At 31.9% G+C, this 67384-nt stretch overlaps 1 protein-coding gene across 2 annotated transcripts; it reads right to left on the reverse strand.

Annotated features, from left to right (window-relative positions):
* Positions 1-13885: 13885 nt before the first annotated feature.
* LOC126886838 (growth factor receptor-bound protein 2) lies at positions 13886-58788 on the reverse strand. Of its 2 annotated transcripts, none has more exons than XM_050653920.1 (5): positions 58185-58788; positions 48917-49014; positions 44989-45108; positions 37650-37845; positions 13886-16214 (listed from the first exon to the last, which is right to left on the reverse strand). In XM_050653920.1, exons 1-5 carry the CDS (start codon positions 58260-58262, stop codon positions 16041-16043), a joined length of 666 nt encoding a protein of 221 aa, XP_050509877.1. In that variant the 5' UTR covers positions 58263-58788; the 3' UTR covers positions 13886-16040. The 2 variants fall into 2 exon arrangements, with proteins under 2 accessions (XP_050509877.1, XP_050509878.1); XM_050653921.1 differs by having other exon boundaries at positions 37680-37845; positions 58185-58787.
* Between the last annotated feature and the right edge of the window lie 8596 nt (positions 58789-67384).

Here is a 67384-nt window from a genome sequence, read left to right on the forward strand (position 1 = left end):
GAATGAATCAAAAAACAGAATGTCAAGAAAACCTGAGGCTATAGTTGGGTTTTAATTTCAGTATTTTATAAATGCTAGAATATTCCACAGTGTGATGCGAACTTTGAGAAAAGAATCACAGTTTGATTGGTACACCCGGTATGCAATGACAATTTACCTGTCTAGCAACAATATTATTACAGCGATATTGTTAAAGAATAAGGCCATTTTTTTGGTTGGAATAAGGCCATAACATGTTAAAAAAATCACTTAAATCGGACAACAGGTTTAGGAAATTCGAGACATTAAAAATTACCAATTTTTAAGGTGGGGCGTTAATTTCTTGGAGAAGTGGAGACACTATTACAATCCTGGACTCATACTTGGTTACTAATTCGTTTATTATAAAAGTAAAATGAACATTCAACATTACCAAAACAACTTTTTTATGAAACTCTCCCTAAATTAGGAAAAAAATGTCTATAAAAACTTTTGATATCAACGATATATGTATGTATAGTTCATATAAAATCAAACATCACATTATAAAACACAAAAAAGGAAAGAAAGTTTTTTGGGGATTAGTTTGTGTCGCTAGGTGGGTATGTACGGGGCTTATTCAAAATGAACTGGTCTATGATATTTTTGTATTTGTAGTACATAAGTAAAAACCGGGCCAAGTGCCAAAAATCAATAATTTTTTTTAGTGCTTAAGAGTGTGATATTTTTATTTATATTTTATACCGACATTATATTTATACCAATCTCAAAAAGCCATACTTCGAGTAGATCAACAAAAATCCAAAGAGATTCCAAAAAGAAGAGGAGTACGACAAAGATGTGTACTATCCCCTCTGCTTTTTAATATGTGCTCAGAAGAAATGTTTAAAGAGCCACTAGAAGATATCAATGAAGGCATATTAATTAACGGAACACTAGTGAATAATGTCTAGTGTGACCAACTAGCACGAAAAATCCGGGACATGGCCCGAATTACGAAGTCGTGTCCCGGCGTCCCGGACAAGGCTTCCGGGCCATCCGAATTTTCAACGTTTTGGTAAGATTATGTTTTGAAATTTTGAATACATTATTCTTCTAAGAATTTACATCAAATTGAATTGGTTGGACGAAAAAAGTCGACAATGTCTAGAGTGTAATACTAATACCACATTCAAGACGCCTGCATTTTATATCGTGGTACTATAGTTCTACGAAAACTCAAACTCTCGACTTTTTCCCGTTTCTGTATTTTAATTATCGTCTTCTGCAAAGAAGATGCAAAAACATGAATATCAAATAATGATAATTATATTTTTATATTAAACTAAGGTTCTATTTACATGGAAATTCAACATCAGTTGATTTTCTAATTTGTCCTTTTTGAGAACAATTTTCATGTTGGAGTCGAAACGTCAAACATTAACAAAAATGTAATTATCAGTAGTAATAACCCAAGGACATTGATAATTGTTCGAAAAAATTTTATAACAGATTTCGAAAGCTTGTTGCTTGGAAACAGACCGACGCCGTAGGCGGAGGTCTGTTGCCTGTAAGCAACAAGCTTGAGAAAGTTGTTAAAAAATTTTTGAGCATTTATCAATGTTCGAGGGTTATTCGGATAGAAAATTTTTTGCTGGTTATGAAAAAAAATACAGAGCAGAAACAATTTATTTAAATGTGCAATTAACAAAGGAACAATTAGAAAAATTTAATGAAGATCCAGACATGTTAGTTTCTATAACTGATGAAGATGTATTTCCACTACGCATGCTGTTAATAATTTTATTATGATGTTCTTCGTCAATGTTCAAGTACGGTTTTATTGAGTTGGGATTGTTATGCCCCGTAATTTCTATAAGCTCTTGCTCTTGAACACCACTTTTGGCCAACCCACTGACCGCGGTCGATCTATTGGAGTGATTAGTAATTTTTTTTCCTTGGTTTTCAAGCCAATCGCTTCGGCAGACGTTTTTGTCCAATTTTGAATCATATTTTTTCCAATGGGCATATTATCATACCAATGATCATTTTCGGTTTTCCAGTAACGATTTGTTCTTAGGAATAATCTATCCGTTTTAATATTTGGGCCCCTTTTTGATAACAATTTTTTAAATAATTTGATAGGACATACGTTACTGTCGTTGTTTTCTATTAAAAATTTGCTGTCAGTACACCTTCTTGAACCACCTTGGCAAGTCTTGCTGAATACAGGGTTATATTGTACTCGATTTGTTACAGAACCATCGTTATTTGTTTCAATACGAAAAAAGTCAATCAAACAAGCAGCAGCTTCCCCACATCGCCAAGCTAATTCTACGGCGGTTATGTGATAGAATTTCCGTTGTAGCCCTTCAGGGGTGTCTTCGTTCCACAAATTTATCATTTTTGTTATTTCTACTGCACTCAATGCCTCTGAACTTTGTTTCCTTTTACAGGGATCCGATTGTAGTTTTCGTCGTATAGAATCGCGGGCAGCTCGCGCTTGTTGAAATACAACGCTTTTGAATGGGTCAATAATAACTTTCATTTCCTTATAATACTTTTCTTGTAAAAGCTTACTTGTTAGGTTCCACATGGTTTTGACAGTAGCTTCTTTAAACTCTGTACCATCTTTTCTTCTCATGTTCACAGCTCAATCCTTTAAAATCGACGCCAATTCTTCCACCGTCCGATTTCCATCTAATTCATATTTTCTATCATTGCAAAAGTCCATCAACGCTTTCCATACAAATTTTTTACTGTAAACAGTATTCTTTGGTATATTTGATTCGATAATTTCATTAATATTCTCATCAGTATTACAACCAAATCGTGACATTTTGAAATATTGAATATTTGAAATGTCAAAATCGAAATGAAACGAAATGTAGGTATCCATAGCTACATGATTGAGTGAAAACAGCCCATGGGATCTGTTTTCAGTATAATATTGGTTTTATTGGTTGTATTCAATCAGATGACCACAAATTAATTGATTTCATTGGATTTCTAATTGAGCAAAAAATTTTCATTACAACCCATCCTGTCGTCTTGTTAAAAATTTTTTAATATCGTTTAAAAATAATAATTATAAACATGTTAAATAATCAATAAAATGATGATATCAATGAATACTATACTTATGTAAAAGAAATGGCCCGATTTTCAATGAAAAGTCCCGGATTTTAGGTATTTTTTTCAGCATTGTCCCGAATTCGACTAAATTGGAGTTGGTCACACTAAAATGTCAGATAAACAGACGATACAATACTCCTTGTGGTCAGTGGAGAAGGGCTGTAAGTTTTGGTTGATCGCACTACGTATGGAATAGCTCTGAATAGACAAAAAAATCATGATTGTCAGTAAGATCAAGATTGTAGACGAAACAATCTACGTTTTTTTTTTTATGGCATTGACTTGGGTGTCATTTAGCCAGTCACAACTTTTTTTTTTGTTTTCTGTTCATACATAAGGAAGGCAATGAGGTCCTTAGAGTTCCATAGCAAACTCTTCTGCAGCTCTCTACTCAGTTCAAAAGCTGGCCGCTATGGACTGTCCAAGTTGCTCACCACATTTTCCATTATGTATCTTCTTCTTCTTCTTCTTCTTTTTTCATATGTACATAATATACCAAATTATCAGGATTAACAAGTTTAGAGATTAATATTAGTTTCACAGATAAATTTCATTAAACAATCATATATATTCTTGCTGTTCAGAGACAATAGATAGGATACATTGAAAGGTGGAAAAACATTACATTTTATTAAATCTTGGATTAAATTATATGTGCATGGAATATATTTTGCGCACTCAAAGAAAGTATGATTTAAGTCACCAACCTTCTGACATTCTGTACAAAGATTTGAATCAAAAACTTTAATTCTTGCTAGATGTAGAGGGAAACATGCATGTCCAAACTTCATTCTAATTAATGTTGTTATATATCTTCGAGGTACTACGTAATTTTTAAACCAATATATATTTGGAACAGAAGGTTGAATCAGTGAATACTGAGATTTGGATTGTTTACAAAGATCTCGCCATGATTGACTCCACTGATTTTTAACTCGATGCTTAATAGTGTTAGCTAAGTCAGATATGCAAAACTTACGATTATGTGAAGTACCATATTCAATGGCTTTTTTAGCCAACCTATCAACATATTCATTATGCGTTAGTCCTATATGAGCCTTAACCCATAAAAAGTTCACTCTTCTTTTATTTTTATGAATTTCAAAAAGGATTTTCTTAATTAGTAGGATATAAATATTTGAATTGTTATTGGGAAAATCTATAGTTTGAATAGCAAGAAGAACAGAGAGTGAATCGGAAATAATTGTTGCAGATATATCTTCTGATTCTTTAAAATATTGCAGGGCCTCATAAATTGCTATGGCTTCAGCACTGAAGATAGAAAAATCATGGCCTAACTTAAATATTTTTTCTGTTTTAGTAGCAGGTATGAAAAAGGCACATCCAGTGCCAACTAACGTCTTAGATGCATCTGTATATATATTTATAGAATCTGGCCAATTATCTAAGAACGTTCTTAAGATGTTAGAGCTAATATTACTGTTTTCATGGTAACTTGGTTTTACTAATTTAACTGTATGTAAAAAAGAATGAAAATCTTCGAGTCCAAAACTGTCAATCATGTTATAATCACAGTCAAAATTTAACAGATCTCGAAAAGCCTCGCAAAGGGGAGGAGAGTTCTTTAGCTTCCAGTATTTATTAGTTAAATCCGCTACATTCAGCTTGTTAATATTTTGGTAAAGGCCGATATTTAGGTAACGAATTTTCATTAAAAATTTCTGGCTGAGATATTTCCTTCTATAATTGAGTGGAATTTCTAAAGCTTCTACATGTAAAGCTTTATTTGGGGTTGATTTCATAGCTCCCAAACAGATACGGAGTCCTAAGTTTTGTACAACGTCTACTTTGTTTAAAATATGTTTAGAAGCTGAGCCATATAGAATACTACCATAATCAATTATAGATCTAATATATGATCGATAGAAAAGCAAGGAAGTTTCAACATCAGCTCCCCACCAGATCCTTGAAACTGATTTAAGAAAATTTAGTCCCTTATTACATCGATTTATCATAAAGTCAATATGTAATTTCCAAGTCAATTTACGATCCAAAATCATTCCCAAATACTTAATGGAAGAAGCAAATGCATAGTCGTAGCCATTAAGTTTTAAATTCTCTATTTTTGGGATATTATGTCGAGTGAAAATACAGACAGTAGATTTATTTTGAGCTATTTCGAATCCGTTTTGATTGAACCATAAATTAACACAACATTGAATTCGTCCTAAGGTTTGAACCGAGTTATCATAAGTTTTGGCCTGTGAATACAGGAGAAAATCATCAGCATATTGTATTATTTGAAATTTAAAAATGTCAGTAGGGACTTTATGCAAATCCGCAGTATACATATTAAACAAAAGGGGACTCAATACTGATCCCTGTGGTAGTCCTAAATTATTATATCTAGGGCCTATCAGTTTATTATAATTAGTTCTTAGATATATCTTTCTGCAGGAATAAAAATTATAAAGAGCTTCAGCCAACTGAGGCGGTATATGAAAATGTTTTATCAATTTTTCCCTTAAAATGTCAAGACTGACATTGTCATATGCACTTTCAATGTCTAAGCATATAGTAGGTAAATAGGTGTTGTTGGAAAATGTGTTTTGAATATCTGTTACTAGTGTAGAAAGTGCGTCTAAAGTACCATATCCTTTTTTATAACCAAATTGAAAATCTGGAAGAAGTTTATTTTTTTCTACCCACCATTCCAACCTGTGTTTTATCATTCGTTCTAGAGTTTTCAACATACAGGACATAAGAGAAATCGGTCTATATGACTGAGCCAAATTTGAGTTTTTACCTGGTTTTAATATTGGTAAAACAATTACATCGTGAAATTGATCAATAACTGATTTATTGCTGATTACACAATTAAAAATATCTAACATTAGAAGTTTGGCAATTTTAGGGAGATGTTGAATCATTGGATATTTAATATTATCAAATCCTGGACTCGTGTTATTTCGATTTTTTAGAACATATTCTAGTTCTGTAATATTAAAAGGTTCTAGTAAAAAATGGCTTTGCTTTTCTGGAATATAATTATGAGTATTAGGTGGTTTAACAGATGGCGGAGCAATTTTATCAAAGATTTCATCCTCTAAGGTGTTATCCAAATTGTATGCATTTGGAATTGATTTTCTATTTAGTTTTCTGGCTTGCTTCCACAACGTTGTAGTTGGAGTATTTTTGTTTAGAGAAGACACAAAATCTTTCCAACTCTTTTTAGCTGTCAATTTTAGATTCTTCTTAGTTTTAGCCATACTAGCTTGACACTTTATATAATTATTAAAATTAGCATTTTTTTTATATTCTGTCAGTGCTTCTTGCCTTTCTTTAATAATTGTATCACATTCTGTATTCCACCAAGGTGGGGAACAACGAATTTTATTTTTAAAAGTTTTATATTGCGGGATTGAAATGTGCGCAGCATGATTCATACTATCTATTAGAAAGCAATATTTATCAGATGTACTGTCCATTTCGTAAACACTATTAAAAAAATTTTCAACTGAGGTTGTGTATAGAGTCCAATTGGCTTTTCTAATGTTCCACTTACTTCTGGGTATAAACTCTTCAGTTGTAGTACTATCTAATATTTCCATATTGATAATAAAATGGTTAGAGCCTAGTGTGTCAGAATGTATGTACCAGTGGATTTTATTAGCTATGTCAGGAGTAACAAAAGTTACATCAATTGCTGAACTATTTTGATCTGGTCGAGTAAGAACAGTAGGCTCGCCATTATTTATTACGATAAGGTTGAGATCATCTGCAGTATTAATAAGCTGTGTTCCAACTGTGTCATTGTAACTAGATCCCCAAATAGTATGGTGAGCATTAAAATCTCCTCCTATAATTGCTGAATTATTAACTTGCGAGAAGATGTTTGTCCAATCATTTATTGAACTTTTACTTTTAGGTGGTCTATATATAGATAAAATATTCAGATCCTTTGTTTTATATTTAATTGTTACACCACAAACTTCTATTTCCGTGTTAAAATTAGAGTTTAAATTTAATTCACTAAAAGTAATTGAATTGTGGATGAGAATAGCTACACCACCGAAGCCATCATTTCTGTCTTTTCTAACCAAATTATAATTTTTAAAATGATAACTAATATCTTTTTTGAACCATGTTTCACTAATTAGGAGGATGTCTATACTTTTATTATTTAAATAATGCATTAAACTACCTTTGTTTGATATAGCAGATCTGGAATTCCACTGACTTATTTTTAAATTATGTTGTATTGACATTATGAATTAATTATGAACTGTTCTACTTCTTTAATGATTATTTTGTTGTCTAAGGTTTTTATGTCTTCTACTGTATGAATATTTTTTAAAAAGTTTATTATAAATGTTGCTACAGATTTAGCTAGTTCAGTTTTATTTTCGATATTATTATTCGGTGTATAAGAATTAGTTGGCAAAGGTTGAGACGGTCCAAAAGTGAAGGGGAACATCGGTTTATGAGATGTTGATTCTAAAATAGGTGAATTTGCTTTTCTTTTCTTTCCTGAGTGTTCATTTGAATTATTTATATTAGAGTTTGATTGAGTCAAAAATTGAGATCTATTAATTTCTACAGTTGGCCGAGTCGGACCAAGATTTTTATCATTATTATTAATTGGTAGGGATGGAAATTCTTTTTCATTATTATTTAAACAAGAGAAAGAGTTGGGACTGATGAGTGCCGAAAAGGAGTTTTCACATATTAATCTAGCTTCCACAAAAGTAGTTTTTTGTTCTATCATAATATTCTTAATTTTCTTTTGTTTTTCATAAAATGGACATTTTTTTGATATTGTCACATGTTCGTTATTTTTGCAATGTATACAAAACATACTTTTTTCGCAATGATGGTCTTTATTTTTAATTTCACCGCACTGTATACATAGTTCCTGTGTACTTCGGCATTGCCCTGAAACATGCCCAAATTTTAAACACTTATAACATTGAACAACTCGGCCAAAAAACTGTTCAACAGAAAAATATACTCTATTAAAGGCAACATAATTCGGTAAAATATTGCCTTCAAAAGTTATAATTATAGTTTTTTTGTCCACATATTCAATTTTATCTTCTTTTTGTACCCTACGCTTATATACTCAAAACATTAGAAGGAGTTTCGATGTTATCCATGAGATATTTCACATCATATCTAGTGTCAACGTCTTTCACCACACCTTTTATTTCTAGTAAATGACTAGGAATATATGCTTTCAAATTTTGTTCTTTAAGTGAGCTGTTATTGACGAGGTTATTTGCCTCTAACCGAGAAGTAAGCAAAACTTTTACACGGTTCCTACCTATACTTTTAATTTCTCGAACATTCGTTAACTTTAATTTTTTAAAAATAAGGTGCCCAATCGTCATTGCATGTAATTTTCCCAAATTAAGATCATCACCAATCCTTTCAATGTAAACCCAAATATTATCAAGATTATACTTATCTGAAAGCAAATTGAATTGTTTAATCTTCGGTCTCGCATTTTGTCCATCATCTTGCATATTCAATTCCATTTTACTAATAATATCACCATTATCCGCAGTCACTCGCGTCACAAGAGACGTCCCTGACTCACTTTTATCCCCCATTTAGGGGGAAATAAGTTTTAAACCACTATATACTGAAATGTTTTTGTTTATAAACACTAAATTAATTATTAACCACTACTTTATCTTCCAAAAAACACCAAAACTTTTATCTTTTACAGGAGCAGATCAAAATATTAACATCAACTTTGACAGTTATTTTGACGATGTACAATCTACGTTAAAGGAAAAGCTTTAGAGAAAGTACTCAGATACAATTATTTGGGCACGTGAGTTAAATGAACAATGGGGTCGCATCATTGAAATAAAACGACGTATTGAGATGGCCAGAAACAACAATATTATACAACGGAAAACTGGTTTCCCATGTAACAAGAGAGGGAGAAAGAAGAACAAAAACACATGCCGCAATTGAAGAAGAATTAAAGAGAGAAAATATAGTCACACATAAAATCTCTTTGCATATACAGAGATGTCCATATTCAGATATGCTGAGAAGGATAACTAACTGGACACGACTATGGCCCAGGTGTAGATAGAGGAAGGCTTAAAAGAAGATGGCTGGATGATGTGGAAGAAGATATAAGAACAATGAATGTTACAGACTGGAAAGTTCAGTGCAAGGAGAGGAAAAAATGGAAAAGAGCCATAACAGCAGCAAAGACACACAGCAAGGTTGGGGTCTAGGACGTTTCATCGCCGCCAGTTCATCGCCGACCGTTTCGATGCCGCCGGTTCATCGCCAGTCAGTTAATCGCTAACTGATATATTTCCGAATGTTCGACCAATTTTCGACAGTTACATTTATTATTTATTTTTAGTATTAATTAGGAATTGTAGGAAATGCGAGATATGACCATTCCTGTTGCCATACTTAATCTTTTAATAGACTTTTAAACTTTTATAATATAAAATATAATTTAACACTACAAATTTAATACTGTTTAGTATCAAATTTAGGGGAAGTAGAAATAGAACAGTAAATTAATATAATTTAACAGAATTTAACGAATAATAGAATTTAACGTCGTGCCGTGTCATCTCCCTTAAAACAAGATCAACTAACTGGCGGCGATGAACCGGCGGCGATGAAACGTCCCATTCCGGCAAGGTTATAACGGTACGAAAGTCACTAACGTTTTCGGAACTCTACTATTATTCTTGTTCCACCCTATATGCAAAATCCGTTTCAGTAATTGTACTGTGATTGTGTGGAATTAGATCATCTGATTCCTTTTCGTTCTCACGATGTTAAATATTTTTCGTTTTTCATAATATTGGATCGATCGTCTGATATTATGTTGTTTATCTAACTTTTCTCAGGAATTTGACGTAAATATAGTAAGTGTCTCAAATTGATTGTATTTACAGAGGAGGCGGCATTACTTCAAACAGGTTTAATGGTTTTTCGAGACGAAAGTCTCCGAGTTTTATTTATTTTAGAGCCAGAATGTCGCTGTATGTTTATCTAAGAGAGAAGTGGTTCAACGATAAGAGCTATGAGAGTGTCCAGCGAGTCGCAGATTTTAGACTAAGAGCCGCTATAGGTGAAAATTCTTAATCATTTTAGGCACGACGGGACCCTATAACTTAAATAGTAGAACCTAAAAGAAAACGTTTGAACACTGTGCCGTCACTTTTCAGTGGCACATGCGTCTACAGTGGCGCATCAAACTTTCCACTTATGGACGGGATACATAAATTAAGAAATACCCTCCCTCATTACCAGAATTTAATTTTTTTTCATTTTTTTAAGTTTTTTATGTGATTAAGACATAAGATTCATCGTAATTTTAACCCAGCACCCCCTTTTCCCTGCCCCCACCATCAAAAACTTTATTTTTCGATTTTATTTTTTTTGGTGGGATGCAATCAATTTTAAAATTTCAAAAAATTTACACGCATAGCTAAGGGTTTTATAAAACACGTCTATTTTTATCATAGATTTATAATACTCTAGATTGCGCCTTACGATCTTAAAATGGGTGACGGTTGCGACAGAGATAAATGAGCCTATTTGGTCGGTAGTCTCTTTCTAATTCAAGGGGAGTATCGACGACGTCACTATCCTACTCTGTCATCGAGTATTTTAGATGGTTTGACAGTTCGAGCGGATGGCGACGAGAACTGGTCGTTTGTCTTCGGACGTGGATAATCCTGGTTCGAATCCCACACCAATCTTTACTTTTTTTATTTTTTATTTAATCAATATTGCGTTTATTAGATATTATTACATCTCTAAAATAAATCTATGCAAAGAAATATATAACAAATAAGAAAAACTGTGTAGGTACCTATAGATTTTTAAAAATATAAAAGCCAATGTTATTTTTTTAATAAGTTAATGGTAGAATAGTATAAAGTAATTAAAAATATTCGTAAAAAATTACCAATAATTAATATCAACATAATGTACCATCGATTTATTAATTGAATCGGTCATTTCAAAAACAACACGAGTCACATATTCCTAATTTTACAGAAGAGCAAAGAAAACTTAACTATATAGTCGAAAGATGGATGAAATGGATGACATCAAAATTCAGAGTTATATTGTAGTTTTGTTCCTAATGTTTTTACTGGACTGGTGTCGTTTTTGCACACAACGTTTATCTTAAAGGAGTCTATTCCTCTCAAAAAGTTAGTTTCTCAAAATTGTGGACTTTGCTGTTTTTGAAATGACCGATTCAATTATAAGTAATTAGACATTATTTTTATTTATGAAACTATTGTTACAATTTTTTAAAAAAGTAGAAGCAAAACAAATATTATTCACATCATTCGAATAAGGACGAATTTATATTAATAACGAATGACTTTTATTTTACTATGCAGTTCACAAATTATGTATTCCAATATTAACTTACTATACATAGGTACATTTATTATCTGCTAGATTTACTTAGGTCCATTTTTCAGATGTAAAAATATCTAATAAACGCAATATTGATTAAATAAAAATAAAAAAGGTAAAGTTGGTATGGGATTCGAACCACGATTATCCACGTCCGAAGACCAAAGACCATTTCTCGTCACCACCCGCTCCAACTGTCAACACATATTACTCGATAAAGTGGGATATTCACGTCGTCGATATTCCCCTTAAATTAAAAAGAGACTACCGACCAAATAGGCTCATTTATCTCTGTCGCAACCGTCACCCATTTTAAGATCGCAGGGCGCAATCTAGAGTAATATATCTATGATTTTTATAGACCTGTAGGTTGAGTGTACATAACCTCAAAAAAATTTAAAAATTTTTTTTTTTTGAAAAAAAGTATATAACTTTTTTTTGGGGATAGCTGCAGATCTAATTTTTTCTTAGTCTTGTGTATTTTATCAAACACTATATTTCTGATTTTTTTCAGATTTTTCTGTAACGTTGGTCACCTTCAAAAATCCAAAAAACTGTTTTTAAGGGGGTTTTGGGGGGTTTGAACGAGTTTTTCTGATTTTTAAATATTCTAAAGAACTCAGTTACTTCAAGTTACATATAACCTATAAAAACAAAATTGATTTGATATATTATGAAGTCTATAAAATAGGGAAAATCCCCCAAAACCCCCCAAAAAACAGTTTTTCGGATTTTTGAAGGTGGGAAGACTTACGGAAAAATCTGAAAAAAATTTAAAATATAGTGTTTGATAAAACACACAAGATTAAGAAAAAATTAGACCGGCAGCTATTCCTCAAAAAAAGTTATACGCTTTTTTGAAAAAAAAAATTTCTTTTAATTTTTTGAGGTTATGTACACTCTACCTATGGGTCTATAAAAATAGGCATGTTTTATAAAAGCCTCAACTATGCGTGTGAATTTTTTGAAATTTTAAAATTGATTGTATCCCACCAAAAAAAAAAAATAAAAACGAAAAATGAAGTTTTTGATGGTGGGGGCAGGGGGAAGGGGGTGGTGGGTTAAAATCACGATGAATTCTATGTGTTAATCACATAGAACTTAAAAAAATAAAAAAAAATTTAATTCTGTTAGTAAGTTCTGTTAACTTTTAATTTATTTATCCCGTCCATAAGTGGAAAGTTTGATGCGCCACTGTCGACGCATGTGCCACTGAAAAGTGACGGCACAGTGTTCAAACGTTTTCTTTTAGGTTCAACTATTTAACTTATAGGGTCCCATCGTGCCTAAAATGATTAAGAAATTTCACCTATAGCGGCTCTTAGTATATTTCCTTTTTTCTGAGTAAGCAAAATTGATGGGAAAAGTAGGTGTAACTAATTTTTGAGATCTGTTTGTTTATTTTTTTTTTGTGATTGGTCGAACTGTTTCTGGGTACGTCAAAGGGATTAACCTAGAGCGTAACTTGCAGTTTCCTCTTGGTCAAGATTTTTATTGATTGAGTGTCAAGTCTGTTAATTGGTCGTTGAATTCTTGATGGAAATATTGAATGATTTCTGGAAGGGGCGTTTGGTTCAGGAAGATTGAGTTCGAAGAGATCAGGAAAAAAGAGTTACGTTAGAGCCGTCAAGAAGTAAAGTCTAGTTTGAGCCGCAAGGAGGTTCCAGTTTAGTTTAAAATGTAGTTGCAAGTATCTTCGCCCGGCTGATAGCTTAACTCAGCTCGGCATATGCAATGGCGTCAGCAGTTATACAATGAATGTATAAAACTTATTAGACTAACAATTTCCAACCTATTTTCTTAGTTTTCACAAAACTAACATGTTGGCACTTAGCTCGGATTTTTACTTATGCGCTATATTAATTTATTTTTTGTTACTTTGGTATTTAAACCATTAACTTTAGGACAATGCCATTCTAGTTGCATAGAATACAATTTAATAAATATTCCCATTTTCTTTTGTTTAAAAACTGAACGAATGATTGTGAATATAAAGTGGCTGTATAGAACTTGCTAGAACAATGATTTGGATCTCTGGTCCACTTTCAACATGCTTTTCTAGAAGTATAGGTCATTCACAACACCATAGGACGTCATTAAATCTGTTGCATCAGACTCTAGATGCAATTTTGGAGCACATCTTTTATGTCTTTGGTTGATGTGACATGTGAGGCCCAATTTGTTCTGCCAAGTGATCCAGCAGACAAGGATCCTACTGATTTTTTATGTATGGACATCCATTCGGTAAATCCTAGTCCACTGAAGCGCTGTGATTGACGTCTGAGACACTGAACATGGCATGTTCCTTTTGTTATTTTGAGCGTATTCGTGGATCTTTCTGTGTATCAGAATTCTGGGAACGCTCCGTACGCAACTGTACAGTACTTAGAAATAATTTTGATAGTCATTAAACACAAACATACTCTTATATTGTAAGAGGTGTATAATATGTATATAGTCTAAAAATAAGCTCTTTAATAAATATCTCGATCGACGAAGAGTCCGTCAATGTAATCTCACACTTAAAAAAAAACTAATCACAATTAGTGCCTTTATACCAGTACATATCTATACTAGGTTCAGCCTCAAGATAAGCTAAGACGCCAGATTGAGACATGACACATCCACCGATCACATGTCTGCGTCTTAGCTTATTTTGGGGATGAACATAGAGTAGTATATCTCACAAAATTTCATCTAGTACTTAATAAACTTTTTGTAAGCAACGTGTAGAGCTTGGTAGAGACACTTTTTGTAAAAAATCCGTATTTCCTAACATATCGCACCAAAAGATCAGTATCAAATAAAAATAGGATAGTTTCTTCTTCAAAAATTTTTAGGTAACTTTCCGAATAAAAAAATAATGCCTTTCAAATTTGTCCAAAATGATAGCAGGTCCAGAAAAGTATGTTCAAAATGTCTTTTTGTGTTTATATTAAATAACGAGGGTCATTCGTAAAAGAAATGTTCTCTGTGGCGCTGGAAAAGAATGTGACATGCTTGGAAAAATCTGGCAACACTGCCTTACGCATTAACTACCCTACCCCCCACCATTCTAGGCTCGCTGTACAGCCAGTATCGCTCATTGCCTGCCCAGTAGCCTTCGAAGATGGAGGTTCTGATCGCTGTTGTCGCCAGATGCGAAATTCGTGCTGTGATACGATTTTTTAGACGCAAAACCGATTTCACCTTTTGACATTAATTGTCAGTAAATCTACAGTTTACAGTACAATACTAAAAGAAGTAGGAATTAAGAACCAAGATCTGAAAATAATTAGAAACCTTTACTGGAATAAGACTGCAAACCTCAGAGTTGAAGGTGAACACACCGAATATGTGAAAATCATGCGTGTAGTGAGGAAAGGCTGCATTTTCTCCCCTCTAATTTTCAATCTCTACTCTGAAAGAATATTTATTGAAGCTTTGCACGAAACTGGTATGCAGATGACACCATAGTATTTGCGGATAACCTCGAAAACCTACAATCTTCATGAACAAAATCACGTATTACAGTCAACAATATGGGCTCAAGATGGACTGCAAGAAAGCAGTGATGCTACGCCTACTCTGTCCTTTTTATGCAATCGTGGACCTTGAACGAAGATATGTGCCGAAAATTGGAAGCATTTGAGATGTGGCTATATCGGAGAATTCTTAAAATCCCGTGGACTGACCAGGTCACAAACGAGGAGGTCCTTAAAAGTTTACAATTAGAAAAAAATGTTATAGACTTTTTTGCTCTACATGGTGCCTTCTACCTATACCTTTAAGGAACGAACTATTTTCGGGGACACCCTGTATAGTTAGGTCACACGATCAAACTAGGTAAACAGCATCAAACGGCAGAAAAAGAATCCGAATGACTTGGGCAGCAGTAAGTAGGAAGACTCGGCGATGTGTTGAAAAACAAAAAGATACCAATAAATCTAAAGAAAAAGGTATTTAACAGTTGTATTCTAACAATTATGACCTATGGAATGGAGACGGTGACACTTACAGAGGTATCGGCCAATAGATTGAGAACGACACAGAGGGCGATCTAACGAGCTATGTTAGGAGTATCTCTGAAGAGGAAGATCACGAAAACGATGGCTAGACGACATCAAAATAAAAATGTGGAGAAACTGTCACCAAATAGCACAAAACAGAACAATAGAGAACTCATGGGGAGGCCTTTGTCCAAGAGTGGATGCAAACAGACTGAAGAAGAAGATTTTTAAAATTCATGGAAATCCTATTTTAAAAATGGCCCTCGTATAAGATATTTTTTCAAATTTATTTCAGTGACTATTAAAAATTGTAAGTGTCAAAAATATAAAATGTTACAGAAATTAAAACATTGCTGCCTTTCATTTTAAATTAAACTATTTTGCATTAAATCAAGTGTTAATTCTACTGCAAATACAATTAAAGGACTAAATAAAGACTTCAATGGAGCTTTTGACACATTTGGACAAATCGTCAAGTTGAACCAGCTTTCATTCATAGACCCGACGTTTTTCGATTTTTTTTTAATATAGAAAATAAAATAATTTTAGTTTTTCGTTTGTTTTTGACATAATTTAAGAGTGATAAGGCGTTACATAGGTTGCGGGGAAGAGTCCTTTGCGATGGCCGATTTCTCCGTGCCACCAGTGCTGGTCTGAGCGATCGGTGACGGTGATGACGTCACCTCTTCTGAACTCCAGCTCGCCTACTTCCTGTGGGGTGAAGTCGTACAAGGCTTGGACCAAATACTGGAACAACAGACGGAATATTAATTATATGAGGTTCATTCAATCTACTTTTGGAGATTTTTTATAACATAACCTATTAACCTATTGTATGTTATTGTTAGAAACTACGATATAAGCGTTATCTTGACATAAAGTCTTACAAGCTATCTAACTCCTTAATATTCAGTTAGCTCAAAGAGTCATGAACTAAAAATCCGAATTGTTATTGTACTTCCATTCTAACTTTTCCCAAGCGTGAAATTATTTACGAATTATTTTTTATCCTTTTTTAAATAGTGGGAATCATTAAGGCTGTGCGGAAAACAGATATACCTAAGCACAATAAAGTAATAATTGCAAAGCTAGAAGGAGAAATGATGGATTCAATTGCATATGTAACAGGTAAAAGGCCACTGTCAGTTTATTTACTTTGTGTAAAATTAAGAAGAGATAAATCATCAGTTCAAAGGAAGATCAACTAGTCCAAGTAATGAAGCTTAAAATAGGACAAAACCTCACAATTTTTACAGAATGGATCGATTTGATTGAAAATTTGAGAATAAGTAGTGGATAGTCCAAGGATCAAAATATATATGATGCCGAAAGGCGCTTCTACCATGGGGGTGGTTGCCACCCCACCTCGGGGGTGGACATTCTTTATTATATTTTGACCGCAAAAGTTAATAAAAACATTCATTCTAGGCAAAAAACGTTCTATACATTTTTTGATAAAATTAATAGTTTTCGATTTATTCGCTATCGAAAGTGTTAGTTTTATATCGAAAAAATTAATGTTGTTAATAAGTTTTCGGCTAATAACTCCAAAAGTTTTCGTTTTATCAAAACAACCTTACTTAACAAAAATGTACCTTTTGAAAAATAAACAAAACCGTTTCTTTTAATTTTTTTAAGACCAATAGTAATCGAGCTATACACTATTAAATGTTAGCTCTTCTTCGGCAAATGCTAAATACTGTAGTTTCTAAGTCAAAAGATGAGAAAACTATGTATTTTTCGAGGATAACTTGTTCAAACTAATTTAAAGAATTTTAAAATATCTATCTCCAGAAATAAAAACAAAGTCTCTAGCTCAAAAATTAAGTGACGTATATTGAAAAGAATGTTAGTCCCTACTTTTTTCAGCGAAAAAGTGATCCGAAGCAACCTCCTAATCACCTCCCTAATTAAAATTAGTCATTAACTTTATTTCGTCTTCTTTATTTGTATATTATTAATAGGTTGTAGAAGTTTGACCGGCTTAAAAAATGGAGTTCTAAGCGAATAACGAATTTTTGTAGTTTGGAAAAAATGTTTAAATATGAAATTTTAGCTTATTTAATTCCCAAGAAATTGGTTTCCAAAAATTTTTACTGCGGCAAAAATTGAGTGAGCTATTGATAATTAAAACTTGTAATAACACGCAAAAACCACGTTTACCAACCCTTTCAAAGTCACCTCTTTTTGCGATTGAGGATTTTAAAAATATTTAATATTAATAGGCTTATAGACCTTATAAAAACCTAGAAAATTCTTTTTTACCAAACTTTCTAAGATAAAAAGTAGAAAAGTTACGGCTAAAAAATCAATATAATTTTTTGAAAAAAAAAAAAAAGGAGAAATCCAATTGGAAGCATAATAATGTAAGTTAGCGGTGTTTTACGCAATGGCCTTATTCGTTCTTCTTTATTTATGTATTATTAATAGATTCTAGAAGTTTGACTGGCTTAGAAAGATTAGTTCTTAAAAAACTGGAGTTAAAAGCGAATAACGAATTTTTGTAGTTTAGTAAAAATGTCGAAAAACACTTATTTTTTCGATATAAAACTAACACTTTCGATAGCGAATAAATCGAAAACTATTCATTTTATCAAAAAAATATATGGAACACTTTATGCTACTTACTTACTTACTTTCCGTGTCCGGAACACCAACAACTTTAAATTCTGTATTTCCAATGGTTGGCCACATAGATGGCCCTGTCATTTGCTATAATTAAGTCTTGTTCTGTGCAGGTCTCTCTCATCTCTGTGCATGATAGTAGATGCCGGCTGGTCTGAACCGCGCCACAGTCGCAGGTATCGTCCTCCTGGTATCCCCATTTTTTCAGGTTACTAGCACAACGTGAAACGCCGGTTCTTAGTCTGTTTAGCGCTTTCCAAGTCGGATACGGTAAATTGTGTCCAGCAGGCATTTCCTCCGAGGGAGGAAAATGTGTCGCGGTAGCTGACGCTTGCCATAGGTGTATTCGGCGCGTCTCTGGCGCTTTGGGGATGGATCTTGATGTTTTCAGGAAGCTTTTCCGAGATCTTAGTCTGCTTGGCTGAGTTTGGTGGTCATATAAGGGGTGTCTTCGGTCCGTCTCCTGCTTTTTCCGTTCTACCTCTGACGTGACCTTCCTCCTGATAGGTGGTGGAGCAATTCCAGCAATGGGGTATACCTCTTCGATAGGTGTCGGTTTCAGGCAACCCGATATTATACGGACCGTTTCATTTAGAGCCACGTCGACGTTCTTTGCGTGAGCAGAGTTTGCCCATACTGGTGCTCCAAACTCCGCGGCCGAAAAACATAATGCCAAGGCAGAAGTGCGGAGAGTGTGCGGTTGTGCTCCCCATTTTGTATTAGTTAGCTTGCGGATGATATTATTTCTGGCACTTACTTTCTTCTTGACATCTTGGCAGTGGTATCGGTAAGACAGAGTTCTATCCAGACGGACGCCAAGGTATTTTGGCGTCTTGTTGTGTTCCAGCATCTGACCATGCCATTCCACCTCCAGCGACCTTCGGGCATGGTTGTTTCTCAGGTGGAAAGCACATACCTGGGTTTTTGTGGGATTGGGTTTCAGATGGTTTTTATCATAGTATAGAGCTAAGTCTCTCAGGGCATCTGTCAGTTTCACTTCGACTTCATTGAAGGTTCTTCCCTGAGCTGCCACCGCTGTATCATCAGCGTAAATAAATTGCCTTGTTTGTTGGTGTATGGGTTGGTCGTTGGTGTATATGTTGTATAGAATCGGCGCGAGGACACTTCCCTGTGGTAGCCCATTTTTTTGGTCCCTCCACCGACTGTTCTTGGACTGGAGCGTTACGTGGAAGCGTCTATTCTGGAGGAGACATTTCACTAACCTTGTTAGTCGGAAATCCTTTGTAGTTTCGTAGAGTTTTGCGAGTAGCCGTTGATGGTTAACTGTATCATAGGCGGCAGTTAGGTCTATGAACGCTACTCCTGTTATTTCCTTCCGTTCAAAACCATCTTCAATATGTTGGGTGAGATTAAGAATTTGACTGCAGCAGCACTTTCCGGGCCTGAATCCTGCTTGTTCTGGAATAATTTTAGTCTCCACATATTCTGCGATCCGGTTCAGTATGATTCTTTCAAAGGCCTTGAAAAGGTGGCACAAGAGAGATACAGGTCTAAAACTCTTTGTATCCGCCGGATCCTTCCCTGGTTTTAAGAGGGCTACCACTCTAGCTTTTCTCCAGATTTTGGGGATTTGTAATGTACGGATGCAGCAATTTTATGCTTAGAATGAATGTTTTTATTAACTATTGCGGTCAAAATATAATACAAAATTTCGACCTCCGTGATGGGGTGGCAACCACCCCCGTGGCAAATTATATTATATAGATTTTAATCCTTGGACTATCCACTACTTATTCTCAAATTTTCAAGCAAATCGATCCATTCTGTAAAAATTGCGAGGTGAAATGCTTCGGTTTCTGGACTAAACGGAAAGACTAACAAAACGATGTTGGCACAATCTTTAAAACTAAGAAACCTGAAAGTTAAGTATAACCCGACGGATGAATATTCATGTAGAGCCTTTAGAGAACAGTAAGAAAAAAGAGGGCAATAACAATAATTATTGATTATCACGTCTGGATCTTAGGCATTCTTAAGTGTTACTATCTTTTACAGAGGCATTTTCGAAGATTAATTTGGTGTTACTCCAAAAAATGAAACGTAATATTATATGCATTTGTTTTTAAACAATCATTCCTAGATTTTCTAGGAGTGCCTTAAACGATTTACCATGCATACATGAACATGAATACTTTAAGTACCTATATAATATAATATGACCTGTTTAATAGTTTATCAGTACATTCAGATTAGACTTTTCTATACACCCATGTTGGTTTTATTACTAAAAAACAATTATTATTGCTCTAGTCATAAATTCTTCAAATAAAAATTAATTTTAATTAAAATAATAATCCAATACCATTCGGCAAGATAACCTTCATAAAAAATATAATGATGTAAGTATAATACTAGTTAGAATTGTTTTACTGGGACCAAAACAATAAACATTTAACTGCAATGAATCATGACCTTGAAACGAGGAGAAAAAAATTATTCTTAAAAACGTAAATACAACTGTGAGAAATTATGAACTAATTAATAAAGATTCGTTTTGTTATCAATGTCTTAATTATAAAGGAAGTTACAGAATGTGGAAATGCCAGAGAAGTTTATGTAATGAATCAGAGGTATCTGACATGAATGTAACATAAGAATTTTTTAAATGCGTGATGAGTTTTTGAAATTCTGGGTGTTTCATACCCTACATTTGATGTGAAAATATGACAGTTACACCCAACTCACATAGACATAATACTGCTCCTTAATAAGATACAGGGTGTTTTATTTAAATAACTACTTCCAGAAATTAACGCGCCACCTTAAAAATGGGTCATTTTTGATGTCTTGAATTTCCTAAACCTGTTGTCTGATTTAATAGGCCAGGGTAATAAGACAAAAATATACCCCGTTCGTGACACTTTAGCAGCCAGGGTACTGAAGCGTTTTTTCGACAGGTAATACCTATAGGAACAAATTGTAACTATTTCCTGCGTAGGATCTGGCGGCCATTTTTATTTATAAACAATTAACTGTAAAAAAATGGCATTTCCCCCTTTTTTTTTTAAATTAACGGAAAGCAATGAAACTTATAATTTTTTTACTACAAATATCTTCAAGATTACGGAAAGAGCTTTAAAATGACGCATTGCAAAGTTTGATATACTCATTAATTGTTAATATTATTGCGAAAAAAGGTCGGAATTGCAAAAAAAAATATTTTCGCAATAACTGTTGTAAAAATTAGTGTACAGCTTTGAAATTTTTGTCAAATGAGGGTTCTTTGGTGCTTAATATGTGATAAAAATTTCAAAACGATTCATTCAATTGTTTAAATTTAATTCAAATTGTTTATCACAGAGAACATTTTTTTTTGCAATAACATAAGTCAGAAAAAATGACGTTAAACTGAGCTACATTTTCAACATGATTTAAAAAAGTAAATAAAAATGCATTTATTAGTAATAAACAATTATGCAAAAGTATCGTCAATTTTTCTTTATAAACTTTTTGAATAACTTTTTCCAAAAAAATTAACTTTTTTACCCTGTTTTAGTGTATAAGTGTATAACTACCGAGTAATGTTATTTATATCATAATTGATAAAAAATTGTAATAAATATATATAATTTCTTATATATAACAAAATAAAAAGTTTATAAGGAAAGATTTGCGATACTTTTGCATAATTATTTATTACTAATAAATGCATTTTTTATTCACTTTTTTAAACCAACGTTCTAAAATGACGTTCTAACGTCATTTTTTCTGACTTATGTTATTGCAAAAAAATACTCTCTGGGATATTAAGCACCAAAGAACCCTTATTTGACAAAAATTTCAGAGCTGTACACTAATTTTTACAACAGTTATTGCGAAAATAATTTTTTTGCAATTCCGACCTTTTTTTCGCAAACTAAAAAAACCATAAGTTTCCCTGTCTTCCATTGATTTGAAAAAAAAAGTGAAAAATGTCATTTTTTGACATTTAATTGTTTATAAATAAAAATGGCCGCCAGATCCTACGCAGGAAAAAGTTACAATTTGCTCTTATAGGTATTACCTGTCAAAAAAATGCTTCAGCACCCTGGCTGTTCAAGTGTCGTGGAAAAAACCTTATTACGCTGGACTATAGGTGATAATGTTATAGCCTTATTCTTTAACAACATCGCTGTAATAATATTGTTGCTAAACAAGTAAATTGTCATTGTATACCTGGTGTACACAACAAACTGTGTTTTTTTCTCGAAGTTCACCACACTCTGTGGAATATTCTAGCATTTATAAGATGAAAGAAATTAAAACCCAACTACATTATAGCTTCAGGTTTTCTTAACATTCTGTTTTTTTGATTAATTCGCTTATGTTCGATAATGAAAAAGTTAGGTACTATTAGGTAACAAATAGCCATGTTTTTCATCAATACAGGGTGTTTCTAAATACATAAGTGAGTCAAACTTTAAGGGGTAATTCTGCATGAAAACATAATGACAGTTGACAGTTTGCTTTATAAACATATGCCCGCAAATGCTTCGTTTCGTAGATACGGGATGTTGAAATTTTTCTTACAACTGACGATTTATTTTTTGCTCTAAAACCGGTTGATAAATGAAATTGTAAGAAAAATTTCAACACCCCATATCTCGGAAACGAAGCATTTGCGGACATATGTTTATAAAGCAAACTGTCATTTATTTTTCAGACAGAATTACCTCTTAAAATTTGTCGCACATCCTGTATTGATGAAAAACATGGCTGGTTGTTAAAGTACCTAACTTTTTTAGTATCCATCATAAGCGATTGAATCGAAAAACAGAATGTTAAGAAAATCTGAGGCTATAGTTCGGTTTTAATTTCAGTATTTTATAAATGTTAAAATATTCCACAGGGTGTGGTGAAAAGGAGAAAAAAAAAAACAGTTTGATTGGTACAGCCGTTATACAATGACAATTTACCTGACTAGCAACAATATTATTTCAGCGATATCGCTAAAGAATAAGGCTATAACATATTAAAGAAATCACTTAAATCGGACAACAGGTTTAGGAAATTCGAGACATCAAAAATAGCCCATTTTTAAGATGGTCCGTTAATTTCTTGGAGTAGTGTATTTAATATTATACATCTAGTTGTATTATTTATTATATAACGGAAGTTAAGAAAACTCAAGTTGATAAGATAAACATATATGTATACTACAAACATCTTCGTTTTTTACATAGTTGACCACAAAAATCCAGATACGTAAGGGTTATTCCACATTAGATTTTTAACATGTTGCTTATATCAGTGACTGAAAATATATTCAGTGACATTAGAAGTAGACCAGTGCAGATAGCTCTAAAATGGACCAAAAAAATAAAAAATTAATAGCAGGATGAGACCAATTCCAAATGAAAGTACACATATTAGATAACATGTGGAACATTTTTCACCAAATCTGGATGAGGGGAACATGGGTTGGGGGAGCGTTTTTAGGGGTGAAAACGGTTAATTACGATTTGCGGCAAAACGGCACATCCTATCGAAAAAAGTTAAATTGCAAAGTTGTAGGCAATAAAAAGATCTACAACTTTTGTAAATAAATATTTTTGACATAACCTCAAAATATCCGAGAAAATTGGAAAATTCGATGTTTTTGATTTTATTTTTTTTTCTCACTGAAAAAAAAATTTTTTTTTACCAAATATGGTGGAAACTTACCTCTTTCTGTCCCAAACAAGCTGTAATTTTTCTGTATAAAAATATTTTTTTTAAACTCTTGTTTTTTATGTTTAAGGGAAAATGTAAGCATTTTTTCAATTGAAAAATCTCCCGAAATTTTTTTAGCTTTTTTAAAGAAGTTGGCATTTTTTTGTTTATTGAAACCTCTATTTTCTGGTGGTGTAAAAAAATATATACGTTACTGTGGAAAATTTTGTCACAAAAGACAAAAATTGGAAATTTATTTTCAACCTCTCACCATTTTCAGATTCTCAGACGTAATATAAGTTGCATAGCGAGCAGGAACCAACGAACCTCTGTTAAAAATTTACAACACTAATGCCGTTGTCTGTGATTTTTAATTTTGTGAATAAATTATAGTTAAAAAAAAAATAAAAAACACGCTTTTAAAGCACTAAAAATTTAAAAATAAAATATTACTAGCTTTAATTTTAAAAGTTATTTTTAAATTTTTAGTGCTTTAAAAGCGTGTTTTTTATTTTTTTAAACTATATTTTTTTTTAAAAGTCGGCCTACTTACCTATAAGCTACATTTTTTTTAAACTTTTTTCTCATGAACCAAATTAAAAGTCGCAACAACTTTTTTAACGAAAAAGTTTATTTAATACAAAAGAAAGTAATTATTATAATTTTAATGGCCAATTTTTCATCAATTAATTAAGTTTTCGCTTCTTTGATGGCATTTCTTCATCACATTCGGTAATGCTTACAGTTTCTGCAGTTTCCTCTATGCAGCTTTCCGCAGCTATGCAACTTACATTACGTCTGAGAATCTGAAAATGGTGAGGGGTTGAAAATAAATTTCCGATTTTTGCCTTTTGTGACAAAATTTTCCACAGTAACGTATATATTTTTTTACACCATCAGAAAATAGAGGCTTCAATAAACAAAAATAATGCCAACTTCTTTAAAAAAAGCTAAAAAAATTTCGGGAGATTTTTCAATTGAAAAAAATGCTTACATTTTCCCTTAAACATAAAAAACAAGAGTTTTAAAAAATATTTTTATACAAAAAAATTACGTGTTTGGGACATAAAGAAGTAAGTTTCCACCATATTTGGTAAAAAAAAATGGTTTTTCAGTGAGAAAAAAAATAAAATCAAAAACACCGAATTTTCCAATTTTATCGGATATTTTGAGGTTATGTGAAAAATGCTTATTTACAAAAGTTGTAATTAACCGTTTTCACCCCTAAAAGCGCTCCCCCAACCCATGTTCCCCTCATCCAGATTTGGTGAAAAATGTTCCACATGTTATCTAATATGTGTACTTTCATTTGGAATTGGTCTCATCCTGCTATTAATTTTTTATTGTTTTTTTGCTATTTGCACTGGTCTAAAGTTTTCCACCCAAAAGCAATAATTTCTTGAACTTAATTTTTTGGCAATATGGTAGATTTGCATCAAGAATGAAACACTAGCGTTTGTAAGAATTTTTATTACTAACCTATCTAATAAAAAAAAATTATAGTTTGTTTGGCGACCCCGTAGCTGAACATTAGGGTGGAGCGAAAAAATCAACTTTTAAAATTTAAAATGCCTGTATGCGGAAAAGTGGTCTGCATATTTGTTGTAATACCCTGCAAAATTTCAAATCGATCGGACTTCGTTTAGCGGTGCCCCCACTACTTCGAAATTTGAGGCTATTGGCCTCCCACTAAAGTAATGCGCCGATGCGCCCGCCTTCGTTAATACTTACTTGGTTAATTTTGGTAGTAGTTCGATTCGAGAGCAAACTGCGTTTCTTGTATTAGTATCAATTTAGATGCAATACAGTGAACCGTTGTTTTATTCTGTGTTGTTAAACTGTGTCCGTGAGATCCGTAAAAAAAGAAAACATGCCTAAAACACGAACAGACGTCGCTTGTTGTGTTTTTGGAGCACCAAGGAAGTTTAAAGACAATATGTTACCGACCTGTGCTGATGTTATCAGAAACTTTTTGTGTATTCGCCAGTTTATGAAAGAAGCTGCAGCAAATAATGCTGAACCAACTGTTAGTGACATTAATGAAATTCTTCTTGTTGAATTAAAATTGCTGTGGGTTAAAGCATCCATTCCGATAATATCCGATCAACAAATTAAATCTAAATTAAAGGAATTACATCAAAAATACAGAAATATTAAAAAACCTATGAAAAGTAGAAACTCAGCCAATATGCAAAGAAAGGTTAAAGATTTTAGAGATTTATTGGAAAAGAAATTGTTTGATATTGCATCATGCAAATGTTCTGACTATTTATTATGCAAATGCAAAAATAAAATACCGGCTCGAGAGCATGACTTCATTAAAGATCAGAGGCATGATAGAAAAATGGTAATTGGTTCGGTGGATAAAGTAATTACCAAAAAACTAGAACGCTCTATTTACCGGAAAATTGTGGAAACACAATCTCCAATAGCTACATCTTCTTCATCAAGATCCGAAACACATCTTCCAGTAGAACAAATTATAAGTGAGTCTTCAGATGAAAGTGCCACAAGTGTCTACGAGAAAAATACAAAAACCGGAACAAAAGACGATTTACCGAATACAAAAAAAACAAAACAAATGCGAATTAGTTTGCCAAACTTAGCTCAAGCATGCGATCGTACAGGAGTATCTGATAGAGTAGCATCCATAATAACAAACTCGGTGTTGCAAGATCTAAGTTTCATCTCGGTAGAAAGTCATGACAAAATCATAGATCGGAGTAAAATTAGGCGGGAGAGAAAAAAAAGGCGCAACCAGATTAAAATTGATGATACAAAAATTTTTAAATTTCTTCATGGAATCTATTTTGATGGTAGAAAAGATAGAACTCTACAAAATGAAATGAAGGATAATAAATACTACAAAACTACCATATCTGAAGAACATATTGTCTTAGTCTCTGAGCCCAAGTCAAAATATATAGGACATATTAGTGTATCGTCGGGTAGTGCAGAAGAAATCAGCAAGACAATGTTGGACTTTCTAAATAAAAATGTAGACCTTGATAATTTGGTAGCTGTTGGATGCGACGGAACTGCTGTCAATACAGGTATTCACAATGGTGTTATCCGTAAAGTAGAACTTGCAATTGGTCGATCAATGCAATGGTTTATTTGCATATTACATACCAATGAACTACCTCTGCGCCATCTAATAAAGCACTTGGATGGAGAAACTACCGGACCACGTGAGTTTTCAGGACAAATTGGAAAAGGACTACAAAACTGCGAGCATCTTCCTGTAGTTAAATTTGAGCAAATTCGATCAGTTTTACCCAAATATGATGCAAAGGAAATCGAGAAGCTTAGCACGGATCAGAAATATTTATTTGAAATTAGTAATTCAGTATCTAACGGTAAAATCTCGAGTGACTTAGCAAGAAGACAACCGGGAAAAATTTCACATGCTAGATGGCTAACAACTGCAAGCAGAATTCTTCGTCTTTACGTAGCAACAGATCCTCCTTCGGAAAACCTAAAATCTTTGGTATGCTATATACAAAACGTATATGCCCCACTGTGGTTCGAGATTAAAGCAAGACCATTTTGTTTTGATGGACCAGTACATTTATTTAATTTAGTAAAAAGGACGAGGTATTTGTCACCTGAACTGCAAAAAATAGTGGACAGGATAATACAAATTAATGGTTATTTTGCACATCCTGAAAATGTGTTGATAGCAATGCTTTGTGATGAACGGCAGCATATCAGAGAGTTAGGTTTGCGGCGAATCTTAAAATCCAGAAACTCCCATGAAATAAGAAAATTTAAAGTCCCAGAAATTAACTTTAACGCAAATGACTACATTGAAATGATTGACTGGCAACAATTAGTGATAAGCGAACCTCCAATGACAAAAAAAATTTCAACAGAAGATCTAAAACAGATGATTAAAGATGTTCCTGAAGAAATGGAGATACTACGTTTTCCCTGTCACTCCCAAGCTATAGAACGCTGCGTTAAGTTGGTAACAGAGGCATCCTTAAAAGTATGTGGGCCTGAAGCAAGAGATGGCTTCATAAGGTCCCAAATAGTTTCCCGACAAGCATTACCTAAATTTAACACAAAAGTTGAGTTTTTAGCTAATCTCAAGCATTAAATCATAAACGTTTTAAAGGTGGGTGGGTGGGTGGAACTCGAATTGCAGCCACCTCCTCGTGGTGAGTTCTGGGTTGTTTTCACGGAAAACAAGCGAAGAGCTGCAAAAAAAATCACTTTATTTTAATTTTTAGGTGGCTCGGGGCACCGGAAAAAATTATCGCATCAAATTCATTTTTTGCAAGCTACTTACACTACACGTGAGACCACTTTTCCACATACAGGCGAAAAAATTTGAGAAAAAAAAATTTTTGTTTTATTTTCACGTTATCTTAATTTTTAGGTGGCTTGGGGCACCGGAAAAAATTATCCCATCAAATTCATTTTTTGCAAGCTACTTACACTACACGTGAGACCACTTTTCCGCATACAGGCGAAAAAATTTGAGAAAAAAAAAAATTTTGTTTTATTTTCACTCCACCCTACTGAACATACTCCTGTACATGTCTAGACATTGACAGAATGAGATATCACTATCTGCTTGTGCCACCTCGTTCCAAGCAACCAGAACTTCATGGATTAACTGTGCCAGAGTCTGTGGAGGATGGTTCAAAGTGGACAGTCTCTTTCCCATCAGATCTCACACATGTTCTATAGGATTTAAATCCGGTGAACGGGGTGGCCACAGCAAAACATTAACGCCAGTTTCTTGGAGAAGGTCCATAGTTTGACGAGCAATGCGCATGGTCTTGCTGAAAAAGGACGTGTCGACGGCCGTCTAGATAAGGGAGTAAAGTGGTTTGTAAGATGTCAACACAACGCGCAGCTGTTATACTGCCTCGAATAAACACAAGTGATGATGGGTTACCATAAGTAAAAGCCCCTAAACCGATAATCCAACTGTCCTATGTACATGCCCCATAACATGTCTCATCGCCCTCCACGGCGGCATCTTACCATCCTACAATCATCATGCATAGCTAGACAAAATCGCGATTTATCGCTGAATGCTACATTAATTATGTCGTTCTTCCACCCAATGCTGCTGTGACACAATTATGTCACTCAACTATTTTCAGCTCCCGGACTAACAGACGCCGAGATGTTTACCGGGAACCTTTTTTTTGAAGTTATACTACTTTACCGGCGATATGAGGCTGAATTTTTATATGTTAAAACCTATGATTCCGGCGCATGCGCATTATAACTTTGTTCTGATTAGATGTTCAAATGACATGTCAAAAATTATTCAATATGGCGGCTGTGGCACAGCTGTACGTTGTTTGATTATTTATGGTTGTTACGTTTTGAAATTTGTGGGAAAAGAAACAAAGTTAGTTAATAGTTATACTGCCTTTTTAAATAGTTTTCATATACCTATATTTTTGGACTTTTGGACTATTTTGGACAAGGAAAACTCATGCTAATTTGGTAAGTAGTTTTTATTATAATCATATTGTAATTATACATTTGGATTAGGTTGGAATACATAAATTTATTTTCTCAAGAATGGGGATTTTAGAGAGAAATCCCAAATTAGGTCTGATTTTTATTTTTAAATTATGATTTTTTGGCGTAGATTTATTTATCTAGTAGGTATGTAATGCTTTGATTTACATACTTAATTTGTTTACCAACAAAAGTTCTACCAATCTTCATTTAATATATTGTTTTCTTACTGTTTTGTTATATTTTAATATTTTCTTCCACAAAATTTAAACTACATAATTTAATTATATTCAAAACAACTGTCAAACAGTAAAACGTTCAGTTGACCTATTTTTCCACATGACAAATAATGAATAATTGGATGAGTGAATCTAGGCTTCGATTACGAATCAAAGCGTCCCCAAATTCGCGGGTTCGAATCCCGATGCAAGTTTTTATTTTTTTTATGCATTTTATGATTGTAAGTATGTTTATTATATAATTTTTTTTTTCAGAAAATGCGTATTTAAAATTTTTGTCAACAATTATTATCCTTCAGAAATCATTTTTTCTTTTTGGCATTTTTCAATGTGTTTGTGTGCGTTTTATTCTTTTATTTTTTTAAATTTTTGGTATTGTCTTAAAAATCACATAATATGTAGTAGAAGTATAACTTCTTACGTGCGTACAAAGTACACACACATTCTTTTTTTATACAATGATTTATGCACCTGTGGTTGATCGATTTATGAGGAACCCTAATTTAAAGAAGGATCTTGGCCGAGCTGTTTACATACCTTTTTCTAATAATTGTTCTTTTGTTATTGTACTAGAAAATTCGATTTTACGTGCTTTAAGTTATGTAAATACTCGTTTATTCTGGATCATTCTTTTGCATTCGAGAAGAATAATCATTGTATAAATAAAGGGATTTGGAAATTAGCAGTTAGTTGTGAATTTGAATACGTCGGTGTATTTTGATATGTATCGTGAGCGGTATTTTTTGAATTTGTAATTATGTAAATAAATTGTTAGATTTGGTGTAATAAATAAATTAGATATCGTAGTTTGTAAAATAGAAGATATAAATTCAGTGTCTTTCATTTGTTTAGAAGTAAGTTATTAAAGAATAAATAAAGTCAACTAAAATTAAACTTAGTGCCTAAAAACATAAATAATAAAATAGTAAAGTCAACTGCGTAAAGTCACTTTTGTAACACTGCCATTCTCTGCACCAATTGAAATGTTGACGACAGTGGTCGGCAGCCAAAGGAAGCACTAGTAATGGGCAGAATGAAACCAGTCCAAAGGATCTAATGCAACGGTATAGTGTACGCATAGTAGCAAAACAATCTCACAGAGTCAGTAGACTAAATCGTCTATCTTGACGCTCTGTGGTACGCCTTGGTTGATCAGTAGGTCCTCTATCTTCGTTTGTCCACACATGACACAATTAACACAACGGCCAATTTCACGATACGACAAACCCATATTTCTAAAGACAACAATTATCCTAACCATGTCAAAATCTCTAACACGGTGGTAATTTTGGTGTCTTCGAACTCGAGGCATTTTCTGAGACTGAATACAATTAGACTGAGGAATAATAACTAAAAATTTCTGTAGTCAGTTTTCATAAAATAGTCTCTTCAAAAAAAAATTTAAAGATAAAACTTTATTTTTACAAAAAGAATAAAAGATAAAACATTGATATTGTTATCATAGCATATAGCATGCTTTAAATATAGTCATTATGTTCAAGAAATTATTCCTTCTGGGTGTAACACTTCTAATGTCACTAAGTATAACTGCATTAACCTTTCAGTGCTAACGCATGGTCTCATAGACGGAGCTAACCTATTCATACCGATAATTAACAATCTATTCTGATATTCGGGCTAGGTCATTCAATAGCTTCATATTTTACCTAACCGTTGTCAGTATTAAAATATTGTTTAACGTAGATACATAGTTCGTTCGTTACACAAGATTTCGGTCTCAGAGACGGATGTTAGCTTTTGCGGCTGTACTAAAGGTAAGGAATGTAACTTTTAGTGTTGTATTTTTAGTGAATAAAATATTATTTTTTTACTTTTTAGAAATAGAAATGAACTACGAAAAGTCGAAAAGCAAAGTACAGTTGTTACTCGTGTAATAAAAATGTATGTGCTTAGAACACATAAAGGGTATATGTGTGGAATGTTCAGAAAAAGATTGACTTTTTTAAGTTTAAAGTTACTTCGTATTTTTAGAACTGCTTAAGTATGGTTATTATAAGTGGATAATTTCATCTTTAGTTTAAAAACAACTCAGCAAATTTTTTGTTTATATTAAGATTTTAGGGCTTTTTTTCTCACTTTTTAGAATAGTTGCTTGTTTTTGTTAAGAAATTATTTTTGACAAAATAAATGTTTATAACTATAATTTTTAAATAAAACTGCATTTATTTTAAATAAAAAAGTATTTAATAAGACCCTTGAAGTAATTAAATTTTAAAAATTTGTAAAATTTACAGCACTAGGGCATGTATAAACATACGGTCCCAGAGACGGACGTTAGCACTTATGTCAAAATACTTCACGTTAGCACTGAAAGGTTAATCTAATTTCAAGAAGACATTCTATTTGCAGATTTTTATTTATAGGAAAAGTCAAACAATGAAGGCGGCACGTAATTTTCCCCTTGTTGCCGTATTGTACATTTGAAAAAATATATTAGGGAATAATTTGGTATGGTAATGGTACCGGGATGTACAGAGAATGCTAGATGACAGGATCCCTAAACAGATTTTGACGTGGACACCACAAGAGAGAAGAAAATGAGGAAGGCCGAGAAGAAAATGGATGGAGGGATTGAAAAAGAACTAGAGGAAAGAGAAAGAGGAACTAAACCGATAGTAGTAGTAGTAGTAGTATTATATTAGGGAATCAGATTTTTCTATTAACCTTAGAAGGACCAAGGAGGGTTAAAAAGTATCCACAACATTGCATTACATCCGATTTTCTAAATACCTTTGTTCCTAAAAATCTCAAATAATTAGTTGTTGTCGGCGTACCTACTACTGCCCTATTAGATGGCATAAACTTCTATAATTTAATTTCATTTCTATAATTTAATTCATTTCCTCATACTTTTATAAAAACTTGACAGTGGACTATGAGTAATCCCCTTGAATACCTTCTACACCATCCCAAAATGGAAAGGGACGATATCATTCATGTGTCAAATTAGCAAAATTAAAAGAAAAAAGGCCAATAAGTGGGCAAAAACAGCCACAGTTTGTTCAAAATGCAAGTAACTATGCGGTAAGGGTAGGCACAGCAAGAAGTCAAAAATGTTTCTGTATCCTACGATGATGCCAATTCCACCGAAGCCGAAGACTCCGGGTAAATTATAAATTCGTATCTTTTAACTGTTCCATTAACGTCTAGGAATAATATAAAAGTGTTATTTTTAAATTAGTTTAAATAAAGAAGCACGTTTTTGATTAATTTATGTGTGGACATTTATTGACCCTCCTTGGCCCTCGGTGTTTCTACTGAAAGGTTGGTCCTGCGAGGGTTAAAGCGAGCATTTCATTGGCTAGAATTAGCAACAAGTTTATATAAAACGTCATTATTACATTTGGTGAGATTGAAAATGGTAACTGACGTCTGTCATAATATTGGACGTTAAATATAATGTCAAAATATCGTTTTCAAATTATAATCAGGGAAGACGAAATACAGATATATTATTTTAATAAAATTCAATTAAATTTTCCAACAATTTGCATCAAAATCAAATCGAGAAACTAAAGTAACAGAATTTAGTGTGTAGACAGTTTCATATGATATTTTAACCAAATTCGCATCTATAAACAAAAATCTTACATAACCTTCTAGGACAACATGAATTTGAAATACAGTTGGGGCACTGATAGGACCATAACTTAAAAATATTTTCAAATATTCAGGGGCGTGCGTATTGTTTTTTTAAATGAAACACCCTGTATATTTTTACATTTTTGGATTCTCCTCAATGTTTCCATTCTTAAAATCTATAGTATTGTAATATTATACGAGGTAGTTTAAAAGATAATTACGTTTTCTTGTTAATTTCGTAGCAATATTTACACCCTATAGAATTGTAGTGATTTGACATCAAATTTTTATTTTATGTTCAAACGATTTTTAATATAGTCTACTATTGTTAAACATTAACAGTATAGCGAAATGTTAAATTTTAGTATACAGGGTTGGTCGAAACTCGGAATGAGTATTTTATGGTACTTATTTATTTCTTTAGCATTCTCTATACCTAAGTGCTTTAATTTGTAAGTTATTCGTAATTCTTTAAGCCAAACATTAATTGCAAGAAAAATTACGTGAAATTTTATTAGGTGGCCGTGAAAATATTCAATAAAAAATAATTTTTCGAAAAAAAAAATACATCATAATCTAGCCTGATCCTTAATTTGTTTAATTGTTGGTGCGCAAAATATTAATAAAAACATACAATATTCTACCTAGTCGGCTATGACACAAAATTTCCTTAAAAATTTGACACTATACTATTTTTATAGTTCCAGTTGCTTTGTTACCATTACTAATATGAATTTTTCTAATGAGGAACTGATATTTTTGTGCTAATGGAGTATAACAAAAATTTGCTACTAGTAATAAGAATTTTTCATCAGAAATTCCCTGATAGACGACAACTAAGAAGAAAAACGTTTAAAAATATACTAGAACGGTTTCAACGGACTGGGCACTTAGATTATGATAAATTTGATCGAACAAAAACTATTGTAAGTGAAGAAAACAGGAATTAAATGTAATCCTTAGTGTCACTGAGGATCTGCATATTAGTACAAACGTTCTTACAATCTAAGTCTCTAGCCTGTTGAAACCGTTTTAGTATACTTTCAAAAGTTTCTCTTTTTGGTTGTCGTCTATCAGAGAATTGTTGATGATAAATTTTTATTGCAAGTAGCTCATTTTTGTTATACTCTCCTAGCACAAAGCCGTTTTAATCAGTTCCTCATTAGAAAAATTAATATTAGTAGGTAATGGTAACAAATCGAATGAAACTATATAAATAATATAATGTCAAATGTTTAAGCAAATTTTGTGTCATAGCCAACTAGGGAGAATTTTGTACGTTTGATTAATATTGTAAGCACCAACAACCTTAACTACGAATGTATTTGGATATTTCATCCAATATTAATAAATTAAGGATCAGGCTAGATGATCATGTATTTTTTTTTCGAAAAATTATTTTTGATTGGATATTTTCACGGCCACCTAATAAAATATCACGTAATTTTTGTTGCAATTAATGTTTGGCTTAAAGAATCACGAATAACTTACAAACTAAAACACTTAGGTATAGGGAATCCTTAAGAAATAAAAAAGTACCATAAAATATCATTTCATTACAATACTAAAATACAGGGTGTTCCATTTAAGAAAACTCAGAAAATACTCATTCCGAGTTTCGACCCACCCTGTATACTAAAATTAAACATTTCGCAATACTGTTAATGATTAACAGTAGTAGACTATATTAAAAATCGTTTGAATATAAATAGAAAATTTGATGTCAAATCACAATTCTACAGGGTGTAGATGTTGCTACGAAATTAACAAAAAAACGTAATTAACTTTTAAACTACCTCGTATAAGATTAGAAAACTATATATTTTAAGAAAGGAAACATTGAGGAGAATCCAAAAATGTAAAAATATATAGGGTGTTCCATTTAAAAAACAAGCACGCCCCTGTATATTTAAAAATATTTTTAAATTATGGTACTATATGTGCCCCTACTTTTACCTAAAAAACTTTTTTTCGTATCTCTTACGACAAACGAGTAATTGGACTTTGTCATACTGATGCCCCACCCTGTATACAGGGTGTTTCATTGGGAAAGTAACATACGTTGACTGTAGAAAGAGGACACTTAGGCGGTCTCAAAAATACCATACTTAATGGGTCTTACTCCGTTACTAACAGAGATACTGGGTGTTTTATCTATTTTGCCATTTTCTTATTTGGTTCATAACTTTTTAACCACACCGTATATTTATTTTATATTTGGCACGCAAATATCATTTAAGATGTACAATAAATTAATTAATTTACAAATGTAAAAAATCCAGGCCCGGATTAAAAAAATATTAGAAAAATGTTCCGACCCAAAAACAACACCCTGTACATTAAATTTTTTTAAAATTGATTTTTTAGTTGAAAAGAGAATGAAAAACTAAATTTAGTGGTATACTTTTAATTTTCGGCAAAATGATTTTTCTCGTCAAATTTTGAATTTGAATTCTGAAATTATGTGAATTGCGAGAGCTCTAAGTAGAAAAAAAATTAAATACAACTTACAACTTGTTAACCGTACTGTATATTTATTTTATATTTAACACGCGAATATTTTTTTAAGTGTCCAATCAATTATTTTATTTACAATTATAAAAAATCCAGGTTTGGATTAAAAAACATTGTAAAAATGTCCCGACCCCAAAAAACACCCTGTATATGAAATTTTTTTAAAATGGATTTTTTAGTTGCAAAGAGGATGAAAAACTAAATTTAGTGGTATAAATGTTGAATTTTCGGCAGAATGATTTTTCTGGTTAAATTTTGAATTTGAATTCTGAAATTATGTATGTGAATTGCGAGAGCTCTAAGTAGAAAAAAAAATTAAATACAACTTACAACTTGTTAACCGCACTGTACATTTATTTTTTTTAAACACGCGAATATTCTTTTAGGTTTCCAATAAATTATTTTATTTACAATTATAAAAAATCGAGGTCTGGATTAAAAAATATTGTAAAAAAGTTCCGACCCAAAAAGACCCTGTATATTAAATTTTTTTAAAATGGATTTTGCATTTGAAAAGAGGATGAAAAACTAAATTTAGTGGTATACTTTGAATTTTCGGCAAAATGATTTTTCTGATAAAATTTTGAATTTGAATTCTGAAATTATGTCAATAGCGAGAGCTCTAAGTAGAAAAAATTAAAATGCGACTTAATTTGTAATTAATACCATTATTTAATCTAAATTGGTAAAATGTAAAAAAATTTCAGTGTTTTATTATCTGTGACAAATAGTTTATGGCGAATATTAATCTTTAAATAATGAATAAATAATAAAGAGCCAATAAAGAATACATCACTTTAATCAACAAAGTATCTAAAAATTATAACAAAACAGAGAAAATGTGCAGCATAACTATTCAAAACTAAAGTACTTATTCAAAATTACCACCATTAAAAATTATTGTTATGTGTCAAAATGTTAATATTTTACCAATTTAGATTAAATAATGGTATTAATTAAAATTAAATCATATTTTAATTTTTTTTTACTTTTAGCTTCGCAATTCACATAATTTCAGAATTCAAATTCAAAATTTTACCAGAAAAATTATTTTGCCGAAAATTCAAAGTATACCATTAAATTTAGTTTTTCAGCTTCTCTTTAAATGCAAAATCCATTTTAAAAAAATTTAATATACAGGGTGTTTTTTGGGTCGGAACATTTATACAATATTTTTTAATCCGGACATGGATTTTTTTATTTGTAAATAAATTAATTGATTGGACACCTAAAAGAATATTCGCGTGTTAAATATAAAATGAATATACAGTGCGGTTGACAAGTTGTAAGCTGTACTTCAATTTTTTTTCTACTTAGAGCTCTCGAAATTCACATAATTTCAGAATTTAAATGCAAAATTTGACCAGAAAAATCATTTTGCCAAAAATTCAAAGTATACCACTAAATTTAGTCTTTCATCCTCTTTTCAACTGAAAAATCCATTTTAAAAAAATTTAATGTGCAGTGTGTTGTTTTTGTGTTGGAATATTTTTCCAATTTTTTTTAATCCGGACCTGGATTTTTTACAATTGTAAATAATTTAATTTATTGTACACCTTAAACAATATTTGTGTGCCAAATATAAAATAAATATACAGTGTGGTTAAGAAGTTATGAACCAATTAAGAAAATGGCAAAATAGATAAAATACTCAGTATCTTTGTTATTAATGGAGTAAGACCCACTAAGTATGGTATTTTTGAGACCGCCTCAGTGTCCTCTTTCTGCAGTTAACGTATGTTACTTTCCCAATGAAACACCCTGTATAGTACAGAGAGTTATCTTTATTTCACACTTTTAAAAACAAAGAGAAACAGTACAGCTGGTAACTGCTGTGGTAAACAAATATAGTTTTTTTTATTTGGCAACAGCGGTTTCGTGCTAAACTTGAGACAGTAGCGAAAAACTAACAAATGGGGAAAAATGTGTTGAATTTGTTTGCCGTAAAGTTCGTACCATTGGGTTACGATGTCATTAAATATATGACGTGCACGCCTAATTGTTTGATTCGGACCATACTTTAAAAATACTCAGAATGAGTAATAAATAGTTAACTCACCTCCTCACCACCACTCATCATAAAACTCACCTCCTCAGCCACCATATCTCTTAATTTGACATCTTGTGAACGGGACACTGATGAGGTTCTATGATATTCCACTAATTCATTGAGAGAATTGAATTTCACTACCCATAGGAAGAATTTACCAGTAGCGTCACGGAGTACTTTGAAATGTTGAACACCGTCTGAGCATCTGAAAAACAAACAAAACATTTGACATGAAGGTATTTCAAATTCATCAATAAGAATAGGCTATGGAAAGTCTTCCAAGTAAGTTTAGAAAATGTTTTGGATGTTGTAGATCGTCCTTTAACTTTGTAACCAAATGTTTGTAACTTCAAGGAAAACAGACATGAATCTTATTAAACGCTTTTCTTTACTTCAATAGTTTGCATCAAATCTTTAGACGTTAACTTGACTGACTTTTCTTCAATGCAAATGAATGAAAATTTGCAGAAATATGCATTCGCGGGAACAATACACGAATAGTCAATAATTTTTTATGTTTATTAATTGTTTAAATAAAAAAAAACGATTTTAATGAAAAATGCTTAAATTCTCTTGTTTTTTACAATGTAGAAACTTGAAACTTTTACGGATTGTAGCTAATGATATGAACTATACATAATTTCACTTTTTACGTTAATTGTTTACGTTATGTTTCATAAATGAACAATAAAGTTTAAAATTTTGAACGCTCATATATTTGTTTATATATAAATCGGCGTTTATTCGTGTCAAATTTCAATACGATACGAAACAAAACTTCAACCAAAACTCGAATTCAAAAAATTCGTGTTTTTATCGTAGTCTTAGAAAAACCACCGGTATGCTTTTTCTCATGAGGATCTTTCAGTGCGTCACAGTTTTTCGATTTCTTTCTAACGCGTTAAATTGCATGTGACAGAAAAAACGCACGTCAGTGATTACATTTCGTCGGTGACATTTATAACATTTATTCTAGTTGTCAATAGATGGCGCTATAATCGAAATAAAAATTATTTTCGAATTATATAATATATCTACGAATATAATCTGTACAATTTATAAGACTATACAAATCAAAGAAAATACCATTTTATAAATGCAATAAACACAATTGATCTGTTTTTATGCCAAATTGCAAATAAAATTTGACAACTGTCAGATTTAACTAAAATGTCATGTCACTAAAATGTATAGTATCACGGACTTACCTTTTTTTCTATCATTTGTGACGCACTGAAAAATGCTCATGAAAAGAAGCATAGCAAGCATATTATGTTTATTGTTAAAAAATAAAAAAAAACGATTTTAATGGAAAATGCTTAAATTCTCTTGTTTTTTACAATGTAGAAACTTGAAACTTTTACGGATTGTAGCTAATGATATGAACTATACATAATTTCACTTTTTACGTTAATTGTTTACGTTATGCTTCATAAATGAACAATAAAGTTTCAAATTTTGAGCACTCATATATTTGTTTATATATAAATCGGCATTTATTCGTGTCAAATTTCAATACGATACGAAACAAAACTTGAAGAAAATTGAAGATATTTTAAGCGTCAATTACTAACGCTTGCTCGGTATTCGAGTGCGGGACGCGGGAGTCGATAGTTCGAATAAGCGGTCGTTCGGTTGATCGACGTTCGGATAATCGACGCTCTACTGTACACTTATTTTCTCAAGAATAGGGATTTTAGAGAGAAATCCCAAATTAGGTCCGATTTTTATTTTTAAATTATGATTTTTTGGCGTAGATTTATTTATTTAGTAGGTATGTAATGCTTTGATTTACATACTTAATTTAATTACCAACAAAAGTTCTACCAATCTTCATCTAATATATTGTTTTCTTACTGTTTTGTTATATTTTAATATTTTCTTCCACAAAATTTAAACTACATAATTTAATTATATTAACACACGTGCACGACAAATAATGTGGAATTGAACGAGTGAGTCTAGGCTTCGATTACGAATCAAAGCGTCTCGAAATTCACGGGTTCGATTCCCGATGCAAGTTTTTATTTTTTTATTTTTTTATGCATTTTATGATTGTAAGTACATATATTTGTTATATAATTTTTTTTTCAGAAAATGCGTATTTAAAATTTTTGCCAACAATTATTATCGTTCAGAAATCATTTTTTCTTTGTGGCATTTTTCAATGTGTTTGTGTGCGTTTTCTTCTTTTATTTTTTTAAATTTTTGGTATTGTCTTAAAAATCACATAATATGTAGTAGAAGTATAACTTCTTACGTGCGTACAAAGTACACACACATTCTTTTTTTTGTTTATTAATTGTTTAAATAAAAAACGATTTTAACGGAAAATGCCTAAATTCTCTTGTTTTTTACAATTAAAAAACTTGAAACTTTTACAGATTGTAGCTAATTATATGAGAACTATACATAATTGTTTACGTTATGCTTCATAAATAAACAATAAAGTTTCAAATTTTTTGCCGATTCCAACCACTTTTCATGTTTGTACATATATACATATTTTAATAAACATAACGATATATTTTAATGTTTGAAAAGTGTAAGACTAAAAAGTAAAAAATAAAAAAATATGAAAAAAAAATTTTTAAGAAACGGTTTTCTTTAGTTACGAGTGACTAAAATTAAACATATTATAAAAAATCAACTAAAAAGCAAAAAATAAAAAAAATGAAAAAATCTAACACATTCGTTAAAGAAAAGCGTGGTGCGAAAACCGTTTATTCGATGAAGACGCTCCACGCTTTTATTTGACGAATGTGTTAGATTTTTTCAATTTTTCTTTATTTTTTGCTTTTTGGTTGATTTTTTTATATGTTTAATTTTAGTCACTCGTAACTAAAGAAAAGCGTTTCTTAAAAACATTTTTTTCATATTTTTTTATTTGAATATAAAGTTAAGACAATGTTACGTGCCAAAAATTCTTATGTGGACCATAGAAGAAGGTTTGAGCTTGAATTTAGGTACTTCGTAATTACAAAAACTATATTTCTTTACTTGTATTTTTTGAATATTAAAAATCGTCACTTTTAGTTTTTTTTTTTCAGTTTTAAATTGTTTATAACTTGAAATAACTTGGTCGCCATTCAACAATTCACCACATCCTGCCCAGTTCCATTTTAACATGGCAATGTTTTGGATTACATTTGTTACTTTTGATTGTCTTCTTATTTCTTCATTTGATTAGTGATAACTGAGCTTAATGTTGAGCATTTTCCATTACAGCTCTCACCAAGTCACTTGAAGTTTGTGGACGATGTTGTTAAAGCCCATGTTTCAGTTCCATAGGTCAGAACTGGTAATCTTGGGATGTGAATAGTATCTGCGTGCTGGAGCTTATGGAGAATAAAACAGAAATAAAACACTAATAAAACAAAAAATTGGTACAGTTAACATCAGCAACAATATGTAATAAGTAAATAAAATTGTGGATTACACACAATTTTAAATAATAACGTTAGATAAATTAGGCTATAACATAAACGAGGCAACAAACCCATTGTTTAATATTTGATATTAAACAGGATGTGTATTTATTTTAATTTACTATTTTATTTGGGAAAAGCCACAATTTTAGTTTGAAATCAAGTTTATTTGACATTTTGACTTCCACTTCGGAAATTCCTATCAAAATAATTTATTTATTTTTGTATTACTTTTCTTAAAACTTTTGTTTTAACCTTTAATTAGATAAACTCTGTATGTTGTAAAATGGTTTCAAACAAATAGACAAATTTAAAGAAAAGATTATCATTTAATATACAGTATGTCCCTGTAAGTTGTATCCATATGGAAAACTTTTTTATTATTAGTTTTATGAAAAAAAGTTATTCTTCATAAAAAGCTCTGCATGGTCCAAAACCTAAGGATTTAACTATCAAATATCAAATTTTTTGAATACTATGTATGTCAAAAAGTTTGAATTTCACTCAAGAGTAAAGTAGCTTTATTTTTCGTAATATTGGAAATTGCTATTATGAAAAGTTGTTTGAAATTAAAAAATATGTTCTAGTATGCAATAATTGATAAATTATTTTTTTGAAAAATTATGGATAACTAATGTTGTTCTGAAGCTATTTTCTTGTGGCATTTTTATAATCAAGTATATTCAAATGGGAAATAAGCCACAATTTTACCTAAAAATGATTTTATTAACGTTTCGACGCTTAAGTCGGGTGTCGTTGTCAAAATACAAAATAATATTAAATAAACAAAAATGTTGTTGCTTAGTAAAAAATTCTTCTAATAATTTATTTAATCTGACTCATTTATATCGGCAATTCAGACACGTATTATACATTTTAAAGTAGACGACTTTAAAAATGATATTGCCAATATTGATGAGTTGCGTTCCTGGGACGACTTTACTAAAAGATAGTTCATTCGATTACATGAAATCAATCCCAACTCAAGAATATCCGCCACAAAAAATCATAGCATGTGATCTGTCTTTAAAAAGACAACCAAATGCAACGGTGGTACTGAAATTCTCGCGTTAGAGATTCCATAGTAAATCACGAGGGAAAACCAGGAAAAACCTCGTGATACTATCCCGACATCGCAAGTATTTGGGTTTACATTTAGTTTACTCTCAAAACTAATACCAAATTCTGACTTGATATTTTAAATTTTAAATAATACTAAAATACTAAATATGTACTAACTCGATATGTTACTGATTTACTAATTGTGTCGCAAATTCCTCGGTAGAATGCAGTAGGATGTGGTTACCCATACTAAAGGAGGAAGTCAATAGAAAGAAAATACCACAATTAGTAAATCAGTAACATATCGAGTTAGTACATATTTAGTATTTTAGTATTATTTAAAATTTAAAATATCAAGTCAGAATTTGGTATTAGTTTTGAGAGTAAACTAAATGTAAACCCAAATACTTGCGATGTCGGGATAGTATCACGAAGTTTTTCCTGGTTTTCCCTCGTGATTTACTATGGAATCTCTAACGCGAGAATTTCAGTACCACCGTTGCATTTGGTTGTCTTTTTAAAGACAGATCACATGCTATGATTTTTTGTGGCGGATATTCTTGAGTTGGGATTGATTTCATGTAATCGAATGAACTATCTTTTAGTAAAGTCGTCCCAGGAACGCAACTCATCAATATTGGCAATATCATTTTTAAAGTCGTCTACTTTAAAATGTATAATACGTGTCTGAATTGCCGATATAAATGAGTCAGATTAAATAAATTATTAGAAGAATTTTTTACTAAGCAACAACATTTTTGTTTATTTAATATTATTTTGTATTTTGACAACGACACCCGACTTGGGCGTCGAAACGTTAATAAAATCATTTTTAGGTAAAATTGTGGCTTATTTCCCATTTGAATATACTTGGTTATGGATAACTAACATTATTTTCAGTTATTTCAATTCTGATAACTCTTCATTATTAATTTTACGAAAAAAAGTTATTCTTAATGAAAAGTTCTGCATGGTCTAAGTCTAAACCCTAAAATACAACCATCATATGTCAAATTTTATCAATTTTATACGAGGTATGTCAAAAAATATGAATTTCGCTCAAGAGTAAAATACGTTTATTTTTCACAATACCGAAAATTGTTATTATGAAACGTTATTTAGAATTAAAAACTATGTTTCAGTATGTAATTACATCCTTCTAATTGAAATATTCTGAACTATAAAGGTACTTTACTTTTGATCTAATTTATTTTTTTTGACATACCTCGTATAAAATTGATAAAATTTGATGTAAGATGGTTGTATTTTAGGTTTTAGACTATCCAGAACTTTTTATTAAAAATCACTTTTTTTTGTAAAATTAATAATAAAAAAGTTATCAGAATTGAGTAACTGAAAATAATGTAATTTTTCAAAAAAATTGTTTTTTTCAATTAAAAGGATGTAAATTCATATTAGAATATAGTTTTTAATTCCAAACAACTTTTCATAATAGCAATTTTCAATATTGTGAAAAATAAAGCTACTTTACTCTTGAGTGAAATTCAAATTTTTTGACATACCTCGTATAACATTCATAAAATTTTATATCTGATGGTTGAATCTTAGGTTTTGGACCATGTAGAGCTTTTTATGAAGAATAACTTTTTTTCGTAAAATTAATAATAAAACAAGCTGAAAATGCGAGCATTATCATAACGAAAACTTTGTCTACATACCTATTTAAATTCATAATATAGAAAATTGCTATTACGAAAAACTGTTTAGAATTAAAAATTATGTTTTAATGTGCAAGTACATCATTCTAATTTAAATGTGAACTATAAAGATACTTTACTCGAAATTCATATTTTTTTACATGCCTCGTATAAAATTAATAAAATTTGATTCATGATGGTTGCATCATAAATCTTAGACCAAGAAGAGATTTTTATTAAGAATAACTTTTCTTCGTCAAATTAAAAATACAAGAGTTATAAATGAAAATGATGTTGGTATCCATAATTTGAGAAAATTCGTCAAATATTTTTTTCCATTAGAAGGATGTAATTTCATATATCAGAACATACTTTTTTATTCCAAACCACATTTTAAATAACAATTTTCCAATATTGTAAAATAAATAATACATACATGATAAAGATACTTTTACTGATGAACTTTACTTGGATCTACAGACCTAGCGAGTCTCGTAAATTCCACGGCTTTGCGCCACGCTTCACGCAACCGTATTTGCGTACTTGTGTTTTGAGTTGTGTGCGCTGGTCACTGGTCGAGTGGAGTTACAGATAATTTACCAAATTTAAATATAATCGTTTCTACTGATTCATTATTAATATAGTATAATATGTATTATTGCTTTCAAAATATACTTAAATTGTATTTTTATACATTTATTACACATATTATTTTATATAATAATTAAATTCACTATAAAATGTCATTTATATTTTATTAATAGCTAAATAATTTAAAATTTAGTTTGACATTCACGAAGTGTCAAACTCAAATGTAAATAATAACATTTGCTTTGCTTAACAAATTCAGGTTAAAAAAGTAGCCTACTTCCTAATCAAAGATTTCAGCTGACGTTTAGTGCCTGGTAGGAGATAACCGGATTGTGACGTCACATTTTCGATTTTGAGGTCGATTATCTCGAAGACGGTTAGAGATATCAAAATGCCGTTTTCAGATTTGGATTCAGAAGACAAAACTACATAAGAATCCATCGATACGTCTGCTCTAAGTATTGCAGGAGCGGCGACGCAATAACACACAGACTTTTGCAAATTTATAAACGAAAAGTTTTCATTGAAAAAAGTTTTCCATATGGATACAACTTACAGGGACATACTGTATAAACAAATTACATAACATCAATGATATAAACAACTTACTTTACTGATAAAGAAAAGTCTCCAGGACTTGATTCACTAATTCTTATTAAAAAGGCCCCTTCATGTTTATTTAAGAGTAATTTTTCAGCATCTGCCCTAGTGATTCGTCCATAATACCATCTAGAAAAAAAATATACGTACAAATCTAATACATATACAAATACAAACAAAAATAATCAAATAAAATAAAAATGTATACCAATAAGTTTTCAATTTAAAAATCTTTTAGTAATATTTTTAATATTTTCAATATTAATAATTTACTATTAGGATTGAAAACTACTTTGTCTTTCAATGCCAGATGGCGCTAGCCACCTACTATCAACACTTCAGTTGCAATGGGTGGGAAAACCTCTCGATACGAATCAGTTAAAATATGGAGAACAGTGCCTACGTTCCTTCCGATGAAGGCTCCAATAAGAGCCGAAAATCGCGATTCAAGGTACTGGACTGCACTCCGTATTCTAATTGAAAAGTAAGATTGTTTTGCCTTCGCATTGTAACTGAATAAAAATGGTATACATTTTTATTTTATAGTCGTATTACTCCGTAGAGTAACTAGGTGCATTTTTCTGTTGGAACTTTACCAGCTGCAGACGGGGGATGTGAATTGCATAGTGTAGAATTCCTTCCCTCTCGTCTTCACTGCAGCATCCATTTGACTTGCAAATTGTAGAAGTCTTGGAGGTGTCACCAGGAAAGTGTACCAATAAGTTTTCAATTTAAAAATCTTTTAGTAATATTTTTAATATTTTCAATATTAATAATTTACTATTAGGATTGAAAACTACTTCGTCAAAAATAATCAAATTTCTCTGCTGGACATACCATTGTTTTTAACTTTATTTTTTCTTCAATTTCCTTCATGTTATTTATAATATCGTAACATTATAAATGTCACATCTTTATTAATTTATATTTAAATACAGTAGTCTCCCTCTGTAACGAGAACTGAAATGGCGGACTAATTATCTTGTTATAAGCGGATCTCATTATATCAGACAACAATAATATTGTGCATACATATGAATATACAGTAGAACCCCCATTATTCGTGTGCGGATTATCCGGGCTGCGGATTATCCGGGCTGCGGATTATCCGTGCTATGATTTCTTATTACTCAAATTGCATTTTTGAGGTTTTATCAAAATAGCATCACTGTAAATCACTCGACCAAAACTCTATACGCCGAGAGGAAAACTCATAATGAAAGATTTATTTTTTCTGTTTTCTTTTTACGGTAGGTACATATGTATGTATATACGTACATAATATGTATTATATATAAGAAAAACATGTTCGGATTATCCGTTCTTTTCAATTATCCGTGCCACCGTCCGGTCCCAAGAAGCACAGATAATCGGGGTTCTACTGTATAGTTTTCTAAAACATTAACTTCCTATAGTGAAGCCATTCGGAGCAATATAAGATGCTAAAAATATTGTTTCCTCAACAATAAGGCCTCGCCATCATAAATTGTAAATTTTCTTAGAATATTCAATATCGGTCCATAGATAAACAGGACAGGAAGAGGTTTATTATACGGTGGATTTTATTACAGCACTATCCTCGATAACAACACAGATGTTGCTGTGTTGTTGCTGATTTGTTGCTGTGCGCTTCGGAAAATGTTTGTAGACAGTGTTTAAAAAAATTTTTGTAATCTTATGTGATTTATATTTGTTATTTACTTTGTATTATTTTAATATTTGTTTTTTCTATAGAGCTGCATCGCCAATTTTTGTCATACATATTTACTATATCTTTATATTTATTGTATCACTAGACAATTATAATATTTTGTGTATATATTAAATTGGGTGGTATCCCGTTAATAAATAAATAAATAAATAAAGATATGTCGACACAATCAGTTGGGGTATTTATTTATAGCCATCACAGCGCTAAATACAGGTAAAGATACATATTGTTATAACCAATATGCCTCGTTATAGAGGTGTTACAGTTCAATAGGAATTTCATGGGACATCTAGTGTACCTCATTATAAGAAACCTCGTAATAACTGTGTTCGTTATAGAGAGAGTCTACTGTATATAATTTATTATAATTTCTATTGAATTTATTAATTTCTTAACCTTCTGTGTAGGCTTTACTATTTTTTTTCAAAAAATAGTTGGCGCCTTCTGCCTTTTTCTTCTGCAAGCTAAATATCCACATCGCCGAAGATGCCATCATGGGAATAAACACCTAACTTCAGCTGTCTTTAAGAATACAGCAGTCATGGTCCACGTCTGAGACCAGCACAGTTCGTCTGGAGCCAACCTCATTCAACTCCGACCTCAACCACAGGGAGCATCCATAAACTACGTCGTAAAAAATTTGAACTTTTTAATACCCCCCCTCTGTCGTAATTCGTCGTTTAGAGACCCCCCATGTCGACGTCGTCGTTGCAACTCACGACCCCCCTTTCATTTATCAAAAAAAATCAATATTATTTCTGTTTTTTTTTAATCAAATATGAGGGGGTAGGCGTAAAATCTTGGTCCAATGCTATTTAAATGCATTAATTTTTTTCGAATCCTGAGAAAACTAATAAATATATTTGAAAAATTTAAACGCAGAATAAAAGATTATATTATTACCGAGGGTTGAAAGTCCCTTAGAATAAACAAAAGGTTTCTTTTGAATGAAATATTTGAAATGAAAAATCAGACAAAATGTTCTCTTTTTTTTCACCCCTGTAACTTATTAAAATAAACATTATAGATGTTTTCAGGAACTTTTGGCCCTCGGCAATAATGCAGTCTTTCAATCTGCGTTTAAATTTTTCAAAAATCTTTATTAGTTTTCTTAGTATTCGAAAAAATGAATGCATTTAAATAGCATTGGACCAAGATTTTGCGGGGTATGCTTTCTTAACTGCATCATATAAATCTTTATATTTATTTTGTTTTGATTTCGATGCCATTTCTTCTAAAGTATAAATACGACTTACTAAATAGAAAACAATATTTTATTTCTATTCGTTCTTTCAGAACTGTTGTTTCACACACAGTATGCAGCACATAAATGAACTAACAATTTAATATTTTTTTGCTTTCAGACATTGTTCTGTATATAGAAGCGATTGTTTAAACCCAAAGAACAATGTCTTATTGTTTGTTGTCCTGTACAAAAGTGCTACCTAATATTATTTTAACTAACTGATAAAAACGAAATGAAAAGTATGCGAAAAAGTATCAATAATAGAATTATTCTTTTTAATTTTAACAAAGGTATATTTATTCGTAAACGTTTTGTTTTATTTTCAATTTCATATCAAAAACTATACATTTTTATATGAATATCTGATACTTTAATGCTGGTAGAAGCTAGTAAAAAATTATTTTTATATACACAATAGCGACAAATTTAAATATACCAATATATTAAATGACGTCAAATGGGCACTCATACCCCCCCTTCCCCCTGTCATACTCCGTCGTAATAAGCAAGCCTCCCACCCTCTTAGTTTATGGATGACCCCCACACAGAAGCAAGCAATCCATTGATGCCATAATTAAGTATCATAAGTAAAGCTAGAGGCAGGGTTTGCTTACAAGCAGAAAATATAATTACGGTACTAAGTTATTTATGATAAATAAATATGTTTAGTTAATTTTTTGCTTTATTTGTACCATTCTGAATTGCCATTGTTCACATTTTCAATTAAGACAAGACAATCTTACATCTGAGATACTTAGCTAGGTGAAGCGTAGGCTGTAGTCTACCATGGAGTATTATTCTACAGTAGCACCCCAACTGTCTCTGGCAGTGCTAAAGTTACCATTTTGAATTTCTATTTTTTTCTAACAGATCTTCACATTGTTACATGTTAATGTTGAATACAAAAATCTGTTACTTTTAAAGTTACTAATTTATTTAATTGTGTCCTACACATTTAAAGTAAATATTTGGGAACTTACTCATGGGGTTTCATTTCAATATAGTTGCTAGGAATGAGGCCCTCTCTACCATCCAATTCAGCCCTATACCAGTTCATGTCATCTTCCATATTTAAAATCTGGAACAAAATAATACATGTAGTTACCAAAATAAAATACCTTTATTACTAAAAAAGTTCACCCCTCCTGGTTTAAAAACAGGGTATATAATGTTGCTTTACTTAGTGACACAACCATGATTTTTGTTTGACACTGGTCAGTGTAGCCTTCACTCAACTACACTTGAAAGTGTTACACTAGAAAACAAAGGAACAAACCTATTTACTCCCTTTTTGCATAAAAATATTCAAAATTCATACCTAGGTACCTGGTTGGCCTAAACGTGTCTTTAATTTCAAAACAAAAACCTTGCAGAATTAGTTAAATGATGGGGATTTTGGAGGTTATTAGTGATAAATTATTTGTTAGAAAAAAATTATTCAATAAAATGTATTTTATTGAATATCCAATGTATATATTGCATAACCAAGAAACTGTTAAAGAAGCAACAGTAACTCATTGTACAAACTACTTCAAGAGACTATCATCTCATCCAAATCTACTCTCAGTTCTCCACCTCTTTGGATCCTCTATAGGTTGGATCTCCACCACTAGAGGTTCTGATCCACTTCTAGGCACTAGATAGAAGTTACTCATTTGTATGAAAGTCAGAAATGTGGTAATGTAAACTAAATATCGATGGTCAAGTGGAGACACTTGGCGAATACTAAAAGAAGTAGGCGTACCCCAACACCTCATTTCGCTTATAACTGAACTATATGAACACACTACTGGATCAGTTAAAGTGCTTGACACACTTTCAAACGAATTTCATCCAGAATGGGGTGTCAGACAGGGATGTATACTATCTCCACAATTAATCAATATATTATGGAGAGCATATTATGACAAGAGCACTTGAAGGATGGGAAAAAGGCATCTCAATAAATGGTCATAAAATAAACAACCTACATTTCGCAGATGACACAGCCCTTTTTGCAAATAGTCAAGCAGAGCTGATTGATCTTATATCGCACCTTGAAAACCATATGGCAATATCTGCAATTTTTTCATGAAATGACCTTTGAATGCAGTCTAATAGGAAAAAAAATCTATTTTTTAATGCTATATAGCAGCGTCTGCAAAAAATTTTAAGTTCGGCACCAGAAAGATACATCTCTATGGCTTTTGTCAAAAATCGATTCTTCTTTTTATACCATCAGGCATTATCTGCAGTAGTTGATGCTCTACGGTTCTAAAATTGGAACAAAACCCCAGATCTATATGGCAATATGTGCAAAATGTGACCCACGCTCGTAAAATGCAAGCAAGATCTACTAAGGAAACATCATTTGAATGCAACAAAACATAGAGTGCTGCATAGAGATTTGATTGCAACACTAGAAATAAGCGACAAGACTATATAACAAATTGATATATAACGTCGTACTGCAGATGGGTTTATCCCAAAAGAAAAGCGAATTATAACCGACAGACATTATATAAGCGACATATTATAATATGCAAGACTTTGATTAAGTGTTAACACTAAAAATTTGTAATAAATAAGTACAATCAATAAAAAAACTGTTATTTTATATGAATTTTTACTGTATCATGTGCGAAAATTGATATATTTTTTAAAACCATATGGCTGTATGTGCTAAAATACCTATTTCCTGGGGGAAATTTTACGTACTTTTTAATTCATACAAAAATATGTAAAATTAAAGACAATTGTGCCAAATACCAGGTTTGCAGCTTAATTTTTGGAATTACAGTAAATAAAATTAACTTTACAAAAACTTAAAATGCTCATAACTCAATATTATGATTTTTGCAGTTACTGCCCTATGGTTTTCAAGGTGCGATATGACTGGTTGAAAATGAAAGTCAAATATTTGGTCTGCAATTAAACATATCAAAGACAAAGATCATGATAGTGGATAGACTACATAACAATCATCCACACATACCCACAATTGATCGGTTTGAGGTAGTGAGCTCATACTTATATCTGGGATCATTAATCACAAACACAGGGTCACTACAAGAAGAAATAAAACGTAGATGTGATCTAGAAAAAGTCGCCACAGCAAAAATGACCACAATATGGAAGGACTGTCAAATTTAAAGGGCGTTAAAGATGAGGTTGATCAACTGCTTAATATTCCCAATACTGACCTACGGATGTGAATCTTGGACCCTGAGAAATTCGGAAAGAAGAAAGATAGACGCCACTGAAATATTCTGTTGGAGACGAATGCTACGAATTCCTTGGACTGACCATAGAACAAATAAGTCAATTTTAAGAGAGCTAAAAGTTAGCTAACGACTCTCCAGTAAAGATTATCTCCAACAATTAAAATACTTTTGACATATTATGAGAGCAAACAGACAGAAAACATGGAAAGACTCATTATACAAGGAAAGGTGGAAGGCCGAAGATCACGAGGAAGATCCCCAACAAGATGGATCGATCAAATTACGGGAATATGCAAAAGACCTATGCATGAGTTAAAAGAAATGACCAGAGACAGAGATCTTTGGAGATGGACAATACACATCACATTGACCACTACACTCCCTCCGGGGGGTCAGGATTGAAGAGAGAGAAACTAAATATAGGTAAAGGGTGCTCACCACTGGGTGTAGCTCCCACTGTTTTATTTTGTCTATCTCTGTCAAACATATTGTTTATTGTTTTATTGATAACAGATTGCAATAAATAAAGGAAGTTAAAAAATGTTTCATTTGTTTATATCTAGAACAACCACAGTGTCAAAGTTTAGTTCCTCTATGTAAAAATCTGACCTCCAAGTATTATTGGCAAATCTGTTCACATAGCCATCCACTGAGAACCTGTGAGAAAATTGCCAATTGTTTGAAGAACCTTGTCCTTTCAAGAATGTTGTCAATGCCATTAGTAAAACATTAGTAGCTTGTCACATCCTACAAATGGTAAAGCTACTTAAAAGACAAAAGAAAGCATTAAATAGATGAGAGTAGTTAGTCGATAGCATTTAGTTTATCTTATGAATATTAAATAATACATAAGTAAATCAAGTAATTGATTGACTTTCTTTTATCAGTTTTTACCTTACGAGTATTCACAAATGTATAGAAATAGTTCTGTGACATCCAGGACTCACTCGTGAATAAAAAATTGCAAAAAAACTATACAAAGATTTGCTAACATTTATCATTGACAGCAACAATGATCTTCTATGGAACTTTCAACTGATTTGCCACTATTAAACAACCAGATTGCTATGTTAGAGAGAGAGAATTATACTTTATTGATACAATGTACCAAAAGGCCATCGACCGAAGTCTTTCAGCCATATAGTCTGATATGTTATTTATAAATGATTTTTAATATTATTAAGAGATTCAAGTTACTCAAAAACGGTATACAGTCAAAACCGTTTATAACGAACTTCAGGGGACTGGTGGTTTTTGTATGTTGTAGCCAGTGTTCTCTATAAGCAGTTCTATCTGTTATAACGAACAGGTTGCTATAAACTATATTACACTGGTAGCAACAGTCAGTTCGTTGTAACTTTATGATGCAAAAATGTGTAACTTAATCTATACTTATAATATGCTATAACATATTACACATATGTTAATATGTCCTTAACATATGTGTTTATTGTACTTACGTAAATCTAAATATGTACATACATACATATAATAATATGAAAATATTGGAATTAGTACAGGTAGTCAATAAACAATACTCATAATATAACGGGTTCTCAAAATCGTTGTATTATAAAAGTATGGGCATACTTAAACTATTTATTTTTAAAAAGACCAAATAATGTCAATTACACCATTGGGCCTCTTGGGCCAAATGGTGTAATAATGTAAACAAAATCTTGTGATAATGGACTAGCCTAGGAAGTCTAGTATCTAAAGTACTTACAAGTGAACCCTGCCCGGATGTACCATCATAACCATAAATTAATAAAACCTTCCTTTCATTTCGTGGTAATATCAGTACCTCGGAGAAGTACAATACAATGCCCATTTTCGTAACTTTACAGGAAAGCAATTTTAAACTTTTTTCAACAGAAAGTGTTATTGCTAAAGTTATTTATTGGGATAGGGAAACAACATTATATTATTAGGACATTGTCTAATCTATTGTCATTTAAATCATGCATTTGTTATAATTGTTTATTATATAGTGTGTAAACAGGTCATAATTGAAAAAAAAAACGAATGTTGTATCTCTCCGAGGTACAGATATGTATGCTGTAACCAATATTTCAACTGCTAGTGTTCCAAGAAATATGTTTGCTTTAACTGATTTGTTCGTTATAAGCAATGTAAATGCTTTTTTTTATATGTCATTTCACGGGACCTTCTATTTTGTTTGTTATATCCAATTGTATGTTATAGCTGATGTCGTTGTAAACGATTTTGGCTGTACTATGATAAAAACAAAATATTAGTAAATGAAAAATACATTCCATTTCAAATCACTCGGACAAAAATTTGTGGACTTTAATTTTTTCTGAAGCTTGGTGTATAGCTTCTGCTTAAAGTCAAAAATAAATATTTAAGCCCGACCAGTACTTTTCCTTAAGTGAATCACTTAGAATCTCAAAGTATCAATTTTAGCGATTTAACAGTGATTTCGTATTTATTTAAATATCTTTTTATATTTTGATTTTTGTGCAATCCATCTTATATCTTTTAAATCTTAACCAACTAGCCAAATTACAAAAATTACAGAATCGTGGAATGAGGATCATTTTACGTACAAGTAGATTAACACCTGTCACATTGATGTTGAATACTTTGCAGTGGTTTTCTGTATCGCAACGTCTTTTTTATTTGACCATGATATTGATTTTTAGAATTGTACATGGATGGCACCTAAATATTTTCTCGATCTTGTTAGGTACAATTCAGATATTCACCCTTATTTTACGAGAAATTCTAATAATATTTACATCAGCAGAACCAATACTACAGGTGCTATGAACTCACTTCTCTATAAAGGTTTTGATAATTTCAATAAGTTGCCAACGGAACTCAAGTTGAAGACCTCATTTAACATGTATAGGAAAAATTTAAAGAATTATGTTGCAAATCGTATTTAATGTCTCATGTGGCTTCTAAATGTGTTTTTAACTGCGTGTAGTTTAATGTAATATTTTGAGTAATGTAGTATTTTTAATGCTTGTATTGTAATGGAATATTTTAAGTAATTTTTGTTTTTTGTTTTATTTTTATTATTATGACTTGGATATTGTATCTTAATAACACTTTTCTATTGTCAAATAATTTTAATTGTATATACATAATATATACAATATAATTGTATATACAATATAATATAATATAAATATAATATATATACAATATAATATAATTGTATATACATAATTGTAAATATCTCAATTGTAACTGTATATTAGGGTTACCTAATTTTGAATAAATTCTTCTTCTTCTTCTTCTTCTATATTCTATCATAAAGTATCAATGAAAAAAATACTGTTATACTGAAAAAAATTAAAAAATCAAAATAATGGAAACCGACAGAACTCGAAAATGTCATTATGAGGCATTGTAACAAGTTATTTTGATGTTTTCGATCAAGTTTTAGTATAGAAAACATTAAAATACTGTTTTTTACATTTTCCTTAATTCTCAAAATATATATACAGTCGAACCCGCTTATTGGAATAGCCTTAGTGTCAAGCAAAAGTATTCCTATAACAGGTATATTCTAATAACCGATCATTGTGCATAGTAAAACCATTTCGGGACCTCAAATTTTTATTCTTTAAACCAAGATATTGCTTTAACCGGTATTCTAATAAGCGGGTTTGACTGTACTTCAATTTGGCTGAAAATTTGTCCACAGCCCACAGGTAGCCAAAATACAGGACTTTAAGTCGTTTAATGGATTTGTACTTTTCAACAATAGAAAAAATGGTACATGAAATGCTGTCAGAATCAACAACATTAGTAGAAGAACAACAAGGTTTTAGGTTGGAAAGATCATGCACCGACGCTATATTTATATTATATTGAGGTAGGTTCAAGAGAAATCGTTAGAATACAACAAACTGGCAACAAACTTATGTTTCGTAGACCTTAAGAAGGCATTCGACAGGGACAAATTAAAGGATGTTATCCATTTGTTGTATGCAAGAGAGGTACCTCTAGGAATAATTAAAACAATCAAAAATATCTACCAGAACAACACAATAAAATTAAAGTAGATGAAGAATTAACTGACCCAATTGAAGCTGACAATGGGATAAGACAGGGAAACTCCTTGAGTCCTCTAATGTTCAACCTGATCATGGATGAAATAATAAAAAAAGTAAGAACAAAAAAAGGATACCAAATGGGAGAAAAACGACATAAAATAATCTGCTATGCAGACGATGCAATACTAATCTCTCAAAGTGAAGTTTACAACGTATGCTGCACCAATTTAATATAACTGCTAGAAAATTTAACATGTTAATTTCCCCAAAAAAGACTAAATGCATGGTTATAACAGCAAATCCAATAAAATGCAAATTGGAGCTGGAAGGTCAGATAATAGAACAAGTGATGGAGTTTAAATATCTAGGCACAGTGCTGTTTTTGTAACAATATAGGTTCCGGTACGCAATGTTCTGGAGGGCCTGGGGAGTGTTCATAAAGGGGACCGCCCCCCGGAAAACTTTTTAAATTTAGCCTCAATAAGGGCGTTTTAAAGTTATTTGGGAGCAAGGAAAACATTCAGGAATTTGTCTATAGTTTTGTTGTTTTTTTTTAATTTTTTCCCAAGAGGTACCGGTACGGAGTACCGGCGCATACCGTCACAAAAACAGCACTGTCTAGGCATCACACTATCCAGCTATGGATAGATGAACAGAGGTGGAAGATTAAGTGAATAGAGCAAACAGAGCCACAGGTTGCCTGAATGACACAATATGGTGGAATAAAAATATCGGAAATGAAGTGAAAGGCAGAATTTACAAAAGTCATTACACCAATAATAACATACATGGCAGAAACACGATGTGATACAGAAAGGACAAAAAGATTGCTCGAAACAGCGGAGATGAAAACCCTTCGATGGGACAGAGCTAGAAGTAGAGATATACGATGAAGATGCAAGGTGGATAACATTAACAACTGGGTAAGAAACAGAAGAATAGAATGGAATGACCACATAAGCAGAATGACAACAAAAATGGAGTAGTAAGTATGGCGAGAGATGGTTCGTCAATAGGAAGACGATCAGTGGGAAGACCACGAAAACGATGGAATGACAACTTACTGGAGGCAAATTGAAAAACAGACAGAGTAATGTCTACGCAAAAAGAAGAAGAAGAAGCTATCAGAATCAAAAATATAGGTGCCTACTGTTAGTACAATAAACTAGTGATGTAACAAATGTCATTTTTTGAACATTCGCGAATACAAATGCGAATATCTGCTACCGACATTCATGAATAAGGATGCGAATGCGAATATTCTGTTTTTTAATTTGTGTCTATTTTTGACATGTTTTCTAAATATATAATGAAAAGTTAATTGATATTTAGTGTATATCAATCTGAATCTTAAGCTTTACTACGTAATACCAAATAATAAAATATAGTGAAGGCTGATAATGTGATTATACAAGGTAAAGTTACCATTTTTTAATATCGATGGCTTAGTGTGAAAACCTCGTATCACATTAAATTACAATTTTACAGGAGAGGCAATAAACTGATTTTCTGCATAATATAACCTAAAAACAAAAATTACGTTACATATTTTTAATTCGAGCACATTGAGACAAATATCTGATATTGCCACAGAGCTAAAAGTGTTAAATGTTGCTATTAAATTGGAAATACAAATATTAACTATGAAAAACACGTAAATATCCTTGCAGTATATAGAGCCTTTGCCCAAGTAACTATGATAACCTCGTATATCTTGATATACGTGTTTGTCATCTCAAATGAGGTTGTGTTTATTATTATTTACGAGGTTTTCATTTTTCATAGCTTACTGCACACCTCCAAATACTAGGTCAATACAATACAAATCTTTTGATTTAAGGTTCATAAAATGTTCCTATATGCCGGACTACCTTTTGTAGTTCACAAAAAACATTTCTGCAAGTCGAATCTCTCAAACAAACACTCCAAATTAAGTACCAAATTCTTGGTTATAAATATACGTGGTATTCACACCAAATCAAGAGAGCAATTGATATATGTGGTTTCTTTTTTCGGCTGTAGAAAATAGTCTAGTGTATTTGGAATTTTTCTAACAGTTGTAAATCGTGAGATACAAGGTTTTCAAACTAAAACCACCAAAATGTCATTTTCGAAAAAAAAATGAGATACGAGGTTTTCACACTAAGCCATCGATATAAAAAAGATAAGAAATTAACGGATTTTGATCTTATTAACCTAATATTATCTTCAAATTATTTTTCTTCTGATATTTATACTCGCAAAACATCCACACAAATTTCTCGAATGGGAATATGCAAAAATATGCGAATATTCGCAAATGCGAATACGAATATTCGTTACATCACTACAATAAACTAAAATGTTTGACAATAAGATGTATTATAACATTAACACGTTAATCGCCATGACACCCAACAGTTGGATTTCAGATCCTATGGTTGTACACGCTCTGACACCCATACAGCAACCTTCACTACTAGTATGAACATTAAGGTCTGTCTTAATTGGGCCTGGGGCTACAATATTTTTCGCATCATTTGCGACGCAACGCAACCTACAAAGTGCAAAGTGGCGCTTGATATTGCCGGACAATAAATAATTTGAGTTTGTTGTACTTACAGTAGACACCTATATTTTTGACTCTGATAGTATTGTATTTAACTTTTTTTGTATTGTAGAAAAGTAAAAATCTTTTTAACCACTTAAAGTCCTCTGGTTTGGCTACCCGTGGACAAATTTTTAGCCAAATTGAAGTATGTATTTTGTCAATTGGAACAATAATGTAAAAAAAGGTATTTTAATGTTTTCAACAGTAAAATTTGATTGAAAACATCAAAATAACTTATTATAATGCCTTTTAATGACATTTTTGAGTCCCTTATGTTGTTAAAAATCTATTTTTTACGTTAAGCAGAAGCTATACACCAAGTTTTAGATAAATCGGAGACCCAAGAACTTTTTGGATACAAAATTTAATGGTTTCAACTGGAATCACCCCAAAAAAATATGAATTTTTTTGCCTGAAAACTTACTTTTAGAACTTGAGCTTTCCTAAAGCTGAGCTCGTCATCAGCTGTGGCATTGAATTCGTGTTTCGCTATCGCTTCCATAGCTAGATAATTTGAAACTACAGTCTTATCACGAAAAAATACAAAACAAAGGACACAAGACAGCAAAAAGTCAACACAAGATACTGAACAGTTCACTGATTTTATCACTATAGTATTTGAAACACGAACACCTCATATTATCAAGAAGACAACAATCGTTGAAACTTTTGTTTGTGTTTTTCCTAAATAATTAGTCTTTTAATCACTCCCCGTCTATGAAATTTAACACTGCACTTGGATGATTGAAAGAGAATAATGGCGGACTACGTCTGTCACGTCCAAAAATTCCTCAACTGGAATCCGAATTGTTATCAGTGGTTTCTGGTTTTTCACTTCCTATTAAAATTTGTTCACCTCAATACTGTTGCGGTTTAAAAAATTCAAGACGTCTATTCTTCTGGATATTACTAACCACTTACTAATCCCAGGCAGGATTTCTTTAGGAATGTTTAAATGGTAAAGTACACAAATTACAAATTCACAATCTGGTAATCTGCGTTCGATGTTATTTTGTTTAACTCAGGGGGTATCACAGAATGAGCACATCTTTATCTAATCTGTCAACAGGCATGAATGTAGCAACGTTTTTAGTAACAATTGACGTCCGAAATCACATAGGCGAACAAAACTTTTCATTACGGGTCACAAATATATGTACAAAATTCTTACAGAAATCGCACAGTCGTGAAAAATAGTTTCCACAATATTTGTCATATAAAATGAATAAAATAAAAACGAAAAAAACTTCGATGATAATGTTGTAGATTATAAGCAGAAATCGTCCCTCTGCAATTTTCCTTACGTTCACCACACACCTCGGTAAAGTTCGGAAAACGATGCTGTCAAATTAATATCACTAATCTGTCATCTGTCATTTACTTATCTTGTTCTGATTATGGAGGTGCCTTCTGTGCACTGTAGAGACGTCTTATTAAAATATTTTCAGAATCTTATTAACATCAGAATCATTATGACTGGAAATGAAGAATTTAACAGAGAGCCTGTAGAGTCAACGGAGACGGAGACAGTAGCAGCATTGGTCACCAAAATAACAAACGAGGAAGTGGCTCAAGCGCTTCAAAAAATAAAGAAAGGAAAATCGGTAGGACCAGATGATATTCCTGGGGAAGTATGGAGAGCATTGGGAGAGACAGGAACAAGGTGGCTAGCAGGTCTATTTAATAGATTTAAGAAAGTCTGACAAATGCCAGACGAATGCATGGAGAAGCAGTATATAGTACCTGTCTACAAAAACAATGAAGATATACAACAATGTACAAACTACAGGGCTATAAAACTGCTTAGCCACACCATGAAAATATGGGAAAGAGTAATTGATATGGGCCTTTCCACGAACATACGCTTGTTTTGGATTACTTCGACAACGAACATTTTACTGTGCAACATAAGAAGTACGAAAGTAAATGGCGCTAATAATTATTCCAATAAACAACAATGTAATTTGCAATTTACTTTCGTTCTTCTTATTTTGCACAGTTAAATAATCGTTGTCGACGTCGAAGTAATCCAAAACAGGCGTATGTTCGTGGAATAGGGTATAGACGGATACGTGAAGAGACCGAAATATCCGAGAACCAATAATTTGGCTTTATGCAGGGTAGATCAACAACAGATGCAATTTTCATTATAAGGCAGTTGATGTAAAAATACAGGAGTAAAGAAACACACGCTCATATGGTATTCATTGATCTTGAGAAAGCATATGATAGAGTTCCTCGAGAGATTCTGTGGTGGTCACTCAATAAGAAAGGAGTCCCTGGTAAATATGTAAAGGTTGTGAGTGATATGTATGAGGGAGTAACGACTAGTGTTAGGACAGGTGTGGGAGAGACTGATAAATTTCATGTGAAAGTAGGATTGCACCAAGGCTCTGTGCTTAGTCCGTATTTATTCTCATTAGTTTTGGACCAGATAACAGCGAAACTACAGGGTAACATTCCATGCTGCTTAATGTATGCTGATGATGTCGTGTTAGTAGGAAATAGTGAAAGAGACTTAGAACAAAAACTGGAACAGTGGAGACAAGCTCTGGAGGAACAAGGTTTAAAACTTAGTAGGATAAAGACAGAGTATTTGCAATGTTCATTTAAAGATGGAGTTACTACAAATAAAATGATATCTTTGGATGGTGAACTGATTGTAAAAAGCAATAGTTTTAAGTACCTGGGATCGGTATTACAGATTAATGGAGAAATAGATGGCGATGCATGCAGTAGAATTAGGGCTGGGTGGATGAAGTGGAAGGAAGCGACTGGTGTGCTGTGTGACAGGAAAATTCCAATGAAATTGAAGGGAAAATTCGATAAAACAGCCATAAGACCGGCTATAATGTACGGAACTGAATGTTGGGCAGTGAAAAAGAAAGAGGAACAACGAATGCATGTGGCGGAAATGAGAATGCTTAGATTGATGAGTGGAGTGACAAAAAAGGTGTGCCACCAATTGATGCCAAAACGAGAGAGCATAGGTTGAGATGGTTTGGTCATGTTCAACGTCGAGACGCTAATCACCCAATACGAAGAATTGCTGAAGTTCAGATTCCTGGAAGGAGTAGGGAGGAAGACCAAAGAATACGTGGGGGGAGACGATTAGGCAGGACATGTTGGTAAAGAGGATTAATATTGATATGACGCAAGATAGAATTGTATGGAGAAATGCAATTAGGGAAGCCGACCCCGCATAGGGATAAAGGCAAAGGGAATGATGAATCATTATGACTGGTTGCACCAACAAATCTTAAGCTCCAGCTTAGCTAAGATCAACTTATAGATAGGGCTGCCTTAAGTATTTCTTACATAGGGCTTTTCATCGATTGTCATTTGTTTCGAGCTTCTGTCATATGTTGTATAATATGTGTATAATGTTAATATACACGGAATATACGAGATATGACGGAAGCTCGAAACAAATGACTGTGAATGAAAAGCCCTATTGCACCATAATTTTCGATTCTTATCGATCCAATCCATGTGGCAATCCATAGGACTTTTCATTCACAGTCATTTGTTTCGAGCTTCTGTCATATGTCGTATAATCCGTGTATATAGGACTTTTCATCGATTTTCGTTTGTTTCGAGCTCCTGTCATATTATGTATAATCTGTGTATATTAATATTATACACAGATTGTACAACATATGACAGAAGCCCGAAACAAATGACTGTAAATGAAAAGCCCTATTCATATACACAGATTATACAACGTATGACAGAAGCTCGAAACAAATGACAATCGATGAAAACAAGCTGAAAATTGATCCAAAACTCAATGGTGCAACGCGTATGTTTCGAAATTTGAGCTTAAGGCACGTTTAAAATCTGTTGGTGCAACCAGGCATTAGTGACTTTTAAATTGGGCTTTATAGGCTATTGATTATGTACTATAGAAAGGAACTACAACGTTAACGGGGTTTTATTATTTCATATGGTCAATGAATCTCTATATATGAAAAAACCGCGGAGTACCATTTAAAGGGGTGCGTTTTTGAGAAATGGGTGAATTAGTCCCTGGGCACAGGTTACACTAGGGTGAGTTCTATGCACTTTTGGGACAAACACATCTACATAAAAATTGTTCCTGGTTAAATTTCCTATCTAAATATAACTTTTTAAAAACAAAGATACTTTTTTTTACAAAAATATATTCAAAAGAAAAAGCACAAACAAACCCAAAAGAAAGAAATTTTGTTTTTTGTCCCATAACTTTTGTCCACGGGGATATAGGTATAGACATTGCTTCACAGAAAAAAAAACTTACATATTTTCTCTTTAAAATGATGTTTGGTAGAGGTCATTAAGTTTTACAGTTTTCGAAATATGATTTTTCAAAGTTCGCCACTCACAGCAATTTTGGACAATTTTCCTTGTTATTTCGAAAATATTGTTCTGTAACTTTTTTCTACGTAACTTTAGGCATATGCAATGGTAAATATAAGAGGAATAGAAATCATTTACATACCTTTAAAATGGTCTACTGTATAATGTTGTACGACTTCTTTTAAAGAGGTTATCTTTTTCAAGACTATATACTTTGAACGAGTTTTTATATTTTTTACGATTATTTTTTAAATTTCCCATTATAACTTTATTTTTCTACATGGTATATACATATTATATAATAAAAAAGAAAGCTTATTCTGTTTACTTTAAAATGGTGTATTATAAAAAAATTCTAGGGTCATTTTTGAATAAGATATGCTTTTTCAAATTGTAATAAGTACTTACAACGATTTTTGATTTTAGGATTATTTTTTAAATTCCTTATTATAACTTTTTTATGTGATTGTGTGTTATGATTGAATCTTATTTTTTATAGGTAATACTTTGGATCCACTTGACTCGGCCGGGCAAACTTCAAAATATGGATTAATTCCAATATTTACTGTCAAAGCTCATGCTTTGCTTGAAAAAATAGCATGTAAATGTACCAAAGGATGTACAAAAAACTGCGGTTGTAGGAAGATAGGAATTAGTTGTTCAATATTCTGCAAAGGGTGCATGTGCATGGGTACTAATTGTGGGAACTCTGAGGTGTCAGAGGAAGATATTGAAGCTAATGCTAAGGAAGAGATGGACTTTGATTTTGAAAATTTTTTAAATGTCAACGTTTAAATAATTTTAACTAAAGTGATGTTTTCTAAGACCAATGTTTATGTAATTTTTGTAAAAGAAATAATTTTAAATAATACAGGTAAAATAATAATATCAAAGAATCACTCGGTTTCCATTATGTATTTAAATATAGATGATACACCATTTTAAATAGCATAAAGTAAGCCCTCTTTGTTGGGCAATATATAGATAGTATATTCATGTACAAGAAAAAAAAAGTTATAATGAGAAATTTCAAAAATAATCGTAAAAAATTTAAAAAATAATATTTTTTTTATATTAGGTATTATATAATATATAATATATTATATAATAATTTTATTTTATTTTTATATTACAGTAAAGCCTGTCAATAACGGTCACTAAAATTGACAGAACTATTGGAAAATATAAAAAGGTGGCCGCTAATACCAGGTTTTGTAGCCCACAAATTTTGGTTTGGGGAACTTTGAAACTGGCCGGCTAGTTCAGGTGGCCGGTTTTGACAGGTGGCCGTTAACACAGGTTTTACTGTATATTATAAAAAATCGTTAAAAGTATAAAACCTTGAAAAACCATAATCTCTTTAAAAAAAGTCGTACAACGTTATACAGTAGACCATTTTAAAGGTAATTGATTTCTATTCCTATTACGTGTACCATTGCATATACCTCAAGTTACGTAGAAAAAAGTTACAGAACAATATTTGCGAAATAACAAGGAAAATTGCCCAAAATTGCTGTGAGTGGCGAATTTTGAAAAATCATATTTCGAAAACTATAAATCCTAATGACCTCTACCAAACATCATTTTAAAGAGAAAATATCTAAGTTTTTTTTTTGTGAAGCAATGTCTATGCCTATATCCCCGTGGACAAAAGTTATGGGACAAAAAACAAAATTTGTTTCTTTTGGGTTTCTTTGTGCTTTTTCTTTTGAATATATTTTTGTAAAAAAAAGTATCTTTGACTTTAAAAAGTTATATTTAGATAGGAAATTTAACCAGGAACAATTTTTATATAGACGTATTTGTACCAAAAATGCATAGAACTCACCCTAATGTAACCTGTGCCCAGGGACTAATTCACCCATTTCTCAAAAACGCACCCCTTTAAATGGTAGCACTCCGCGGTTTTTGTCATATATAGATGTCCATTGACTATATCAAATAATAAAACCCCGTTAACGTTGTAGTTCCTTTTAGCTATCTTATTTTGAATATAATCAATAGCCTGTTATCCTCTATAATCTTTTTTAACATTGTTACCGATTTTTTATAACTAAATGCTCAATCTCCTCCCCTAATGAGCTGATAAAATCGAGAAATCGCCCATAGAGCTTGTGAAAAAATATGTGTATTTGGGTAACGAAATAAAGTTAACTCGAGACAACCAAACATGCGAACTACTCACAAGAATAAGTTTAGGTTGTGCTGCATTGGAAAAAATGAGAGACGTGTTTAAAACAAATATAATATATTATTTAAAAAGGAAAGCTTTTAACCAGTGCGTTCTACCAGTCCTCACATACGGAGCAGAAACCTACTTGAAAAATTGAAAAAAGGACACAAGAAAGATGGAGAGATCAATGCTTGTAATAAGCCTAAGAAATAGAGTAAGAAACGAGGAAGTTCATAGGCGAACCGGAGTCGAAAATGTTATCGAACGTATTACAAGGCAAAAATGGAGATGGGCGGGACATGTTGCAAGAATGAAAGACGACAGATGGACAAAAAAATTGCTTGAGTGGAGACCACGGGCAGACAAGCGAAGCCGAGGAAGACCCCAACGTGGTGGACCGAGTGACCTACCGCCTCAAAAGAATTGTTGCCAATTGGATAGCGGAGGCGCAGAACAGATGAAGACGGAAGTATCTGGAGGAGGCCTATGTTCAACAATAGGACTTTTCAACGCTTCTCATTTGTTTCGAGCTTCTGTCATATATCGTATATACACGGATTATCAAACTGATAAAGGACAAATCAGGGCTGATAGGACAAATTTAATCAGGGCTGATAGGGCTTTTCAACGCTTCTCATTTGCTTCGAGCTTCTTTCATTATGTCTTATATTAATATTATTCATGCATTATACGACATATGACAGAAGCGCGAAACAAATGAGAAGCCCTATTGATGATGATTTTTTTTTGGAGTTGTATGACTACGGGCCCTTTAAGGCTCATTCGCCGATTCACCAATTTTGCTCATTTATTTTACAATATATTTTCCTATACCTATCTACTTAACATTTTCTATCCTACTTATTCTACATACTTTATAAGGAATGGCCACTGGCCAGTGGGAATACCACATCAGGCAAAAACACAGGTTTACTTATTATAATAGATTTTAATTTGTCTTTACGTTAGTTATTTTATAATTTAATTTTTATATTTTTAATATGTTCTATAAATAATTGCATTAATTCTGTGTTATTAATTTGTGATAATATATATGTTAAACTTATTGGGTGTGTTATATTTTTACAACTGTATAATTTACTTATAAATATATTTATATTTATTTGTATTAGAGGGCAATTTAAAATCATATGTTCTTATGGATTGTCTCTTAAATGAATTTTATGTTGATATATGTTGGAATCAATGCATGGTTAAATCTCAAACGGCATATTTGTCTCACTGCGTATTTTGGAAGAGTTGTCATTGCAAACCATGGTCTTGATGATATTGATGATGATAATTGAAGGGTATAGAATCAAAACTCGCTTTCTTCACCCATGGCCGAAATTGAGTTTATATTTTCTGAATCTGTTAAAAGTAGACTTTTGAATCAAACCCATCTTTCTCCTATGTTAGTTCTGAGTGAAACCCGTCTTTCTCCAACCGACTAATAGGAGGCGTGTAAAGTGAGTGGAGGGGACCCACACAGATTTAATCACTCTATTTGTCTAATGCAACGTCAGACGTCAGTGTTTGTTACTAGTTTTATTAGCTATTAACTTTTAACACTAACTATTTGCATATAATATTTTCTTTTAAAATAAGTAGTATAACGCTCGGTTTCATAATCAGTTAATGCGAACTTTAAATTTTAAGTTGGTACCTTTATCAATGCAATTCATATATTCAATGTCAACGTTAAAGTGAACTTTAGTTAATGTTCATTTTAAGTTGATTATGAAACCGGGCGTTACAATAATATTTTTCTTCAATTCGTAATGGATGTTCAAGTGACTCCTGTAGGACCTGGTAAAAAATCAAAAACTAAGAAAAAGAAAAAAAAAAAAAAAAAAAAAGAATGTGTGTGTACCTTGTACTCACGTAAGAAGTTATACTTCGATTATATGATTTCTTAAAAATAAATGTACTTTAAACAGTTTGTTTTAATTTTTTTAAACACCAAACTAATTTTGTGCTTACCGCTTTCAAAAAAAAATAAAAAAAAGTATAGGATTGCACTGGATTCGAACTCAAGACCTTTCGATCTCTGGCCGAATTAGTCGAGGCATTGAAGCACAAAAAAGACAGTGTCGATTTTTGGCGCAGTAAGACGGTTTTTAATGCAGTTTGGTGCGTTGGATTCGTGAGAATGTCAGGAAATTTTGTGAACTAATGTAATGAATAAGAAATCTGAAATTGCATTTGTGCATAAGAAAAATGCATTTCAAAAGTGCATTTTGAAATAGACAATTATTATAAATTTGCAACTCGGTAAATAGTTGGGCAACATCCCGAATAATTATTTTAATTATTTTTAATCATTTTTAAGTCCATATAATACTCTAAGATGTCAATAACCATTAATAATAAACAAAAAATTTTTCCTTATGGGGAATCGAACCAAGTTCTAACACGTCCGTAACTAGATACACATACCGCTAGCCTACGCAGACACTTGCTAGACACGGGCGATATTAGGTATAAACAAAAACAAATAGGTAAGTAAAAATTGTAAAGAAAATAACTACATACTTAAATGTATTATAAAATTAATATATTCCTAAATTTTAGAAGAAACATTTGTAAATAGGTACATTTATACAAAACATTCGAAAAATCGACACTTCAATCCTTCAATGCCTCGACTAAATGCTATACCAAATACGCTACGAGGACTGTGTCTGTATCGGTTCGGACGTACCTAATGACAATTCACGGTAACAAACAGACAAGGTGAAGTATAATAAATATACAATGTTTTAATAATACTCATCTTACTCCTGAGGAAGACAAATCCAAAGACACAAAAGTTATAAAAAGAATGTGTGTGTACTTTGTACGCACGTAAGAAGTTATACTTCTATTATATGATTTAAACGAAATTAATATACTTTTTATTTATATTTTGTTTAAATATTAAACTAATTTATACTTACTACTTCTCAAACATTTTTATTATAACAGTGCCAAAAATTAAAATAATAAAAGAATAAAACACACACAAACACATTAAACAAGCGACAAATGATGTCTGAACATTAATTGTCGACAATTTTTTTAACTAAATACGTATTTTCTGAAAAAACAATTATACAACAAAAAATACTATG

The sequence above is a fragment of the Diabrotica virgifera genome, chromosome 1, assembly GCF_917563875.1.
Source record: "Diabrotica virgifera virgifera chromosome 1, PGI_DIABVI_V3a".
NCBI lineage: Eukaryota > Metazoa > Arthropoda > Insecta > Coleoptera > Chrysomelidae > Diabrotica > Diabrotica virgifera.

Bases quoted from the DNA above. Each gene is read 5' to 3' on its own strand.
- LOC126886838 (XM_050653920.1), bottom strand. From the start codon at position 58,262: ATGGAAGCGATAGCGAAACACGAATTCAATGCCACAGCTGATGACGAG. The intron at 37,846-44,988 runs GTAAGTTGTTTA...TTTGTTTTTCAG, and splicing joins GACTTTTCTTTATCAGTAAA to ATGCTCAGACGGTGTTCAAC. The intron at 16,215-37,649 runs GTGAGTTAACTA...CTGTTGTTCCAG, and splicing joins TGATGAGTGGTGGTGAGGAG to TATTTGGTCCAAGCCTTGTA.